The following is a 72,089-nucleotide window of genomic DNA, read 5'->3' on the forward strand; positions in this document are numbered from 1 at the left end:
AGCAAATGCCAGCTTTTTATCTTCTTCGGCTCAACGTTCTGAGCTTGTTAAATGCTCCGGTGGCGCGTCGTCTCGTAACACGTCTTCAAAATGTCGAACTAAGTAAACAAACATGAGGTATAGCGTGCGCATCTCCCCCTCCCACCTCGACTGATATTTGATCTCTGTCATGCAGGCCTCGGCTCACTGCGGCTCCGTTAGTCCGTATATAAATAAAAACAATATGTTAATCATTTGTCGTCATAGCTGCTTTTTAATAATGCAATACAAATTTGATTTAGTGCCATGACGCCGTCCGCAGAGGTTGCTGATGTTTTGAATTTTCCAGAACGTGTCAGAAGACAAATACATGTTCAACCCGTTTCCATGAATCAAACCAGTTCAGCCCTGTACACCGAACCGGACCGGTGAAACGGGAAATCAGCCCAACTCTACAGATGACCATCTCTCCCTCAAAATCCATCTCCATCAATGTCCATTGAACAGAATCCATCCAAAGCCCGGTATTCAACTTTGTGGTGAAGACTCCGGGGCAGTAGTGAGACCTCAGGGTCCAGTTGAATTCAACTGGACCCTGGCTCTTGTGTCAAGTGTGAAATACAAGCCAAGCACATTTGTTCTTCAGCCTGCATTTAAAGGGTGATCCTAGCCAAACAATCAAGGGAGAACGAGTTGGATACTCCTAGCACAGCCATTAAAATAACACAGAGCTGCGTGGTGTGAAATTGCCAAGTGATGTAGCATGACCCACACGGTGACTGTGAGACCAGCAACCGTGGTGATTCTACCGTCTGTGTGTGCAGCACCTGGGATGTGGCATTTTTAGCCTGGTCTGAAGGCTGTGTAACACACACACATGCACACACACACACTCAGTAATTATATTTTGAAGGTGGGTAATTGCACCCTTGGTTAAACCGGGGGGATCGTCAGTGATCAAATAATCAGTGAGCTCAAAAGGATAGCTGCCTGTCTGCATGCTGGCCTATCCAATTATGATCAGTGACTTAATGCTAAATGTAGAAGTAGAAGTAGTAACAAAATAAAATACCTCTTGTGAAACCACTGGAAACAAGGTTGCAATTAGGTCTAAATACAACACACTATTAACACTCATTGGCACATTTCAGCTAATTAAAAAGGAGCAATATGCTGTTTTTACCGAGTACCACAAATATCACAACCAAATTGGACGGCGGTGCAGGGCTAGCAGCTGGATTAAGCATCTTGGAATAGTCTAAACTGTCCCCGGGTCAGACGGGAAACGTTCCTGTCCTTCCCATGCTGCTGACCTTGTAGGATTTATTTTAAAATGAAACCTGGTAAACATTGATCCCGCGTGTAAATGAGCAGTAAAAACAACATACCCGTTTCTGTGATGAGTGCTCTACATATAGATATAAACATGACGGCAAATGTTGGGACTTGTATGAGACTTGCTGCCACTGCCAGCTGTCATATGCTATTAAAATGTCAACCATATTGCTGATGCACAGTTATGGATCTGAAATGAAGCACTTTGGTTTAATTAATTAATCTGAGTAGAAAATGCAGACTGAGTGTAGATCACGTTGTCATCTTGCAGCAGATGCATAATTGCACTAAAAAGGTCCTAATTATGAGTGACATTATGCATGTGCACAGTTTTATTCCGCTTTACTCACGCGCGTGTCGCCTGCACATCTGGCGCGTGTGTGTGATGGCATATATTTGCTTTTGCTGAGGCTCGAAAACAAATGTGGTTTCGGGGACAGACGGTGGCGGTATGTCATTTCCATAGAAAGATGGATAATGGTTATTCGGGTTTTCTGATTCTCTGTGAGCTGGGGAGACACATGGGTCTGGACTTTTAATGTCCTGTATTGGTGGAATGGTGCTGAACATCTTTCTTTAGCTCCACGCTGGTGCACATTAGAGTGCAAAGCGTGTTAGGGTAACTAGGAAGCCGATGCTTCGCCAAAAACCCTTTAATCTTGTGTCGCACAATGGTAAGAAATCGACTGATTGGTGCCGTGTTCGCTGTTGTGATTGTAATGCACTTTGTCAAAGTGTCCCTCTCTTCCATTTATTATTTTGTTCTTTTCTTTCACCTCTTCCATGTGTAAAGAACGCCGTGTAACCTTGGGTGTATTTTCCAGCATACTGCCAGAGAATACTTTCTTATTCAGACTGTGTATGCTGCAGTAATGTCTGTCACAGCCCATTTCCCTCAAGAATAGAAAATGCCAGCTGACACACAGCTTGGGATTAACCACGCTGTGTGTGTCCACACGGTGTATGTGTGTGTCCGTCCTCTCCAACATTTTTGTCTCACGTGACATATTGATATACATTTTTTTTTTCACCTTCACAGTAAAGGACTTTCATGCAAGAGGTTGCTGTTCGTGCCCTGTGTGAAATTAAAAGTAAACCACTTTACCCTTGCTTAGTAAAACTTCTTACATGTGTTATTCATCTTCACTTCAGAAAGTCGGCTCAGCGCAGTTGCCATTTATTTACGCCAGTCACCTTGTTTGGGCACGATGGGGTTGCCGTTAGCAACGTCACCTCACAGCAACGGGGGCCCAGGTTCGGGCATGCAGGTTAGGGTTTATTGATGACTCTCAATTACCTGTAGGTGTGAATGTTTGCAAAACATACATTTCCAGCATTTTCTTCTATAGATGGTCCGAAGGTTTAGCTGGTTTTTCGTCATGTACAGTTTGTATCTAGGGCCCTAGTAACGAAATGATTATGTCATTTCTGTGCTGCGACAGAAACTTCACTAAAAGAGTGTGGTAATTGATGGATTTAAACATGTACACAGTGTGCAGTAACCCAAACAGATGTATACAACATATGTGAAACGTAGATATATTTCAAAAGCAAACATAATTAAAAATTAAAAATGTTTTCTTCGAAAAACAATTCACAATGCATGTTCATATGCGAAAATAAAGTTTGGGAGAGGCTGGCACAGTTCAGATTACTCTTAGTGCAATCCATCGAACATGTGGTGAAATACCTCCCATAACATACTCATCATTACATTATTAACATCCTTGCATATACAGAATGTGTGCATCCGTAGCCACACACACACACACACACACACACACACATGCTTATGCTCTATAAGACTTACATGTTCACAGTGAATAGAAGACATCCTTGTGTCTGTTCATGTGTTGGTTCATATAATGTTGGATGCATGTTGATAAGGGGAATACATATCTTTGTTATCGTTATCGCAGCATATTGCATGTCAGTCGGCTCCGTACAATCATATGAGATTTAGACTTCCATTGAGAAAAATAGATTCAACATATCAGGTGTTGATGTAACTGAATCCTTCATCCGGCCTTATTCCACGCTTCATTCTACTTAACATGTACTTTAGCTGAGACCTCTAAAATGCCATTTCAGAGGTCCAGTGGACTATATTAGGCTCATAAATCTGGTCCATTAGAACAGTATTTGAGGGGAGAGGATATGAAATCCCTCTACAGCACCACATCTGACACCTTGAATGTCATTTTAATCAGTCTGTCACAGTCTGAGCATTCCCTCTTTAACCTCGCCTCGCCTCCTTCTCTTTTCTCTTTTATCCATGCATCTTTCGCTTTAAATGCAAAACCAATTTAGAGATATATTGCTCCGCCAGACACCATATTAAATTGCCTTCTTACTGGCCAGTTTTAGCCCAGAGTCATTTTCTTTTTTCTAACTTTGCTCTCGGTATTGTGTTGGCTTGATGAGCAGTTCCGGTTTGATCTTCAACATAACCTTTGGACATAATACATGTATTATTTGGTTCAGTTAGTTAACGTGGAAATGGGAAGTTACAGTTCTATTATATAAAAATGTAAAAAAGGAAGAGCAGAATTTGAAAAGATTGTTGTTCTTAGTGGTTTAGGGGAAAGCATTGAAGTAATGTCTTGATAGTTATTAATAAGGCCTGGTTCATTAAACGTCTATACTGTGTGGGTCAAATGTCTCTAATTAATCTGCCAGGAGCACTGCATCTAGTCCAGATGCATGACCACATTGCATTTCAGTGAGTTGTGGTTCTGTTTGACCATAATGTGCTGTCGGCTTTTTTCCTTTATTCCCAACACACATGCTTATAAATCTGTCTATGTTTATGTTAATGTCAAAGAACACAAAGGAAGAGGTAAAGATGGATATATAGGTTGATGGGTGCACATTTACTTTTTTGTATGTCCTTGTTTTGTTGTATCTTTGACTTCTGTCTTGTTTATTCAATGAACTGCTGATAAGGAGAATTTGTTCTCTGCATGCATTTGATTTAATTTTGGTATTTTCCTTCCTCATCCATATTTCCCCATGTTTTCCAACAGACTATTTAGGACAAAATTGAAGTAAAATTGGTCCAGTATTGAGTGAGAGTGCCGTAGACGGCGGCCGCTCACAAGCTGCGATGGTAATCCTATCAGTGCAAGCTTGCACCGCCATTTACGTCTGCTAAAAGTGCTTGTTTTTGCCATCGGCAGGCTCGGATTGTTTGTCTAAGTATCTCAAATTACAAAAAGAGTCTCAATCAAGAAGATACCTTGGTTTGACGGAACAAGTCAAACAGAGTTTATTCAGTTGGAATAGCTTTATGTTATCTAAATCATTTTCAATGTCATGGCTGAATATGTAGATCATTTTGATGACGTGGATTATATATATATATATATGGATTAATATAATATTTTAATACCTGCTCTCGTAAGAAGTGGGCACCATCTTTTGGTCAGACAGAACTACAAAGAGTTCACTTTAATGACTCTAATGACCACTATTAATTAATTAACAATCAATCAATGCATCAATCTCATTTCCTTAGATCATAAGCGCTTGAAATAGGGATCTTTGCGTTCTGCCAGGAGAAATATCAACGGACAACAGTGGTTATAATAAGAGGGTATTTATTGACTAACTAACGAGTAAATAAGGTGAATAAAATCATAACAGAGATGTAACAGAAGCACCAATACAACACAAGAAATATAACTGGGAAAGTGGTTACCAATCTAGAACGTTTGGCAATAAAGGCGAGTGTGTTTCTCCTAAGAATTTGGACTTTCTTAGTAAGATAGAATGAAGAACTCATAAAATCTGTCCCAACCATACGGGACCCAGCAACTTCACTTGAGCCACATGATGGGGCCATAGCGATACATCCATCGTAAACATTGGTGCACGCTAGCGTAAGCGGCATCGTCTCCTTCGATCTCCGAGTAGGCGTTGACAGACGGAGCTCATTAGCATTTAAAGGTGCAGGCACAGAACCAGCCTGTTCTCAGCAGAGCTCATTTGAGCAACTTTTAGACAGCTGAAATTCAGGACCACAGATGGGTTTGGCGCATTGCATATCGGATATAGTGTTGTTGGACCTCTGACAGCTGTGTAGAATTGATGAAAAATCTGTATAATAGGGGACCTTTAACAAAAAGATTATTGCGTGAAAAGAGTAAAACTAAAAATGCAAAAATGGAGAATCCAACGGCGAACGAAACTAGCTAATCAAAAAGAAGGAGCAACGTTTTGAAAAGAAGAAGCCTAAGCGAAAATGAAGAGAAACTGAACTAAAAGTAAAAGTAAAGTAAAAGAAGAAGTGAAAGTAGCGTTTGACTTTACACACGCAGCTTTATGCTGACCAAAAGGGCCGTGTCCAGGGCGGACCCACTCTATTTGTGGACGTAATGTTACAGGCTTAGAAATACATTCATTTAATGGTGTTGGGAAGAGAGGGGACAATGGGGATATTTAAATAATGGATAAAAGAGAGTCAGTATCAGAATTGTGCTTCCATTTTTCCTGTAATATACTGCACATACTCATAACCATATGTAAAGGAATATGAAAGCATGGTTATCAGTCCATTATATCCTGCATTCCCAAAGCCAGTGTGCATATCGATACCGTCCGCCATGTGTTTCATGTGCAAACATCAGGTTCTCCTGATTGCGATCAAAAAACACGACAAACAACCACAACACTTGCTGTGCATCTAAATCACAGGGGAACTCTGGTCTACTGAGGTGGACATGCCAGGTCAGCTGTGGCATAAGAGGCTTGGCACCCAGCGGAGCCAAGATTGGCATGACCAGACCAGTTCAGGATAATGAAACACCCAGCAAGCCTTTTCATTACCTGCTGTGGTTAAGCACCCTGGCGGAGCAATGGATAGACGGCAGTGGAAAGCATCTGTTGATGAGTTATATAAATATCCTAACTAGCTTAGGGGGAAAAAAGGTTGTATAGGTGTTGTTTTAGTTCAAATAAAAGCATATGCACAAGCCAGGAAAACAAATGATTTAATTAATGAGACACCACTTATACCCTCATATTTATTAGTTTGTGTTCTTCAAATGAATAAATCCAGTGATGTGTTGGTTAAAAAAAGGCCAACATCAGTGTGTTGGACATTGTTCATTCATTTTATTGCGACAATTGAGCTGACAACGTGTCAAGTCCTTATTAGATATTGGATATCTTTTTTTGTCATTTATTTACGCATACGCTTGTTTGTTTGTTTTTTTTACCATTTTTAAAGCCATTTCTACATCATCTTATGCTGTTTCCAAAAAGTAAACCAACCATTGCAAAGTAAGAACTATAGGCAAGCTAAGCCAGACCCAGTGGGGAAATGTGTTGATGAATTATGAATAATGAACACCATCCATATATCATATGTCTAGCGCAGCAGTGCTGTTTGCATGCTCTTTATGACCTCACACCTTTGATCACTTTGACTATGACAATAAAAAGCAAGGAAAACGCTCCAGTTTTTATAATGGGTTTTATTCATCATTGTCTTCGTGACTCCCTGTAGTGGATGGACCTATAAACCCCAGTGCATGCTTTCAGGGTAAAGTTAGTAACTATCAACTTGTGTATTTAAGCCAGCATTAATATCACTAGTATGAAATAGGCCATGAAACCACAGATGAATTACAAGTGATTAATCTACAAGGTCTCGCTTTGAGAGAATCTCTGCACACTAGGAGAGTTTGCATTGCAGTTACCCCGATCGTGAAAATGATTAATAGAGTAAGGGTAGTGGTGTGGAACGTGCATGGGGTCGCTTTCCAGATAATGTTGTCAAGTAGCGTTTTACGAACATTAAGGTAGAGCTTCTTACGTGCAACGTTGTGCATCACTCGATTAATCCAGCATCCATTAATTACCTCATGTGATGATTGCTTGACAGGTTATGTGAGAAAGTGGTGTTAGTTATAAATGAACACAGGTATAGTGACAATAATAATGCACTTGTCATGATTAACCGAATCACTCACTCACTCACTCACGCAGCTACCCAGCCAGCCAATAAGACCCTGACAAGTGTGTAGGCTGGCACGCAGGTCCGTCAAATACCTAAATAAGGCCAATGTGCTGAAATGCATTGATTGAATGAAGGTCACACTCCTCCAGGAGGTCAGATAGTTTTGTGTAGTCCTTCACATTTAGCCAGACAAAACAGCAGTGTGAGTTTCACTGCATGGAAGCAAAACACTGTACAGGGTGCCATTGGTAGCATCTGTCTTTCACACACTGCATCCACCTGTAGCACTGCGTGTCCAAACATTTTTCAATTTCTGAGGAGTGTGACCTTCAGCAGATGGTAATGCATAATGTATGAACAACAACAATCTGCTAAATTTTGGTTGATGACCCAACCCCAATCCCTCCGGCCAAAAAAGTAGTTTCATTGAGGATACATATAATGTTCAATCATTTTATTGACTATTTTATTGACTGTGCAATGCCCTTTTGGAAACAGGACCAGGCAGGACCTGTGTTAGTATGTGTTTGCATGCCTTTATACATTTTGTAGATTTAAATCACAATACAGACAGCACTGAATGAACAAAAGGTTAAATAAATGGGTGAACTGAAACCCACCATTGCTAATGCCTACCTAATAGTATTCCTGCGGCACATTAGATATGTAATCAATGTTTAATGTGCAATTATGGCCAAAATTAAAATCAGGATTATATGATGTCAAGATTACCTCAATTCATTGTTTTTATTGCATTTCACATTGAAAGCACTACTTTTTCTTCCATGTTGCTACACAATCCTGCTATTGTGCAGATCTCTGTATCAAAAAAAGACTGGTCCATATTCAAAGTGAATCTACATTTCCGAGGTAGTTTGATGCAATATATTTCAAGGTACAACAATGTGGAAGTTTCAACTAACTTTGAATCTTGCCTTAATGTATGTTTTGCCTAAGAACAAAAAAATTAATAATAATGAACTACCTGTAAGCCTGACCCAAAACCTTTCTAGAAAATGAGTTTAAAGATAAAGTCTTGGCACATCAGCTTGAAGTGCAATGTTCCTGATCCCTGCCAGGTAGAAGTCATAGCCACACACAGACCACTAATCACTTTTGTGTTCATCCTTGACAATATATAGAGGTGATTCAGCAGAATTTAGCTGGTAAGGGCTTCATAACCAACCAGTGGAAATACAATTTGTTATTGGCAAACCTGAGGCTTATGTGGAAACGTGTTGCCTTATTTGTTTGGGTGAGTGGTGAAGTCTGTCCCGTTGTATTCCAGTGGATGATTCATTCGGACTGGATGTTCGTGTTTGGACTGTTTCATAAATTACAAGATATGTTTCTCATTATGAAGTCATGTCTAACCAGTGCTTTATTAATACAGCTGAAGTGAATCGTTCAGACATCTGTGGACCCCTATCAAGACACACTTATGCTACACTTGCTTATGCTTATTACATTTTTTTGTAATAAGCATAAGCAAATAAGCAAGTTTTTTTTTGTAAAAAGCATTTGCACTAAAGAATGATCAAACAGTTTAAGTGCAAAATGAGAGTAGAATAATATATCACCAGTCATATGTGTGCAGATTTAAATAGGAACAGGTTCCTGTTGAAGTGTCAATTACACAGAAATGCCTAATTCAAGCAGGAATTAACAGCTGTGGGGTTTTAGCATCGTTATCCACATGTCAGCATATAAATAAAAGTGTTTAGGGTCAGCAATATTGGAATAGCTGCTGGTCATTGGCTACTAAGGCCTGACAAATCTTGACTAACCACAGTGGACTGCAGATAGCCTCAAGCAAAATAGATTCCCATATAATTACAATTGGTCCTCTGTGGTTCAATAAAGATCTTGGGAAAATTACACTTTTCTGGACCGCAAAACAAATTTAAAATTGGAGGGTAGTTGGGCCGGGGAATGGTATTCTCCACAATGGTATTCTCCCGTATCGCAACACTGCGGCGGACGAATGGTAATAGAAGTATGGATCATGCGATTGTTCCTCTTTTGGAGAAAAGGTTAAACAAGTGTAAATAATACATTTGGAACACGCATTGCCGTTTTTATTTCTATTATAGCCATTATTGGAGAAAACCACTGGTTGGATGGCATGTTTGAACCGTGACTTGGCAGCCCATCACTCCAGAACCAACCTTCTATTTCTAGTGTGGAGTTTGCATAGTTTTGTGAAAGCAACATGCAATGGTTGATTACAGCTTGTTATAGCCATTCATTCTCACTTGACACTGAGACAGGAACATACACACGCTTCATTTTGATGAAGTGTATTACACTCAGCTGTTGCTCAGAGGGTCCCATTCTGCCTTTTCATTTGCCAGATTCTAGAGTACTATGTTCTCTATGTGCTAAACAAACCCTTCATAGAAAATCACATCTATCTAAAATCACGTTCTACAACCTGCAAACTATGAACGACCTTTCAAACAAACGGAGTAGTCCACTCAGCCATCTGACTGCACCCCATCAGGCCATTACAAGCTTTTGAAAGAGTCTGTCCATCTGTCTGTCACTCTTTATTTATATCACTGCTCCTCTTCTGTTCAGCAAAGAGCCCTCTGAAATTATTGGCATGTCTCACTGCTGTTTTGTACCCGTCCGTAGAATAGGCTTTGGCTTATTTTCATACAACCAATGAATACTTTCAGTTTGCATCATCAATGCACAGCCACAGCGAGTTACTGGATATTGGTTATACGTTTCACACAGATCAGCGATGCATTCATGAGCCACTTTCATACAAAGCTCAGCAAAAATGCTCACACGCTAAGTCTTTGGTCTGAGAAGAACAACCAAAAAAAAAAGATAAATCAGTGTGACAATGGGGGATCTTTCCGGGAAATGCATTACTGGAAGTGCGATATGAGGCATTATCACAGGACGACACTGTCGATGCTCTAAAATTGGATGCTTCTCGCATATTGACGACTGTAGATTGTGTTCTTTTTTTGCTTTGAATCTGCGCGTTTTTGTCTATTTGTCTCAGCCATAGGGATTATAATGACACTTGACATTTAGTCATGAACGTAACAAATATGTCCAAATATAACATCAAAGCCCAACTGCAAATCTAACATGCCTTTTATTCTTCTGAGATCACTAAACTTGCCTTAGTATCCCGATGGGACAGATGTGTCATGTAATCCTATAATCTGCCACTTCTTTTCCTCAGATGTGCCAGTTTGAGAAGATATAGGTTGGCACCTTGCTTCACTTCCTGTTATCTGATAACCCTATACATGTATAAAGATAGAACACAAGCTGCCATATCCAAAAGTCCTGCTCTCTATTTCTATTACTGCAACAACGGCTGCCTTTCCTGAGGCAATCACACACCACGGAGACACATAGATGGAGCCCTGAGGTTTAGAGAGTCTCTCCCTCAATTTTCCTCTCCCGCTGTAGCTTCACTCCACCCTCCCTTGCAGTAAATGTCCCTTTCTGGCGTAATTGTTTTTCTCCTCCGGTTGTGTTTTTTTGTTTTTATCAGCCAACGTCAGATCTACTTCCCAACACAGTTGAAAATATGGAAGAGGCTTTCACAATGAGATTAGGTGTCCGCTGATTGCCCTCTAATTAGACAGTTATGGGAGGTTGATGGAGGAAAGCTAGTTGGATTGAATTTGATCTTTTGCTAATTGTGTTTGCTGATGCGCTGCGTTGTTTGTGCCTGCAGTCCACCTCCCTGGGTACAGTGCCGACTGTGGTTTGACGACTCGATTAAGTTGCCACTCCAGTGTATTAAAGCAGTGACGGTTCTCTCTAAGCCACTGAGAGGCTGCTAACACATCTGAAGACATTTGAATGGGGCGCTCCAGTAAGTGGTTAAATGTGTGCGAGTGCGTGCGCCTTATTTAGCTCTTATGCTTCCAAAATCACCAAAAAGCTACGGTGCATCTCGGTCGCACTCATTATTATGCAGCGGGTGCATAAGGTCAAACAGTAATTGCTCTGTACTTTTGGCAGGGAGTGTGTCCGTGTGCCGTCGTTCTTTTTTGACTGTTCTTCCTCCGACTGGAGATATAAAAGCATCAGCATTCAGTCCACAGTCACACGTTCCTCCAGCAGCGCCGCATTGATCCAGGTTTCTGTGGTGTAAAGCTGGCAGGATTTCACCCAAATGCAAATGCAATGTGTGATTGCCGGGAGCCTCTGGCTGTAAAGATATCTTAATGAATAAATGAAAGCATTTCCTGGTTCGGCATTGACCTGGCATGCGTAACGGGGCGAACGCGTGGCAAGGGCGGCCGTGGCTCGGAGATGGAGCGAGTAGGCAGATCGGCGGTTCGATCCCTGGCTCCTCCGGTCCACGTGTCAAAGTATCCTTGGAGCAAAATGTTTTTGCCAGAATGCGAGAATGTGCAGCACGTGTAAGATAGATCCTGATGGGCAGCTGGCACCTCGCATGGCAACATTGTGTGTGTGTGTGTGTGTGTGTGAATGGATGAGTGTTGGCATGTAGCGTAAAGCATTATACAAATGCAGGTTATTATACAGATTGTAAACTGATTTTTTATTCTGGTTCAGATGATACATATAAACGGGAATAAACAGAGTACTCAGCAACGTTATTGCTACTCAGTTATGAAAACTCTGTTCCTTTTTATAGTCATTATGTTTATTATATACATTAATCATCTTGGCTGTGTGTTCTCCAAACAGTATTACCCCAAGTGCAATTCAATTAAATTAAATTCCAATAAGTTTAATGTAGCTGTGTCCTTGTATTTCAGCTATACATCTTTTAAATGAAACGGTGCTATTATTGGAAGACACGATGGCCAAAAGAGAAAAATCCCAGGTTTCTCAGGTTGTGGACGCTTAATGTCAGTGGCTTCAGACACCTTGGATAACGGCGTGTCCTTGCAGAGCTGACGAAATCAAAATACATCACAAAGACACTCCTAAATTGTGTTGTTGCGCCGACCTAAGCCAAGGTCTCTGTTCCAGCTCACTGTTTATGAGCTGAAACACGGCTGTGCATGAAAAATGTGACTGTAAGGTAAAAGGGTGGGGAAGGGGGCGAGTGTATACGAGCTTTAGCCGGCTAAATCCGTGACCAGTCTCTCTTATCTGTGTTTGTTTGTTTGTTTGGTCCCTGCAGGCTTACCAAGTGGTGGAGGTATGTGTGCTCCCCTGCATGTTTAAAAGGACCCTCAGCCTTTAGGCAGTGTGGACTATCTGCCATAGCTGTAGATATAGAGTACAATTAAAAAACAAACACAGATTCAAGTCTAGAACCTCAAAAAGCCAGACATCCATGTTTCTTTGCAGCAACATTAAAACCATCCATGTCTGTAACCAGAGGCAGGGTGTGATTTCTCAGCTAGGTACCCTACTTTAGTCTGAGAGCAGACGCAATAGGGTGCCACTCCAATGGCTGCATTCATTGCAGTATAGGTTTCAGGCTTTGGCTTAGCTTTACTTAACTCATTCACTTTACTGAGGGAATGCTACTCAGTGAGCTTGCAGTATGGCATATTAATCAGGCAGCTCTGCAGTGGAACCACTTCTCCTCTAAATCTAATCTCCAAAGGATCCCGCTGTATATCCTTTTGGAAAGGACCCTTGAAACAAATATATGCACCCTTAAAAAGCACATTATTCTAACAAAATGAGCTCCCAGGTCCTCATTGTGACCCTATGTTGAGGGTTTGACTCAATATTTGCGTACAACAGTCGGGGTACTAAGATGTGGGATGGATGATGTTTTAATAGGGAATGAGTTCTGAAAACTGTATTATGGTCCCCCTGGCTGAAAACTTTGTTCACCATGTGTTCACTGGGGCGTCAAACTCTGGGGCTTTACTCAGAATGTCACCCCAAGAGCTCCTGACAAAGTGCCTGTTTGTGACGAGTTGGACTGAAACCGGTTGAACAGGTTTTTATAACGTATGAAAGACATGGCAGAAGTGTATCCCATATATGGGATGAACCATTGCTAAACAGAGCATTTTTGGATAAACCTCCTCCGAAGGAATTTATTGTGTGCGTGTGTGCACAACAAAGCCCTTAGTCCTTAAGCTGGAGTCACATTTAGAAGCATAAGTGTGCTCCTTCATCCACACAGAAAAAAAAAAACATGCATGCAAAGAACAGAATGCAGCTCCAGTTGTTCATTCGTATGCTATTTATTTGAGACCTTTTAACGTGCTGAAAACCGTATTCTGAAGCACACACATACTGCACAAAAGACTGAAATAGACCCCGAGACAGACGGTGCCACAGCAGCCTGATAAGCATAGACCGGCTGAAATACTCTTGGGAGTGTTCCTGGGCTCAGAGGGTTCGGCCTGGAAGAGCTGAGGAAGTTTGATACGCTCTATCGACTCCACTCTTGAGTAAATGGAAGGAATTGATCTCCAAGGTGTCATTCGGAGATTGTGTGTGAACGGGGCCCGACAGTGCTGCCGCCGTGGAACCGTCTGGTCTTCGAGAACCCAGCAGGTAGCCCTCTTGCGGAGCCAGCAGTAGAGCTGCTGAGACCTGCACAACGGTGATCCCTCTGATGGGGCACCGGACTATGAAATCACTATCAATGACTTCACAGGCCTCTCAGATTTTAGCCATCAGCCTAAATTAAAGTCAATGCAATTGTTGAGCAATCATTGGTGTAATTTTTCTCAGTTATTATACTAAGTTACCCCCCGGATACAGAAACATGCTCTTGCCCTCTCAAAAGCTTCTCCACATAATACAAAAAAACCCTGCTTCAATTCTGCTCTCTGGTAAAGTCTCTGCATATTAGTAACTCACAAAGGAAGATAGCTCAGTCGAGTAAAACAGGATTATGTGGCTGAATTAGCATTTTTAAGTGAAGGGAAGAACAGACAGTTTGGGCTAATGTTCTCCCAATGGTTGCTCCTCAAAAAATCTAATTAGTACTCATTATTGTCCTCTTGAAATGCGTGTCCTCATGATAAGGAGCTTATGAGTTTAAAGTGCCAGGGGGTGGGCCTGGACCCTCTATTTATTTTGGTTGTTGTTTCCACAATCCCTCCATGGCTTCCCTCTGGTTTAGGATCATGTAACACTGTGTCTGTGTTTAATCTCAGACTCTATTTTTTATTGGGGAAAAAACATAGAGTAGCGTTGACTCCACATTTTAATACTCTGATATGATGAGGCAGAATTAATCATGCATTGTATCTTCAAAAACAGATCATAATTACAAAGAAATTAAATAAAAAAGTGTATACTCAGTGTCTCCTTTGTAAAAATGCTATCCAAATACTTTAATATCAGACAAATGCAGCAGCTAAAACGGTACGCAAACGCATCGTGTTTTATTCAGTTTCACGTTCTCCACAGAATTCTTGTTTTGTCACTGAACAACGAGCCATTTTTGGTCTATTGATCTTAAGCTGTGTACTTCCATTGTCGCGCACAGTTGTGTTCAGCTATGGCTGCAACGTCGATCTCATGTTGAGAGTTTTGCTCCGCTCAACACCACTGAGCTGTTGACTGCAGCCTGTATTGACTCGACAGTGGACACACAATTGTGATGGGAATGGTCTCCACAAAATGTGCCTTTGGAGTTGGAGTTATGTTCCTTTGACTGTTTGTGTTTGGGCATTGGATTTATTCAGTAACAGCTATAATGTCACCCGTTCATCTGATGATGAAACAAGGAGAACCTTGAAGTATTCCAACTGTGAGGAAAATAACATTGTCGATGGTCAAATCTACTTGTTTTACCTGTATTACTACTACTACTACTACTACTACTACTACTACTACTACTACTACTACTACTACTACAGTATATAACCAAAACACCAAAGTATCTCCCATTAATACATTTCATGCAGAGTTTAGGTCTGCACATCTATTGATAACATAAGTCAACTGTGCCTCACTGAGCGACAGCTCCATTCTTAGTATTAACAATATCTTCTTGAATAATCAAGACACACTAGCAGGTGTCTGACATGATAGCCTCAGCTTCTCTATGAACCGAAGCATGACAACTAATTACATCGAAGCTGCTGCTTGTAACACACATCCATCAGGGTTTAATGTGTTATGAGAATCATCAGCGTTGTATCACGGCAAAGTCAATGGCGGTCAAAGCAGCTATTTGCTAACATGATGTATCGACGCGAACACCAGAGAACGTTGTTGTTTTTCGCAGTAATGGGTTTGCTGATTTACGCTTAATGAACAGAGCGACTTTTTCAACATCGGCAGGGTGATGTTTCTGATGTTCACTGTGACTGTGGACCGTTAGCTGGTGTGGTCCGAGGACAGTGGCACACTGAAGTCGAGCTAGGTCAGCTGATGGTCTCTCCGGTCTCTTCTAAAGCAGGCTTTCATATAAAAGCTGACAGTTCGCAAACCAGAATTTCACAGTGACCATTTCTGCAGTCTCCATGCTGTCAATTATTTCTGTCTCTCTCTTTCTCTCTCTCTCTCTCTCTCTCACACACACACACACACACACACACACACACACACACACACACACACACACACACACACACACACACACACTCTCGCCCTTGAGGTTATTCACTGGCCTGATACACAGCAAATGTGAGTGACAGACCAGAAATGTACAATAATAACCTAAGCTCCGCTTTCATCCCAAAAGGAACTTTATCTTGACGAATGGTTTTGCCGATGCCATCAGGTACATTTTGTGAATCACCTAATTTATTTATTTTTCAGTCAAAACAGCATATTGTTTTCCCTTTCCATGTATTTTGTGTGTTAAACCTCTTTTGTACTTTACTGGAATAAGCGTCCAGTCATCCCTAGCTTCCACTGTTCACACATTTACTACCACCTGGAACATTTCCATCTTGCACTTCTTGTTCATTAAGTGTATTACTGTCTACAAATAAGAATAATGTTGTCCCATGAATGCTCCAAAAAATATCCAAAATGTAAAGTACACTCATAGTAAAACTCGTAACAGCAACTTATCGCGTGATAGCTGGTCCACCTGAATGGTCAGCCCACCTTAAGTGAGACTGGGCCATTATTGCTGCTTTCACTCAAAACTCAGCTGTGCCAGCATTTTGCATGATATGATACAAATGTCTTGTGTTGGGAAATTGGTGGTGAAGATCTCCCAGAATATTGATTTCTTCCCATGGGGGAAAATGTCCCTGAACATTTCAGGGTTAATTGGTATGTGTGTGGAAGGGGCTTCGGTCCCTGTGTGTGCACCAATCACCACAAAAGAATAATAATCTCAAATACAAAATTTAGCCCTTCCAGGTACATGTTTAATACTAATGAAACTTGTTTTCCTTCTGATGAATTTACATCCTCATTAAAACCACAATTAAAAAATATAATTAAGGTTATTATACTCTAAGCCAACCACACATGCAGCAACACACACACACACACACACACACACACACACACACACACACACACACACACACACACACATACAGAGAGAGAGAGAGAGAGAGAGAGAGAGACTGAGAGACTGAGACTCACACACACTTGTCTGAATACACTGCATACACACACTTGACATCAAACCCCTCACTTGGGTTTTAGCTGTGGGAATACAGCAGCTAAATTAGCATAATGAATTAATATCAAACACAGCTTTATCCAGCCTGCACAGCCTCTTAGCTCCAGAGCTCAAACCAACTTTTTTTTTTATCTTTAATGTGTCTCCCGCTATCAGCATTAGCACGGCTGGCCGCTCTTAGCAAATGATTCATCTTGGCGTTGCTTTCAACCCCTTATTAAATGGGTTAAGGTCCTCTTAATAATACACAGGGACTGAACAAAGCTGTGTAAATAAATTATTCAAAAGACTGCTATTTATTTACGTAAGAAGACATCACATGGAGCTATGTTGTCAAAGGTGGGTCAAATTAGGTCACATGCCACATCACAATTGTGCTTACATTTCTAGTGAATAGAATTGATGTAGTCCTGGTGCATTGCAGCTGGAGTGAGCACTAAGCCAGGCTCTGTGTGAATAAATTAGTCTTTTAAAATTGTCAGCAACTTGCCATGTAGTAACTAAAAGTCATCATTAGACGTGATGTAGTTCTTTTCGAGGCGGCGGATGTTATGTATGCCAATGTGAACAGTGGTGACTGGTGTTATTGTCACTTTTAATAGGTAGTACCATTTTGCAATTGCATTTCTACCGGTTTGCCAACATCTTGTGGACTGCAACTACAACTGGCTGCCTTTAGAGTGATGGCGATAATTAGATGAATTGCAGTGCATAGTGTCTGTGTAGTCGAATGTGGTAAAACACTGAATATCAAACAATATAGGTCTGTTGAATGTTAACATATTAAAAGCTACATAAAGTATTTCACCTCTAAATCCTGTCTGTTAAAAAAAAAAACCCTTTCATCTGCTTTTGGTTTGGTTTGCCCAATACTTTTTTTTTTTTATCACTAATGTAACCTGCATTATCATACTTTATCTCTACTTTGGTTTGCATTATGCAGTCCTTGTCATTGGTATTACATTTAACTGCATTGAGTGGATAGAAAACCCTCCAGAGGTTCAACCGAGCTCCTCCGCCCACGTAGAGCAAACTAGATTGAAGGCTAACAGCTGGTGAAAGTCTGTTTTATTTATTTATTTTACTCTGAGAATGTCATAAGGTGTGGGTTGTTGCTGCCTGCTAGAGTTAGAGTGTGTTCACACCGAGCCTCTTTGTTTAATGTATTCTGGGAGGTGAGCACAATCTCACCATTCCAGCTGCAAAGAAACAACCTGATGAGAGGCCATGAAATTGTATCTACAGTAGGCCCAAATTCCATTAGGCTGCTTCCCCTCCCCCATTGTTTTCATATATCAAGAAAACTCACTGTGCGTTAGAGCTTTCATAATAAACCCATTCAGGGTGTTTGTTATAAATCTCATACTCCCCTATAAAAAAACAAATACTCCTTCAATCAACTAATTAGTTGAATCACCTGCTGTGTTGGACTTTAGATACTTTAAGTACCTCTCTCACAAGGTTGGCGAGCAGATGTTTGGATTGAAAGCCTTGCTTAAAATGTTTTTCTCCCTTTTTCCCTTCACTCCCTTGTAGACTAAACACAAATAGGAACTTTTTCTGTGAACGTAAAGTCCCAGTCGGCAACATTTTTTTGATCATATTCACTAAAGCCGACACTATGCTCCGATAGAACAACATAAATCATCCGGTTTTATAAAAAAAGCACGCCTCTACGTGCACGAGAGCCTGTTGTGTGCTTTGCAAATATCAACAGCGCCCGGATCATCCTGTCCAATCAGCACGCAGGGCTGTGTTCGTGCACACACAGAGCCCCTCCCCCCTCGGGTTGTACCACTATCACAGGGGGAGAGGCGGAGGGAAGTAGCAACAAGCTTCCAATTCCTCGTTAAAAACCGAAACGAGGAGGTCCAAAACAACCAAGGAAAAGAAAACAAACAACGTATCAAAGGTGGCGTGATCTAAGGGATTTCAAAGGGCATGGAGTCGAGGGGAAGGAGCTCGCTGGTCGTGGGGGAGGAGCCTGAGAGTTGTAAACATTCAAAATCTGACAGAGTGCCCTCCATCCGCCAGACTTGCCGACTGGGACTTTAATATATCATCACATCATTAGTTTTTGAAAACAAACTGTTCTCTGGTAACTTAACTTTTTTCTCTCCCAAGAAAATGTATTGTTTTCAAAAGAAATTATGCTTCATGAGGCTTTGTCTTCGTTCCTGGGAGTCAGAGAACATTGTTTATTTCTCTTACGCCTTTTCTGGCTTGAACAAATGAACTTCTGACAAGACGATCCAAATCCGCCAGAATGTGATAAATGCAAATTTTGGCGAGACTGTTCAAAGCGACGATGCGACACGTCCGTCTCTCAGTGCTCAAAGGGAGAGAGGATAATAAGAGATAGGGAATGAGAGGCTGAGAAATATGAGGTTACACACAAGCAACCGGTCATATAAAGAAAAAAAAATCCTGACCAGAGAACACTTAACAGGAGGGGGCTCTGATTTTCTCAACTGGAGAATAGGGTGATGCTAATTTATGACACTTCCTCACATTATTACATTACGCTGAAATAACTTATCTTCCCTCTCCTGTCCTCTCAGCCCCTGTTAATTATCTTTCTAATAACAATCGCAGTGAGGGTGCAGGGAGGCTCCTTCATTTAAGCTGCTCCAGAGTAAACCTTTTGGTAGGTCTTCCTAGGATAGGAATCATCATTATGATGATAGCTTATAGTGTGTGTGTGTGTGCGCGTGTGCGCATGTGTTGACTAAGGTAATTGTAGAACTGCTGCTCCAGCAGATTGTTAAATGTGCTCAACATCCCTGCACACAGCACCTATAGCACAGTAAGTGTACAAATATTTTCATCTGTGTACATATGTACGTCTGTTGGAGCCTCCTCGTAAAGAGGAGGCTATGCTTCCCAGAGACTACACACATACTATAAGCCGGCAGCAGGTCCCGTCTTCTCGTGTGTCTGATGGTTGGGATGGGGTCATCCCTATGTTCCCCGGGTCTGGTGATCCCCGTTTTTCCCATAAAGGGTCCTATGTTCCCCGGTCACAATACTTTTATTTAGTTTAGTTTACTTAAACTGTCCAAACGTTACAAAAACAAAAGCCAATTTACAGCCTAATCTCTCCTCATCTTGGCCTATTTGGATATGCGCCTGTAGGCCTACATAGAGCCATGGATTTGGCACTGATGTTGGAAAAAATAACAAACTTTTTTTGAAAAAGGGTCCTATGTTCCCCGGTCACATACAAATGGGGAACATAGGACCCGGGGAACATAGGTACACTCCCGTTGGGACCCTGTGTGCTCTTTGTATGATATTGGTGCTTTAAATTAGATTTGGCATCCATGCAGGCTACTGTATGTACTTGTTTACTTAAGCAGAGTTGTCTGTCATACCCTAATTATTTGTCTAGTTCCCTCTGGCTGAACTAATAGCCTGCTTTCTTTAGCTAATTGTGCTTTTAGGGAAATGTGCCGGTGACAGAATAATTAGTTGTTGTTGACGCATCAAGCGGTGTGATCACTCCGGAGTTTGGTGGATGTTGGCACAATGACGTTTGGAAGGCCGTGTTAATGATTAGGCTTGAATAGATACAATGTGTTTAACGGGGTGTTGGTAAATCTGAAACTCCACAACTTGTGTTTTCAATCTGGAGAAGCACATCGGCCTCTGACAGGCTGAGGCCCACACTCCCCCCCCCCCCCCCCCCCCCCATTTGAGGCTGCTATACTAGTTTGACAAGCAGAAATGAATGAACCAGAGCCCAACAGCCTGGCCAATATATTGTCCAAATGGAGCTTATCACAGATATATCAATAGTGGCAACATAGGCGGGTAAGTGACAAGAAGTGGCAGCAGTGAAATGCTAAAGCTGTTTTTTAGAATGGTAGTTGCCATGACAAAGCGTATTAGTTTACTTTTAAACTGTAAGATGTCCGGCTTAAAAAATGGAGTTGTAATTGTCTCAAAAATCTATTCTTGGTCGGGCTGTTGACAAAACTTCAGTCTCTGTTCATCCAAATAAAGCAATGTGTTGTCCAATGCATACGTGGCTGTCTAGTTTCTTCGTGGGTGTAGGGCTCTATGATTTCAGCGATGTGGAAAAACCGGATGGCATCGCGGAATCTGATGATGAAAATGGAATCTACTGTAAAACACGGAATTTCGTGGAATTTGCCAAACTCTTTATAAAAATCTATATTTTATCTAATATTATAAGTGTTTGTCACCGCACCTAAGCTGAAAATTTGAAAAAAAAAACACATTGTCGAGAGTCTATACTGTATTTTAGTGTCAACAAGAATGACTCGACCCACAAGAATCCACGTGATTAGAAGCTACAAACAGAATCTCACATCAGAAACGTTCAGAAATGAACCGATTCACAACTGAAAGTGAAACTTAAATAGCTGTGAGTTCATCCACAGATCGCTGACGGTGAAAGTCGGGGGTTAAAAAGCGGGTGTTATATAGTGACTCCTCCATAAATTATTGCACTTGCATATTATGCACATGTGTATGATCTCTGAATGACAAGGAATTAGAAATAGAAATATATTTTTTTTTCAGTAAATGATGTTGATTCATCAACCACATGATTAGACACCATTTGATGGGAAAATGCTATTAAACACAGAATTTAGAAAAATGAAAACAGAAAACACAGAAATTAGAAAACAATTATAAACAGAAAACACTGAATTTGGGAAAAAATCTAATGGAATCTGGAAAAAATTCAAACGGATTGCATAGGGCCTTAGTATAGTATTTGATGATATAATATCAATATATGCAGAGTAGTAAAGCCTTTCGGGTCCCAGCATTTTACCAGCTCCATATTTTTTTCTCACTTATAACAGTGTGAAACTGCTCCGAGTAAAATCCTGTAATTGAGTATCAGGGATGATGTAAACTAGCTCAGTTATCCTTTGTGGAATCCTCCACAGTCGGTTTATTCGACACAGACTGCACTGGGATCAGTCAGCCGTACCTGAAGCCCCACTGGTATGACCCTGGCATTTACAGAAATAAGAGAAGCCTTGTAGTACTCAATAATGTAATCATTTCCAGAAGATTTAATGCAACTTGAACTTAACCTGATCGAAAATGTAGTGAGACCCACTGATGTAACAACTTGAACAATAACGTAATAATAGCTCTGATAATGCAATACTTCTGACGGATAATGTAATACTTCATCCATTCTCGGTGGGGAGTAAAAGACATTCAAGTGTTCGATGATGTTATACACACTGGATTCGAAATGAAAGAATGGCTTTGAGGTTAAAGGGCAGGCTTTGGGCACCATATGCACAGTAACTCAAGGGCATGAAGCAACATCCTGGTCCTCCACCCACATCATAATCTGTTGGTGTCAAAAGGTCTTTCAAATTTGATTTGAAACCTTTTTTGGTTGCAGAAACTCTATAATAGCAGGGAAGTCAAAGTCGAGAACATTTCACAGAGATTGAATTGACAATTTTACTGCCGTCGCTGATTTGTCATATTTAGCAGCTTTCTTTTCATGGTGTGTAGGCTGTTGGAGGGGAGAAGTCCAGATCAGGGCCTGAGTGTGAGTCAGGGCCACTTCACCTACAACAAAAATGAATATCTACAGGTGTCAAAAAAGTTCAAAAGACTTAACTGGAGACGCTCAGAGTGGAAGCCGATAACACAAGTTTAACCCCGAGCCTGGCTCTGGAGCTAAAACTGTGCCCCAGTCTAAATAGCACAAGTGTTTCCCCTCATACTAAGGGTGGATTCTCCGAAGAACCTATCATCACCTCTGGAAACAATTATATCATACTCTATGTAAAATGTTCAATACATTTAGTTTTCATGTTGTTTCTGCTTAATTGTGGGTACTATTGATGGTTAACACTTAGCATATTATAATACAGAGTTAAGTGAGAATAGGTTTAATGCAATAATTTATTCAAAAACATCCACTCTGGTCTAATGGGAGATATGCGTGGGTATTGGCTGGTGCATTACCCGTTGACCTGTTTTTAGTTTAACAAATCTTCTCCTGAACCCAATCTACCACTCGCCATCTGTTGTAATTGTAAAGGCTAACAGTATTATACATTTTGTATCCTAGGACATTTTATTCCAAGAATATCTTTCAGGATAGTCTCACTTATAATGTGTGACATTATTGGATTGGTACATAATCACTGATGATATGTTATTACATTTTGAATCAATTTATTACATTTCATGACATTTTTTTGATCAGGTAAAGTGTATAAAATCTTCAGGAAATTAATACATTAGTTTAATGTATTCTCATGTATTTGTCCTTGTCTGATTGTGAGTCATCGGCGGCGGGCTAATGAAGTCTTGAGAGGGATGGAACTCCGAGAGAAATTATCGCAAGTCTCTGCATAATTTGCATGCTATTGTAGCACATTCTATACAATTGTCTGGAAAATAATGGAGCCAGTGGAGCACATTCTCCTAACTATCTACTTTGTGTGCTGTAATAAAGCTGCAGCTGCTGTGTTAAGTACCATTTATTCTCCGTGGTGATTGAGTAAAACAAAGACATGCATGATGTTGTTTACTGAAACATCCATTAAGGAAGCAGAGGCAAGAAGCATGCCAGCCTCCTCCCGACAGAGATCAATCCCTTGCCCTCAAAGGGTCAAATTTGGAATTGATTTCCTCAGTCCATTTTCCCACAGTGGGAACTCTCTGAAGCAGTAAATCATTTCCTCAAGTACAATGGACAGAACAAATACCTCCATAAGGAAGGCTGCTCGAGCACTTAAAAGCCTGCCTCCCATGAGAACATAATTTCCATTAACACTCTCAAACCTCTTTACAGTTGGGGAAAGTTGTCTACAGCTTCCAACTCATAATGGTTATTGGAATAACGATGCAACCAACATTTTTTTGTTGTTGTTTTTTTTGGATAACGATCGAGGTGATGCTCTTATTTGTTGTAGTTGTAATATAGTTTATAGTTGTGTAAAATAAAACATTTTACTTCTAGTCACTTTCTATTTTATATAGCTTTTGTATAGTTTCTAATGTATGTTTAATGTATAATGTATGTTCTATGTATGTTATTGCTACTGGATGCTTAAATTTCCTTCGGGATCAATAAAGTATCTATCTATCTATCTTATTAACATTATGCACTTCATAGATGTGATTGGGGATGAGAAACACATTTAGTAAATATATTCAGTAAAAATGAGGATTGGCAAAGGTCAATTGAAACATTGTCATTATTCATCAAATTGACTCAAATCACATTTAATCTTGAAGGAGAAAACGGGAATTTGTTTGAAGGTGATATAATAAATGTTAGAGAGGAAATCATAGTGTTTAAATTCCTAACATCACCTCTATGCAGCGTATTATACATATTTAAACATTGATTGTCAATAAGCAAGTAGGTAAATAAAAACACAATTTATATCCTAATGTTCACATTATGTATATTATTGTTTTAACACATTGGTTTGGAAAGCAGTATGAGTATCTGGAAGGAAATCGAGGAATAAGAGCATCTCCATAAATAAGCCTCAAACTGTTTTTTTTTTTTGTTTTTTTTACTGAGTTGAATTTATTTTTTATTAGCACAGCGCATCTGTTCCTGCATCACTTCAAAGACAACATATTCTATAGACAAATAATATTTAAATGTACTGTATCACTATTTGGCTGTAATAGAGTGCTGTTTGCACCCATGAGGTATCTTTGTCTTGGGTTTAATTGTGTGTGTGTGTGTGTGTGTGTGTGTGTGTGTGTGTGTGTGTGTTTGTGTACTATTTCAACTATGAAAAGTTTGAGATAACAGCTGTATAATTGTTTGTGTATGAACACTATAATACATCACTAAAGTCCTTATTGGTCTTGGACTGTACAAAACGAAGTGACTGTCAACAAAATGGGTTGAATGAAAATGTACAGCCTGAATTATTATCCCAGTTGGGCCCCGATTACTGGGGATTTGGTAGCATGCAGAGGCCGGTTATTGCAACCCTTTCATCATGACAAGGACTTACTAGGCATCTGCCTAGCCTGCAGTCCTGTCTGTGGGAGGCCAGGTTTTATTAAGCTTCGCCACCTGATGATGACAAATCAACCTCAAAGACAGCCATCACTTCTTCAAGGCTGCTGCACAGGATTGCACAGGAATTCCGTGGAGCCCTGACAAGGACCTCTGAAAAAGTGTGCTGATGTTGAATACCAATATGTTTAACATTCGGGATGTTGTGTCTGCTGTCTGGGAGTGTCGCTAATAGAAAAGGTCATTTTGAATCCGTGTTAAGGTGTCACACTAATGCTATGTGGCAAAGATTTATGCATCCAGGTGGACTGTTTTTTTTTTTTTGGCCTATATTTCCCAAAGGCCCATGTGCAAGCTGCCTGTTGAAAAATGAAACACCTTAGGAGGGTTGTGCGAGACATACGTACAAACTAGTAAGACAGGATCAGCTGTGGCCCTGTTACTTTTCATATAAATATATAATATTGATATCTGCATTTGGCATTATTTGTTTGTTTCGGGTTGGTTCAGGAAGGAGATTTCATGATGTTTGTGCAGTTTATTTGTGTGGCAATGTGGCATTTAGATAATCCGCTTCGTCTACCACGTATATGCATTACTGCAGGTTGGAACAGGTTTTGGAAAAATGCACTGTTTATTTACAATTGATCTCCTCTTGTGTTTGTTTTCCAGGTAAGAGGGAGCATCTTTAAACGTGTGTGTGTGTGTGTGTGTGTTGCCTTATTCATGTTCCTGTCTGCCAGAGGGTTGGCGACATCACTGATTTGGGAAGACAGTAAGATTCACTACACACACACACACACACAAAGACACACACAGCCTGTTAAAACCACTTCCTGCCTACTCATCTTTCCAACAAGACTTCCATCCCAGTGGCTCTTTCATTCCAAGCTGTTTGCTTAGGCTTTTTAATTAAATAAGCAGGATGTGAAGGAAATCAAAGCTGCTGCAATCATGTTGAGTTGAAATGGCGCTTTTGAGGAAACAGAAAAACCTAACTCGGAAGCTGCCGGAATGGTGTAGTAGAACATGCAGATGGTGGAGGAGCACCTGTGCTGCATACATTAACTTAATACTGATGAACTTTACTAGACGGGGCTCGATTCAAATGGAATTACTTTCACGGCGACACTTTGTGTTGTAGTCACATTCTGGAGCTGTTTACTGGAGCTCTGAGATTATTGAACAGCAGTGACAGCATTTTTTTAAAAGCTTGTATTCTGAGTTTTGTCTCCACACAAAACCGCTCCGATCCCTTCTGTGGGGTCCATGGAGTCCTTTAACCCCGCCTCCTAGATGGTCAATCGGACAATGATGTTCATCTTAAAACCTGGCTGGGTTCGGGTTCAGGTCCTTCCTAAAATGAATTTCTGCAGTGGTAGTTCTGATGCCAAGTAAGATGAAATAGGTGTTCTCTGCTGGGTTCTCCAAGGATCTGTGCTGGCACCACTTATATTTGTTGCCTCTTGGCCACCTTATGCACAGATATAATATGAATTTCCATTTCTATGCAGACAACATTCAGATCTATCTGAGCTATGGCTCGGCAGACAACCATCAGAACACGGACAACCTGACGGGTCAAGATGCAATCATCCAAATAACATATTGATGCTCTGTCCTATTCAATAACCCAATACTCATTTGTTTGTGTTTAAAGTTTAAACCTCAGCTTAGGCAAACATTAAATCAATGAAGCATTGGTTCATCATCTTAGAAACGTTTCACTGATTACACCGTGTCTTTCTCCCAAACATCTAGAAATGACCTGCCATATACAGTACATACATGTCGGCAGTGTGAAGAGAGTTAAGACATTTAACAAGGATGTTTGATGCATTCGCATGCATATTTATTGAGCCTAAGGGGATGTGTAGGAATGTAAAATCTGGCTGGAAGTTGGAAATGTAAATGTAAATATGGAGATTAAAAACTGTACTTGCTGGTATCTCGTGTGGTGGTATCTCTCTTCAGGGCCTGACCCAGCTCAATAAAACTGGACATTTTCCCTCCGGCAAGATACAGGGACATACACGGAGAGATGTTTAATAGTGGATCATGCATATTTTGTTGTATTCACCATTATTTATATTATTTGATGAAATGCATGGCTCCCATAGATAATGTCCCTGCTATTGTTTTTTTTAAGTTACATCTTGTAAATGTGCAAAACAGTGAGCTGCTCAATTCTTGAGCTACAGTCGCTCATACAGTACGCTGCGTTTGGGACTCGGTCCCGTATTCATCTACAGCTGTGATCTGCTTCACCGGAGGGGGAATCTCTGAGGGTCGGCCATTCTCTGCACTATGATAGAGACATGCTGTGAAGCTGTAAGTGTCTCCATCTGTCACTTTGTCACTTATCTCCTCAATTTCCTCCCTCACGCTCTAGCTTCAGCTCTGTGTTCATTTCCATTTATTCCCCCTGCTTTTTTTATTTCTCTCTATGTCTCTTTTCTCCCCCCCCGTGTGATTCCGAGCCAAATCTGCCACAACACACCACCTATATTCCCACACTGTTATTAATTTCCAGCTCCATTGCGTTTTCACTACATAGGGACACTTCATCTTCTTTGTGTGTGACAAAACAGGACATCCGTGTCCTTCCGTGGCGTAGATAATGCTCACATGAGAGTCCGGACTACCTCTCGGCCCGCTTTGAAGACATTCCCAGTCCTCCCTTCCATGCTTTTCTTCTCTTTTTTTCCCCTCAGCTTCGTGCTCTGTCTCTTCAGCCTCATAGCTTGTCCACTAAGGACTTGTTTGATTGGCTATACAAAAGTATTTCTGCAATAGATTAGCAGCAGAAGCACAGGGGGAGGGTGGGTAAAGGACAAGCAAGGAAGTACTTAATGTCAACTGTGTAATGACAATGTTGCAATAATTACCCAGGGAGAAACTGTGCCTCAGTCGGACTTCTCAGGATAACACTGGTCCCTTCGCTGATTTTTAATTCTCCTTGAAGGGATGTATCAAGTGGTGCAGGAATCAAACTGGAGCCTGAGAAATTCAGCAACAGGCTGTCAGGAAAAAAAAGGGAAAAAAAAGCACCAAAGACTCTGAGGAAGCTTTGGCCATCACTGCCACGAATCAATGAACTGGATATCGCTGATTAAAACTTCACAGTCTGGTTGGATACACATCTCTCTCATTTTCAGAGTGAAGCAATGGATTAAATACCTGCCTATGTTTTCAAGTGGAATCATGCACTCATGTAAGATTTATTAAAATCAGTTTTCTTTTGTTGGGTCGTGAGCTTGAAAACACTGAGCTGATCCCCAACCTTCAATTTGTTCATTGAGTGATTATTACTTTAACTCCCTGCAACTTACTTTAATAATTATTCATGATGGGTAAAAGGCAGACAGCATGAATACATTGATCGCAAAATGTTATATTAGAATATTATAGCAGTTACATCAAGTATCAAGTAAGTCCAAAAAGGGTAAATCATTCTTAATAACTTTACATATTTTAAAGTGTTTTGAATAACATTTTTAAACAATTTTTGCGTAATCTCTATGAAGTGCATTCAAATCCTGAATCTATAGGCAGCTTGGGAAGATTTTTGTTTTGGTTTCCGTCTGTTGACACTGTTGAGCAGGCTTTGGTTGGATGCAGGGAAACAGTCTGTGTCGGGAGCAACATAGGTGGGTTGCATTGGCCTAAATGGAATCCTGAAACCCACCCTGACGATGATGGATGCAAAAGGAAGTCTTGTGCCGGACAAATGCTGTCTGCACCGGAGTCCCAGAAGTATAGTCCCCTGCCCCGAGATACGTATCCATCATCAGATAGCTGATGGGTTCCGAGATTGTTTTATCTGTAATCTTATTATGAGGAAATGGCCCCTCAGTGAAAATGTGTTATTGTTTGACAGCATGATTTGATAATGATAGTTCTGTAATGCAGCAATTATAACATTTCAAAGCTGATAATGCATTACTGCATGTGCTTAAGGCGTAATCGCATGCCATTTTGGATTTTAAGCTCCAAATTATGCCGGAATCCGGCATTGCGAGTGTTGGAAATGAAAGCTGTCTTGTGAGAATAATGAAGACATATGTTGTACCACCTCAGCATGTGTGATGAAATTAACGGAAGATTCACGACTGATCTGAGAAGAACTCTAATCAGGCAGAAATACCGTATGGTGTGGATGCATGTAGGTTAAAGCACTCATTACAAACAGCGAGTACAGGCTCCAAACCAACGTCCTTCACTCCACTGACTGTAAGCAACATGTCAGTTGACCTCTGCGAGGTCTCTTACAATGTCCTTTATCGTCATTACGTCCATGCATCATGTTCATCTTTTAAATGGCATCCACAGTCCTTTTGACACATTCTTTATGAGCTGGCCTCACATTGCAACACAGGCGTGTTACCATTACGTCACGCATGATCAAACATGCATTTTTCAAGCAGCCTTTGCTTTGGTTTACTGGAGTAAAATGCCCTCCATTCTCTGCAGACTGAAAGGGCAGCAGGAGTTAATGTCAGGTGCTCGTGGCACTCTGCTTTCTTCTTTTTTTTTCTTTCTCCTTCCTTCTTTCCCATCCCTCCTCTCACCTGCTCATGCAGATACATGATGTGTGAAATCTCTTTTTGTATGTCATTCTGGGAATCATTGCTTTTCACAGTCGACCACGAAGCTCCCGTGGCTTATATCTGAAGCTGGCGTCTGGGCAAATCATAAAGAAGAAAGTTCCACCATCAAGATGTCGGTTCCCCCAGAATGACATTATGGATGGAAATGATAAGCAAGGAATAAAAGGATGACATTAAGGAGGGACTGATGGGAAGAGATGGTGTGAAAGGACAAAGAGGATGCAAACATAATCACGGTACAACAGATTGAAAGCAGGGATGCTAAAAGGTTGCTCGTCCTGCGAGCTGAATACTGAGTGCAGGTATCGGTCTCAAAGACGGCATGAATCACTAAGCCCGTAATGTTCTTTGCTTTCATAAGGTTTTTTTTTTTTTTTTGTGAAATGCATTTTTGCTTCGCATCAAGGAAATGTTGGATTTCTTTCCTGGCTTCTCTTCACCGACTGTCAGCTAGATGATGCTGGCTGTTCATTACCCCAAATTCTGTATTTCTGCCAGGCGATTCTCCCCGTACAGTGAGGGAGCGGTGACTCATCAGTTTACCGCTGTATCGCTTTCAAAACACAAAAGACGAGGAGCTCTGACTTCCATGTGCTTCGGAATTAGTTGAAGTCTTTTCTTTTAAGACCTAGTCAGTCCTTTCCGAATCAGTCGTACCATAAATACCTGCTGCCAGATGCATGTGTCATCGACTGCACACACAACAAGACGTACGTACACAATACAGTACAGTATGCCATTATTTCAAGCAAACCAAGAGGTAAGAATTATGTCTGCCTCTGGACATATTGTGTCACAGCAACGGCATCGGTAGATGTGCCACTTCCACAGGCGGGTCGTGGCTAAGCTACATTTGTAGCATGTCAGCTGACGGCCGAAGGTTTAACAAGGTTGTTTCATCTAATTAAGTGTAACAGTATGGACACATAGATAATTTGAAAATGTAATCCGTTGTCATTTTAACACAGCTGCATTCATTATCTTAATTCTCTGAGACATATACAACAGCACTGACGGATGTCTTTTACCTGATTTGCTGCCTTGCATTTATTTTACAAGTCTAAGAACTTTTTTTTTTTTACAGGGGTGAAATGTATGCATGTCATGAACTGAAATACTACATTTAATTATGGGGACATTTAAAGACATGCAAATGAGCTCAGGCTGTATGGCTCTCCCCTTTTTTTATTCTGGGATGTGAGCAGCTATTTTTCCCCCCACCATCCATTATGACTGTTACACCACGATCCTACGGGAAGTAATCTACTGCTGTTTGGCAGTGGATCCATCCACCTGACACTTTGATCCAGAGAACAATCGAGAAAGATCCACTAGATTTGACACCTTAATCACTATACAAGGAAATGCAGTGGAAATGAAAGGTCTGTAAAAATAAGCTAAACATAAAAAATTACATTGGTGATCTCTTCACCTTTCCTCTAATCAAAAAGCATTGTTTTTGCAGTAACATGTTTTTATTTTTTCCCACATTTTAACACTGCATGCATTTTACCCAAGTCTAATTGATGACTAGAACATTTACTTTTTTGTTTGTTTTACTGACCCTTTACCTCAGAACAAACTTCACATTTGTAGCTCCACTTTTTGGAAGGCTGTTAGGGTATAGCAACATCAGTTCATTCTTCAATCTGACATGAGCATATGTAATGCATAATGAATGGCGGATAAGAGATTGCAGTGAAAAAAATATGGCTCTATTAAAGACCCACCCAAATGGATACAGTAACAATGCCTACGCAATCTCTGCTCTTTTCTTCTCATCCCCCCCATCTCTCCCCGCCCTGCACCCCTGCTCTTCGCTACTTTTAATCAGCAGTAATGGTGTATATCATCATTCATGGAGCCCAGAGATGCCTAGATTATTTTTTCCTTCAATAATCACCTTGGGTGTGTGAGTTAGATATGTGTCGGAGCTTGCCGGAGCTTGAAGCTGCTCAGCTGCAATGATCCACTCCACTGGGCTGTAGGAAGCTATTGTGAACCCCAGATTAATAAAAGTGGCAGGAACATGCCCTTCATCCTGCCACGTATCTCATGAAGTCTACTTTTGGGTACTCCGTAGAGAAGTAAAGACATTTTCGGGTCAGAAAGGTGAGATGGTATGCACTCGGTTACAGCTTATTTGTGTGTCCCGCATCAGCCCTTCTGTTAATCACTGTCATGCTCGGTGGCGTAAAATAATTTGCCTTTTTTCCTCAGCGATGTTTATCCGCTCGGATTATTTATCTTCAGGGGACGTGGATTTACTGCTCTGGTCTTTCCACCTGAGACTGAAGATTTAAAGCTCGCTGTGAATCACGTGTAAGAGAGCTCCCCGGACCGTTTATTTACTACAGTCTGCTCGTCTCAACTTTAATTCAGATATTCATGAATCTCTCCCGAGCTGAGGATGTGTAGCCTTATAGTAATGTGATCGTGCGTTTTATCTCTCGCACAAAAGACTGGAGATTTTAATCACGCACACAAAGAGGATCGTACTTCAAAGAGGGAGAGAGCAGCGGGGAGGGAGACGGTGAGAGAAAAACAAATAATATCTGCATTCTTTTGATCTTAATGCAGTAATGTTTTATATGTGTATCCAATCAATAACCCCATGGCCGTGTTTCATAGCACAATGGCTGCACTGTTTGATAACTCACCCCATGTGGGGTTCTACAAAGGCATAGTGCATTGCTACACAATATAATTGAATTGCATGGGTGGGCCCCTTTGGCATATAGGTTAAGTAACTTGCCATTAGCCACTGGTGCTGATAACCACTTATTGTGTGTGTTTCCATTAGGTAAACAGTTTGATTTGTGGGCCCGGTCCATAAAAGTGATTGCAGGAAATGGCTGCATGCTACATCTGTGATGTGTGTCAGATGTATAGTCTATCATACGGTCATTTCTCAGCAGTCTAACAGGGTCAGTGCAAGCACATGTGTTTTCCAGCAGAGATGCTTCATATGTGTGATTGTAACCAGTGGCAGGCAAGGCTCTGTAGCAATGACTGATAGTCGATCTATCCATCTTCTTGGTCCAGACTGAAGCAACACGTATTAAATGGATTGTCCGTAGAATACATTTAAGTGGATATTGTCACCCATTGATTTGTTGAGGTGTAGAAGCCTCGAGTTTGTCATGTTGGCCACCTCCATCTTGTTTTTTTGTAACCAGAAGGTGACGCAAGAGTTGAAATGAACCAGGATAACACATTTTTGGGCGACAACATTTTACAATTAATTTTATGGACTGAAAACACGGTGACCAAACAGACAACTCCCGGACCTGACAACACCGTGATGGCGACCTATCAACGGCAAGGTAGCCACGCCCTATAGCATACCCTGCTTTATTATCTATTTCGCTTTAAAGGGGAACATAATTTACTCAATGAACATCATGCTTTGTCAAAGACTTGAAACTAGCAATGGAGACGATAAACTCACGGTTTCAATGCTTACTGAGGTGATTCATCAAGTGTGAAATGGGGTCATGAGGTAGCGTCAAGAGGTTGAAATAGGGTCATGAAGTTGACACTTTTGGTTTCGAGTGAAATGTTTCAATAACCATTTGATGGATTGTTTTGTAATTGGTACAGACACACATGGTGCCCAGGGTATGATTTTTGGTTATTCTCTGTTTTTTTTTTTTTTTTTCTTTTTCATCTAACCCCACCAGAAGGTCCACATCTACTGGATATATTGGCCCAAAATGTTGTAGAGATCTACATGTCCACGTATCCTAAATGCCTTGGTGGTCCCTTTATTTTCCCAATAGTGCCACCTTGCTAACATGCATAGTATGGTAATCATCAAAATATAAGCATTGTCATTGTGAGCATATTTGGCATATTTCCAGCATTAGCTGTAAGACATTGTAAGTAAATGCCCTTTTTATCAGTATATAACAACTGTATGGTAAAGGCTGGAGCCCAGAAAGAGAGACCACTTCATGGATGCTGAAGAGGATCCAAATAAAGGATACAGAGCGATGTTACGGTTAGGTTTAGGCACAACAACGACTTGAAAAAGCAAAAAGTATAGGTGAAGTGATAACATATACCCCCTCCTAAGATATCATATTCATCAAAAATTGATCTTTTTTTGCTAAGCCATTCAACTCTGTATTTTCTCTTTTTATTTGAATGTGAGATCTAAAATATGAAGTCATGAATCCCGTGCTGCCATACGCTCACGTTTTTATTTGAATTTATTTTTACGTTCACACTCAAAGCTTCAGAGAAAGCCGATAATCTCTTTATTGCTATGTGTGGATAAACATTCAATCTAAGAGATGGTGTGTGACTCCTGGTGCCGGGGTTGAAGCAGATAAGAACCAATAAAGCACTCAGACTCTTGCTCTGTAGCTGTAAACATATGAAGAGAGAAGAATGGGGTTCACCGGAGACCAATCACATGTTACACAGCGGAGGGAGACAGCTGCAGGACCACCACTGTAGACCACCCTCTTCAAAACTCCTGATGCTGTGCTGTTGCTGCAGTAAAGTACACATTTTAAACAGTGATTTTGACTACTCTGATCATACAGCATAAGATTACAGACCCCAACATTTTGAACTACATTAGGATGTCTATGTCTCACTTCTCTCAATCATTTAAAACACCCTGATGAAAGCATATGTCACATGCTCAGAAAATAAAATAGCCTTTCGCATTACATAAAAGATTGGCTGTGTGAGCATGTGTTTCTCAGTGTATCTCAGTTATAAGTAAGGGTTTGGACCCAAGAAGTGTATCAAAGGCTTTCCATTGCCTTTACTTTGGTTTCAGCTACAAAATCAAAGGCTCCAAACAGTATTTTCATGGTGATTTCAAGCATGGCAATACTTTCATCCTTGTGCAGGCGAGAACACATGACTCACCCGCCCTCGGCATTTGTTCATTTGTTATGAGCTACACTGCAGATTCAAAGGGAAGTCTGTGTGAGTTGAAACACGGCTGCTTGATGTGACTGAATCGTCCGTGGCTCTGCTCGGACCTGGCATTAACGTGTGTCCTGGGTGATCTGGTCACAAGTGGACAGCTAAGGGCACATCTGGCATTAGAATGAGTTTCCACATGCGTCTGGAGTGACCACCTGCGTTTGGATCCCCACTTCCCTGCTCTGTATTAGAACTGTCAGTTTTCATCTATGACATTATTCAAATTTCATTCCATATTTTTGTCAATATTCAAATTATATTTGAATATGTAATGCTCAAATTCAAATTAATGGTTGTCTGTATCTATGTTGGCCCTGTGATAGACTGGCGTCCTGTCCAGGGTGTACCCTGCCTTCGCCCAATGATAGCTGGGATCGGCTCCAGCCCCCCCGTGACCCTGAATACAGGATAAGTAATTATCGGTAATGTGGTTGTTTTACTTCCACTAGAGGGCGTTCCAAAAACCAATACATTACACATTACCAATAGATATGTCGAATAACCAACAGGTGACAGCTTGATTAGTAATAATTAAGAAAGTAAAACAACCACATTGCCGTTCTCCTGAGGACGATGCGTCCCCGTTGCCATGGCTACGCCCTCCTCGTCTCACCATCAGCTCGAGATTTGTTAACGTTACTCAATACGTTTCTAAAATAAAATAAAATAAATGATAGAACACTAATTTCAGCATTCAAATAGTACAGATTTGTTTTACTATTCAAATTATATTTGATTCATTATAAGTTCCTTCCAACATCCCTACTATGTATGCAAATACACACTTAGATTGTTTCCGTTTGCAAAGAACCAAATATAACCGTTTGTGTTTTGAATGATTGCATTTACTTCCTTTTGCAGAGCAAATTAAGCAGCGGCAACCTCCTGGTCTGAGAAGTGAATCCTTCCTTCTAATAGCCAGCAGGGGGCGTCTCATCTTGTTGCAATAACAAGTCTGCCATGAGAAAAGGGACCTTACTCCTCAATTGATTTATTATATTTTTCAACTGTTCTTCAATACAGCATGATGTTGTGATCATATTAATAAAATAGACAATGCAGGGCAGGGCGTGGCTTCCTTGTGATTGACAGGTAGCTACCACGGCATTGCCCAATCTGGGAGTTGTCATTGTTTTTGTCTTTAAACATATAGTGTGTTTTCATTTCATGAATTTTAATTGTATCTGGTTTAAGTGGCCATACATGGCCCAGACCACCTTCTCATGTGGTCTAAGGGGTGTCCTCGGCTCTTTGCTCTTTTGTTATTGGATCACCCGAGATGCATTTAAATGCCGGGTCTGAACTGGGCCCGTTAGCCCTCGGCCTCCCTTATCTGTATTCATTGGAGGATTGAGGTCATGCTTCTCTTCCATGGACAATTTCCCTGTAAAGGGTCTTCACAAAAAAAAAGGCGTGATTTCTATTTGGCTCTCTGCATGTAAGACCATTGAGATTCAGCTCTCATTCTGATGTGCTCTGGCCAGATCCAAGTAGCCAGCAGGCTGTCAGTGAATAACGGCATGCGGCTATCGCAGTGCTATTTATTCTGTAGAAACAGAGAATCCATCCTGGGCTAATTAAATGTTTACAAAACACTTAAAGATAAGAGAAGAAAAAAAACAGCAGCTTAGTAGAGTGGCATGTTGAATGTTCAATTTCGTATTAATTGTTCTTTCACAGTGGCTAAACTGGCAATGCAACACCACACTACTGTTAAAAAGTGAAGATAGATTGCCCTGACTGTTCTCATCTGTCAAGATTTGACCATCACATGCACATAAATGAATCAATAAAAGGGAAAAATAAAACATTGATTAGGTTTAACTGAGGTATCCTCTCAGGGGATTAAATCATGTCAGTGGGACTCACTTGTCATTGCTGAGGAACCGTCAAATAAGATGATGCCACAGTGAACAAACGGTCCTTAAACTCAAGTAAGGATTGTTTTTTTTTCCCCTTTTAATATATCCGAGTTTGAAGCTATGACAGAAAGATTCAGAGAGATTTGGACTTCACATTATCCTGACATGTGCCAGAAATAATAACCATCTGCAAAATACTGAGGCAGGCATATTCAGGGCCATCAGTTTCCAAAAAGTTATCAAATGTGTCCAGTGGCCAATGTCAATGTAGAAAGCAGAGTTAAAGAGCAGAAGAGGCAGAGGGGGATTTTAATACAGAATATACTCTTCTTATCCATTACAATTAAATAACGTTATGGGCTAATTTCCACAAATGGATTTTAAGGGTTTCTAGAGGACTGCAGTTATGGCCGTAGTTTCATTAGGCAAAGGGTCTGCCTGCAGCGGGTGAGAGCCATTGTTGCTCTAATTAGATCATAATGCATACTCCCATGATGGTTTTGTGATCTAAATAGGAAACTATGGATGAGTATATTATATGTGCTTTTCCCTTAGAGGGTCATGAGGAAAATTACAGTCCATTCTCTAATTGAATTATTGATTACCATCAGTCGTTATAAGCCGTAAGAAACATTGTGCTCACAGAGCAAGATCGCTGTGTCTCTGTCCCCCTTCTAAGGGAACCTCTGATGTATATCCATGTGTTGTGTCCTGTCTAAGCTTCCAGCATGATGTCATCGCAGGGTGAAATATTAACACATACACTATTTATCCATCCATCTATCGTCTACCGCTTATCCTGTATTCAGGGTTGCGGGGTGGCTGGAGATGATCCCAGCTGACAGTGGGCAAAGGCAGGGTGTACTCCCTATCCAGGGAGTCATCAATGAACATAGGTTCATTGATGACTCCCTGAATAGGGAGTACACCCCCATCCTGCATGTCTTTGGACTGTGGGATGAAGCCGGAGAACCCGGAGAGAACCCACGCTCACAGGGAGAACATGCACACTCAACACAGAAGGAACATACTATTTATATAAAAGATAAAGCATGTGCATTTGAATCAATTTCATATATTTACTGATGCTTTTCAGTCAAGCATTGCAGCAAAAAAGGTGGGTGGGTTTATAGTTGAGTCTGTTGCCTCATGCAGACGTTAAAAGATACCCTGTGTGTCTGTATCGAGACGCCAAGGGCCTCCGGGCATCTTTATTTTAAGTCCTGGAAGTGAGACCACGCTTTCTTTCTGTTCAACCAGGAGGTCAAAATGTCCACTTATCCTGAGGAATATCTAAAATCAATTGACACCGCCTTATGTGCAGACATATTGATTGCCCCGATGATGAGTCCTGATGATTTAGATGATCCCCTGACTTTTCCTCTGGCGTGACCAGATTGTGGGTTTAAATGAAATGTCTCAACGGCTCCTGGAGGGATTGCTATGAAAGTTGATAAAGCAGACACAGTTCCCGCGGAATGAATGACATTGTAGGTTGGTCCTCTAACGTTTCGTCTAGCACATTCACAAACGTGAACTAAAACAGTGAACCTCATCAACATGTTAGCATTGTCCAACGGGTTGTTATTCCAACTTGTTACAAACTGATGCTTTGACCTAGCGCACAGTCGCAGATAGGTTTAAGCAACATAACCACTTAACTAGATTAGGGAATACATCGAGATTGGGTTTTAACTAACTGGTATCATGTCACAAAAATCACGTTTGGACATTAACACTGGTCCCCTGGTTGAAAGTCCTGTGTTTGTTTGATTCTTCCCTTTCTCCTGCCACCCACCATGTGTGGAGTTTGTATTGGTCCTTATGCCATCACACTCCTGGAGAATATTAGGAGTCTAATATTGATGCTGATGGATTTACATTGCAGTTACTCGAAGGCCAGGTGTGTCTCATACGGACGCTAACGGGTGCCTCGTGCACTTGGTAACAGATGGCCGAGGTGCGTGACTCCCTTGAAATGAGAGCGGGCGTATTGTGAGCGTGTTAGCATGCTGACATCAGCGTTTAGCTCCAAACACTGCTGTAGCAGAACCAGTAGCATGGCCTCAGACTCTTCATGTCATCTGTTTCTTTATCGTAGCCGTAACAAGATGATGAGGCAAAGTCATCACTGAGGCAGAGAGTTGAGAACAGTAACCTTTTTTAAAGACAATATGTTTCCTTTTTTTTAATCCCCATCAGGAACCAGCGTTTTTTTCTTCTTTTTTTTTTAAACAGGCCAAGTGTAAATAATTCCTCTGTCACGATGTGCATGATTTAAAAGCGTTCTCCTTGCTGTCACCTTGGCGCGGATTCTATTTGTCTGCTTCATTAAGTTGTGTGATGGAGCAGGTCGAGTCACGGCTGCAATCGCACAGTCCTCCACCAAAGGGAGATGTGTCTGACAAACGTTGCGGTTAATGAAAATAGTTTTCATACCATTCAGAAATATTTTCACGCCGCACTCTATTTCTTGGCCATAAAAGCGACAGCAAGTCTTCATGAAGGCTGGTATATTTTTTTTTTAAAAAGCGAAGGACGTAAGAGATTGGAGTCGCCGGGTTTCCTACCTATATACAATGTCTTCTTTGACTCAGTAAAGTGGATTCGGGGGATGAAGTGTGGCATTGTCATTCTTTAGATGACTGCTGGATAATCCTGTCAAGATCAGACGCTGTCTGTTATTATCTCAGCTCGTGGAAAAAGTTCAATTAGTCTGGAAAAATAGCAGGTTTCAGTCATTTTATCACTTTAAATGGCTTTTTTTCGAAGTAATAAGACGCTGTGTGTGCCATTATCTCTGTAAAACACACAAACAAGGCTTGTATAAGAGTGTGTGCAGTCTGCAACAGCAGAATGGGGGGCCGCCTGGTTTAGCCGCGGTGCCAGCTTTGTCCCTCTCCGGTCAGATGGAAGTGCTGTCGGTTGTTAATTAATTTGCTTGTCAGATCAGTAGTACTCCGCGCCGAATTAAACTTTCATACTGAGAACGGTGAAATTACGCTGTGGCACAGATGTGGACGGGCTCCGCTGCCGTGGCGACAAGGGGTCAATCCGAGTGTGTCGTGGGCAGCAGTGTCAGGCTCGAGGAGTGGATGTGACACGGAGATGTGGTGGGCCTGAGTCCAGGAGAGGCCAAAGCACACGCTGTTTATATGTGTATTGGATTCCACCAGAGCACTGTCATTATGAGAGTTCCATCATGATTGTGGGGTTGGAGGGGAGGAAGTAACACATTACACTCACTCTTGTAGTGTGGTATATTTATAATATTATAGAATACATGTGAACATATATGATCACGCTTCATGTGCATCTGACGCCAAACATATTTTTTACGTTTCTGTGAGTTCCAGCCCCCGCGGGGCTTTAATGGTTTTCTGTAAGTTCAAGAGAAGCATAGGCCTATGAGCCGTTTAATTCACTCGCATGCTGCTCTTTATGTTAATGCCATTGTTGTTTTGTGCATTCCCTGTAAGTGACGCTGAGAAAGGCCTGTGTGAAGCTAAATAGCCATGTTGCACCCTTGCCCTGCAAATGAGGGAAACAAGTCGGATATTTGAATTACAAATCTTTGTTGTTGTTTTTATTCTGAATAATAATATAATACGATACAATGCGAAACAAGACTTGAATATTACTTTTTCTAACCTATTTGACTCCTTCCATGAGATATATGCAATTAGTTGCTGCCTCAATTTAGGATACTGCACACACATAGCATATCATTTTTTCTTCTTTCTTCCTAGATTTACATTCTAAAACACACGTACACAGTTTCTCAACCCCCACACGTTCACCACAGATATTGCTATTGTTTGTATGTGTTCACACGCGGACCTTTATACGGAGGAAAAGGACAGTCTCGCTGTGAACCATCTGCTCGTTCTAAATGCTGGTCGCCTTTGATAGGACGGCAGAAAGTCACGCTCATCCATGGGGAACAGTGAGAGACACAGAGCAGCATGACACTAATCAGAGAGACAAAAAACAAGTAAAAAAATAAAGCACATGGAAACTGCACATCGCTGTGTTCGGATGGTGGGTTTTTGACACACGTCTCGTCTTCTTGTAAGGACGTGTTCGGTATTCTGCGTGTTCCCCCGTGATATGACAGTTCTGGATAGATTAGCTTTTTCCAACTCACCACGGGTGGCAGCTCTGCTGAGGAGCCAATTGAAAAAAAATAAGGGGCTCCACCGGAAAAATATCAATGAAGATGAAGAGAGTGGACGTTTTTCAATCCTCGTGGGCAGGCCACACCAATGATGGATTTTGAGAACTTGTGTTCCGTGTGTATGCTTTGTCAACACCAAAAGTTTTCGGAGGAAGTTCTGCATTGTCTCATCAGTAATTGCATTTTACAGGGCATAATGTTTTGCAAATCTGCTGTTAATCCCACTTTGCAAGCACCCGGAGATAGAGAGGGAAAATGTGGACTACATTTTGGTTGTCTTTTTGCTTGCATGACGTACAACCGGAGCCAGTAGCTGCAAGGACAGAGTTCTGACAGCAGTTTATGCACCTAATGTAAGGTCTGTTGGTCTCATGGCAGAATCTTTCAAATGTTTTTTCATGCATGAATCCATTTAGACTGTTTGTCCCAGAGCAAAACATAGCATCAAGTCACATTAGAGGATCAGACATTTTTTTAATGTGCATCCGACTATATTTATTTATTAAGGATGTTGATTTTGAATTTCTGACCATTAACCAACACGATTAGTGCCCTGCATGCATGGTGCTCTGGTTGTAGTGCCTAACAAGCCCCCGAGCTGCAACAAACAGGTTGAATCCATAATTTATCGCCGGCTGCAAAACAGTCCTCAGTTGACCTGTACAGGAGAGTAAGAAGTTTGGTCCAATTTTCCAGGAAGTGTCCTAGTTTACCTGTAAGTTTGACAGCTGTGTGTCTGCCTTGTATCCTCTATCAGGGTTTCAGTCATTGCAAGTCCAGTGCAGTGTTAGTGAGAGTCTAGCCGAGAGAGAGAAAGAGAGAGATAGTGTACTGTTAAAAGTTCCTGTGTCTTCATTGCTACCTGCTGATTGAAGTGAAGGGTGTTAGCCCCAAAACTAGCAACCACTCTGGTTTAGGTTCACTTAAGGTTGGCTGACTTTTAAGGTGGGGGCAGCTATTCTCCCGACAAGTTGCTCCTCAGCGTTTTGCTTTTTTTATTGATAGCATTAATGGGCGCAGACTCTTATTGTTGGTTTATCTTTATGATTAATAATTAACATCCCACGTCTGTATCTCTCTGCTACTGACTGTCCCTTTTGTCTGAGTAAAAGGATAAATGTGATAGTCATGAGGGAAAAAACACTGTAGTTAGATGGTTTTCACTTGTTCCTGCCAATAGAGGCACTTTTTTTTGCAGATTCTCTGATAAAAATGGAATGAGAAATGCTAAGCTCTCACTTGTCTTGTTCATTTAGTTTTTTTTTAACATTTTTCAAACAAGAACAACCAACTACAGTGATGCTCATTTTATTTTCCCATTCCCTGTTATAACGAGTGCGGTGGGTATCGTTTTCATCCTTTGTGTTTGTGATGATGGCACACAACGCCTACTGTGGCAGGAAATAGCACAGCAGTGTTTTAAGTGCTTTGCCGGGTGTTTAATGTCCGTCTTTCAATCATGAAACGTTACAGGTGTGAGATGAGAACAGAATGGAGGCCGAGTTCAAAGATGGGTGGGCTCCCAGCAAGGGTGCCGGAAGTAGAGAGTTGTTGACGTTTTGTATTAATAACCGCAAATAATGTGAAATCCAATGCTTTGTTCCCATCGGCTGATTTTCCTGCATGTGACGTACAAAAAAAGCCATTGTTTTTTCTTTAAGAACCGTGTAAATGTGTGCATTCTTCACAGTAAACCGTTTTGCTTTTGGTCACATTACAGCTGGGAGAGGAGAATTACAGAAACCATATCAGAAGTGACAGGTTTGCAAAATAGACTCCCGCTCTTGTTCACAGATGACTTTGACTTGTAAATCTTCCTGACGGTTTACTCATTAAAACACATGTCTGGAAGGGATGTGAAAGAACGAGAGCCGTGGACCGTGGAGCTCACACATTAAAAAGGGATACAAACTCATCTCGAAAGTACGGATGTAAGCTCTTTGACTGCGTATTTGAAGACGTTGTATTAAACAGGGGAGTCCAGAGAAGAGAAATAGCTAACGAGCTCATCGTTTGCTGTATTTTCTCTTATTTCTATTCAATGTATTGGAGAAGAGACATTTTCATTATTGCACCAAGGAGAACATGACAGTTTGACGTTCAGGCTGTCGTCGCTCTGTGAGAGCCTGTGGAGAGAAAGCACGCCAGATAAAACACACAGATCGGCCGTCGACTATACACTCGACTGGATGTTGTGTGGCTCTCTCCGGTTAAAGTGCTGCAAGAGAAAACCCATCAGGCAACCGGAGGTATATAATCCTCTCGGGGAAACAGAGGAGGATTCTTATCCAAAGAGGATCGGGTCTATAATGGCAAGAATAAAAGAGCTTTTTGATACTGTATAGCAGAGGTATGCCAAGGGCCGTTTGATGTTTATGAAGCATAAATGGGGGGGTATTACTTACTTAGACAGATTGAGCCAAAGTGTCTCATAAGCCAACTCAGCTGAATGAAGGGATCAGGGAATAAAGTGTTGAGGAGAAGGGCTGCTAGGGGAAGACTAAAACAGGGCTGCACTCGTCACTTAGGAGCCAAAAAACAGCTGGATCCAAATTGGATTTTCTTTCAATAACCGTGAACTCATTGATGTTCACACAGAGGCAGAGGGTTTAGGGTGAGCTGCAGTTCATTTTCTGCCAAGGTTAATTGCTCAGAATCTTGTATTGGTAAAGTGAGATTTTGCACATTTGTCTGGGTGGGATGCCTTGGGCAATTAAGGCAAAAAACACTAAAGTTGGACCTATTGTTTACTGTATACTGGATGGATAAGGAATAATGGTTTTGGATAGGGGGATGTTATCCATAAGGAGTATGCATTAATATGTATTTTATTAATACTCACATAGGTTAAATAAGTTTACCTTGATCGTGTGTTGGTTTGCACAAACATCTCACTATGGGTGCTTCTGTTTGCATTTAATTTCCCTGCAATATTAAGAATTGATCCTGTGAGCATACTCTGCTAAAGTACTCATATCATGTTGTTTTTCACAAGATATTATATATGAAAAACCTCCCTTCTTGAATCTCAGAAAGGTGCCAAATGCATTATGTTTCCAATCGACGCCCCCACTGCAATGGAAAAAACTTCCTACACAACAGCAGAAATATTGTGGGTCAGCAGCAGCTATCCCCCTGCTGTGAGGACACTGATGCATTTGGACATCAAATATGAAGAACAAAATCCATTGTCCAAATTATGTGCACACATGTAGCCAAAGCCAAAATGACATTTGGACATTCCGAAGTAGACAAATTGTGTGGGTGTCTTTTCAGTGTGACATTCTGTCTTTTTGTTACTGACCATTCGCAGTGGCTCAGCAAGAAAGTGCTGTTTAAGGCAACACGATAGTTATTGAAGCCTCATAATTCAACTTTAATAAAAATCAACTTTAGAACGTTTTTTGCCACAGAGAGAGGACTGTGGATTTTGCCTATAGCCATAACGAGTCTTCCTGACCAGTGTCGAGGAGGTAAGACTCTTGATAGAGGAGTATAATTAGCACCTTCACATTGTTGCTGAGCATGTGCATCTCCTCAGGCCCACCATCTACCTTTTTTAATGCCCCAGCAGGGTAATATGCCATGACAGAGCATTTATCAACCTAAACCTAAAAATATATAGGCGAGTAGAAAATCAGTGCTTAAGTTATGTCATGTGAACTACTCTGTGCGTGTGTGTGTGTATGTGTGTGTGTGTGTGTGTGTGTGTGTGTGTGTGTGTGTGTGTGTGTGTGTGTGTGTGTGTGTGTGTGGGGATGTGACCCTCGGTGAAGAGAACGCAGAGGAAACAGCAGCATGCCTTTAAATGAAACGAAAATGTAGCGTCATGGATTTTTTTTCTGTTAATTCGGCTTAGGTGTGGTGGAAAAACTTGCTGAAACCTGATTTCCATGAATTGCATGATATTCAGCATTTTTCATATATGGTTATTCTCCTCTCCGCATTGTGGAAATCATAAGGTCCTACTTATTGAAGACTGAGATCCATAAGGGAACGTCTATAAACAGCCGGCTTAAGGGACCTACTGAAAAAAACGTCCCTGGCAAGATGATTACAGGCTGCAATGGAGGGGGGTCAAATTATTTTCCGTACAAGTCGTTATGCAGCTGATATATTCATATCGATATTGTAGTGTCATGAAATAACAATTGCCAATTTAAATTAGCTTATATACAAATACGCTACAATTATATTAGCATGTAATTCAAATCAGAGATGCACCGATCCAGTTTTTTCCGATCCAATCTGATACCGATACCTGGGCTGAGCATATCTGCCGATACCAGATACCGATCAGATACTACTGTTGAATGAATGAACCGTATACCTTGCCATGTGAGTGAAGGCATCAGGCTTGACATAAACATTAAAGGTAACAAATTAACACAGATATAAATGTACTTAATATTATTTATTAACAAATAACAAAGTGTACATTAGCAGCAAAAATAAATAAATAACACTTGTAACCATGTAAAGTGCACTGCAAACATATATTTTAAAATGTAATATAAAGTATAGCAGATGCCTGAAACCCAACAAACAATGGCTTAATGAACCGGCGCTTGCTCCATGTTGCTCTGTGTTTGCTCATCACTAGCTGCTCTGCGTGATGACGCAACCAGCGTTGCAAACATAGAATTGAAGTGACTAGATTGCTGTAACTGTATTGCTGTGTATGATATTAATAAAAATGAAATGACTGGATCGGAATGCTGGATCGGCCGCAGTCATCCGATAGCCGATCCAGCTTATTAGTCAATATCAGAGCCGATATCCGATCTGGGTATTGGATCGGTGCATCTCTAATTCAAATGTGGAGGATAAAACAGGATCATGTCAAAATAATTATGAAGAATATTTTATATAAAGTTTTTGAACTTTGGCACTCCTACGGCAGGTCAAATTGCCAGATCTTAATGGAATATTCAGTGTCACATAACAGCAAAACATAATAATAATAATAATACATTTTATTTGTTGGCACCTTTCAAACACCCAAGGTCACCTTACATGATAAATTCAATTCAATTCAATTTTATATTGTCAAACAACAGAAGTCATCTCAGGACACTTAATATTGAGCAGGACATCTGGAGGAAATGTGCCACCACTGACCACAATTCCCTGCATCCTGTTGACCCTGTGCCTTAGATAAATGTAGACTGCCATTAAGGGAAGAGGGGTCCTAATCAATGTGGATATACATGGTAATGTATCCAGCCGGCATTTTATGTAAGTGCCCATTGTTCAAAAGCAGTGACTAAATGTGCTGTTGACCATGCAAAACACTTTCCTCATTAGCGTATTGAGTGTTTTATTAACCAAAACGAAGCCAATCGCTATGCCCTCGGGGACCCCTTTGTCCCTCTCGCTGTCTCTCTCGGGTTAAAAGTGCAGAAAAAACCCTGTTTTTAGATCATCTACACAGAAGTCGAGACCAGGCAGCAGCGCAGACGATCAATGTGATTCAACCCACTTTACTAAATGGTTTCCTATAGATGGACGTTATAATAGGCTAGTAAAAAGCTCTGTATACTGAATGGATGTGTAACTCTTCATTCCCTTCACTAATTAAATTATATCTCTTCATGAAATTAAAGGTTAATTTAGTGTAACCCCAGTTCTATACGCACAGGCGGAGCCCACTACTGGCCTTGACTGGAATATGGATGTATTATTCTCCTCCAATCACAAGCATGAATATGCCCAAATGTTTGTCGACCCGTGCTGTAATTATTCATAGCCTGATTGTGAATGTATTATTTATAACTCCAATGGTGTTGAGATGTATCAGATCAGTCCAATCAGCCGCAGCGTCCACCCAATAGCTGATATCCAAAGAGGGTGGCGCTTCTGCCGTTAAATTACTTCCATGAAGGCCGCTCTTCTGTACCCTCGCTCTTGGCTCCTCAGAGATCCCTCCTCGCTCTTCACAGCAGAAGTTAGAGCTTTGGGATGGCTTTTGAGATGGCAGAGCGGAATGAATTATGGCTCTAGCTAGGATCAAGGAGCAAGGAAATATCAAGTAAGAGACCTGGGATGTGCCCTATAAGGCTGCACACAGGGCAGCTTATCTATCCCGAACCCTCTTCACCAGCTCGCCTGGAGGTGCAGCAGCTGATAACATGTGTGTCCTCTACCTGTGTGAGGAGGGATGAAGGAGGAACCAACATAACACTCTCTCCTTCCTCACCCCTCATTTCTTACGCCTCGCCTTGGAGGGTGAGTGAGCGGAAAATCATGGCTGAAACTGGGATTTCTTCAACCGACGTTTAAAGTACTGAGTGACTGATGAAATTGATCTGTAAAAAAGCCCAGATGGTGACCGTGTAACATATCGGAGTTGTGTGAATCACAGCCTACACATGCTGAGAGCCCACAGTAGCTCGAAACGTCCCATCGCGGTTGCGACTCCTTAAATCAGGTTACGTATTGGGCTAGCCAGACTAACAAGAGAGAATTGTTAAAAGCACAGCTGAAGTCAACTTTATGCTGATTTCCCCCCCATAAAGCTAATTGGTAATTGTAAAGCAGGCCCGAAAAAACCAAAGGATGAAATAAATCTAATAAGACAAAACATGACCTTCTGCACAGGCTGAAAACATGAATCACACCCAGTTCTGTAGGCAACTTGACAACCACTCAATTCCAAATTGGGCAAATTCCAAATGTCCTCAAAGCCTTGGTGGGCTCCGTCCCTGAGAGTGAATTGGTCTTTCATTTTGAACGGCACTATTTTAGTCTAAGTAAGCCTTTTTTCTTTCCTAAAATTATTGTTCACATGCATTGCAATGGTTATTGTTGTTTTTAAAAACCTAAATTACTACCACTACTGATAATACCTACTAGTCCTTTGTTCAAATAACTCAGACTATCCTTTGTAGATGTTCAGAGCCAAAGCAGGAAGTATACTGTGATATTCTACTGCAGTGTCCTCCCAAACAGAATGACAGCCATTTCAGCTGGTGCTCCAAAAAAGGACATCAACAGCGGCACGCTATTTTAGAATGATGAAGGAGGAACGGCTCCCTCCAAACATCAGTCTCTAACATGAAAGATCACTTTTCTTTTCAAGTTTCCAAACCATTTTCAATGTCGGATTATTTTCTTTTTCTTTTTCAATAGTTATAGTTCCATCACCGGAAGCTGTAATAAAAAGTAGCAAAAGGCAATGAAGAACAACCCACTTAGTCATTAAGGTGCTGGGGCCTATTTGAGCAAGACATTAGCTGTGCTGCAATCACTGCCGTCCAGTGTGCTACACTGTTCTCATATTGAGCTGGCGTTGTGCCTAGAAAAACACACACACAAAGCAAAGAACCTTCAGAGGAATATTGATCTTCTCATAGGCAATGCCACAGAAGTCAGATGGATAATTCGGAAGCCACAGTAGGTGGACGGGAGCTGCGATAGACTTGCCGTCTGGCAGATAGTATTAAAGGTGCCAGCACAGTGTTCGTAACAGAGCACTTTTGGAGCCAGCATCAAGCCGCCATTCGAAGAACTGTAGATTATTGGCACCTCCACGTTGGTTTGTGTAACAGTGTGTTTGAACAAATTCAGACAGAGACTCCTTCCATTTGTGATATATAATGGATGTTTTGTGATCATCATTAGAACTAACATGGTGTAGGTGATCAGGAAACATGATACGTTTTCCCTTAGATGTTTGACCTCCAGAGAAAGTATTCGCCGCCATTTTCACAGCAGGCTTATACATGTTTAATGAGGTTAAAATGAAACAAAACAGCCAAACCTACTGCAGGTTTCTGCCCCGGGTGACTTTCTCTCATAATGTTCTCCACACCCACTGAGAATAACCAACAGCACGGGCATATCTCTACAGAAATGCATTCAACTCCGAAAGCGGCACATCAAGCAGTGTTTGTTTGTTACACATACGTGTCAGGCCTCTTGGTAAGAAATAACATTTCCCTCTCCAAGTCTTTCAGGAGGTTAATTCTGGCAAACGGTCTGATTCACTGGTTTTACTCTAATTTCATGCTGCATTTCTGTTTGGAAACAACCATCAACGAAGGGGGGTAATAATTAGACACAGCATGTAGTGTGTGTGTGTGTGTGTTCAGACAGACACACAGTTGTCATGGTTGCAGCTATGCCTGGAAATATCCAATTAATAGAGAAGATTAATATGGATTTGACAAATTTTTTGGGGGTGTTTGACATGATTATTATCATTATTTAATCAGCTGTGATTGCATTAATCACTCATGAAATAATGACCAATTAGCTGCAATCCATTTCAGTGTGATTTGAATGGTTTTGTTTAGCCCTGAGGCTGCTCACTCTGGACGATTAGAATTGACTAGAGATGACTAGAGAGCACATGATGATAGAGTATTACAGTATGCCAGTATAGGTGAAGCCTTGTAGGTTATATGATTGCTGTGCTGTAAGAAAAGTCTATATTCTCTAGATCACAACAGACAGCATCCCTGCTTTAAAGGAGTCATAACCTGGTTTTATACGTATCCAGCCCCCCTTGGATCGCTTTGGATCAATTCGTAAAACTTATTAGAAAAAAAAAAAAAAAATTTAATCAAACATTGAGCTTGTTCTGACCCTTTTTCGTACCGCAATTTTATCACGCGAGATTACGCGCGAGGTTTTGACTGGTCCGGATGTGCATTGTATAATATGTAATGAGGCGCGCGTTGATTCGCCGCAGGAAGGACAGAGCCGGGGGGGGCTTGCCTGCATGCAGACTCCAAAACATAATGGCGGCGCTTCGGCGATTTCAGGTAGCGGACGGGGCGGGGTTGGGTGGTGAAAGAGGGGTGGGCTTATGCAAGTAGCCGCCACGGTGACGTCACCGAAGGCGCAGAATCAAAATCTCGTGCTTTAGGAATGCACACCCTTGTGTGCTATTCCTGTTCGGAAAAAGAGCAGAAGCGAAAAAACGGCGCCACTTTCAAACTCCAGCCTTTCAGGCAAGTTTCAACTGAGGTCAAACACAGATATGCATGTTTTAACAAGAGAAATTGCGATTTCCTGGTGATGACTCCTTTAAACAACATTGCACATTCATTTTTTATGGCAATTTAAACTTCTAATTTTAACAGAGTTACTGGTTCGAGGCTGTTCCAAAAAATAGTGTATTTCCAATTCAAGTTTCCTTTCGCTGTGCATTCTCTTCACAAAAGTTTGAGGCGCTTCTTCTAAAATAAACCCTATTTGGGCTGACTCACACCTGTTTCTATTGGCCCTGGTGTCACTGTGCCCTCTGCACTGGGCACCAAAATACCAAACAGGTGCGTAAAGCGAATTAGACGGAAAATGCCAACCCTGTCAGAGTGCTGCTTCCGTTGTGCCTCCACGGAAGGATGGACGCTTTTTAAAATCTGAGAAGAGATGGTGTCGTCAGGTTAAAAGCTTTCATACCAAGGGGTAGAAAGTGAGTGAAAGGGTGAGTGAGTTAAGCCCAAAAGCAAAGAGTCAGTTCACCTACATCACACAAAAAAAAAAAAAAAACACAATGCTGCATTTATTTCAAATGCATTTTTCAATGTTATAGTATGGCAGCGGCTTGGAAATATAAACAGCAGAGGCAAAAAGAGTAGCTGAGAAAAGCACATCACAGATACCTACATGACTCAATATCATGCAGTCCTGGTTCGGCCCTCACGGCATCAGTCTAACTAACTGATGAGCGAGAATCCAAAAGAGTTGGCACAGTTGAAACATATGACACTTTTTATCCTCGCAGCTAGTCCTGACGGAGCATTTTACCCTCAATTTTGCGTGAGAGGTAAGATAAGTGAAGCTGAAAATCAAAACCTTCAAATGTAAATGATGGTTGCAAGGAGGTACGATAACAGAGGGCATCAAACCGAAATTTGTCAGCAGGCCCATGTTTTTTATTATTCAGTTATTTTCTATCCTGTGATGATGATGAGATCATATAACATTCTGGTCAAAGTTCCCTGCTCTACAGCACCTGCACGGCTCTCTAGCATTGAATGCGAAAAGCTTTGTGTGCTGCACTACCTGTTTCCTGGCTTCATTCATTAACACACATACACACACACACAAACACACACACACACACACACACACACACACACACACACACACACACACACACACACACAAACACATATTGTTTAGAGAGTTTTTAACTGACTGCAACTAATTTTGGAGGAGAACTGGGAATTTGGCTGTTAAATGTGGGCGACTGCCAATTAAAACTCTGCTATCGGCTTCTTTCTCTGCCCCTGTCTGCATCACACGCTCTCATTTGCGGCAAATGATTGCTATTCAGACGTTGCGTTGCATAATTTCCGTGACCAGGGACGTGGGAGTAGAAAGCCTCCACTGGCCTCCCTCACACTTCACTCCTTCCTTCCCTATCTACGAAAGTACCATCAATATTTATGAAGGCATTTGAATAATGTGAATTGGAATGACACAATATCATTTCAAGAAGGGTCGAGGGAAAAGAAGCAGGAAGGTGAGGGGTGGAAAACGGCAGCGGCGGGGAAAGAATATTCCAGACCTGACATACGAGTCCTCCGTGGGGGTCGAGTCTTGGAGACGGGGGAGGTGTCAATCAATGAGGGCGGTGGTCCATGCTGTCAGAGGAGATGAGCAAATCTCAGAAGTGGTCACACATTACCTCTACGACACTGATAGTTGGACATGTGAGTCGTCTGCAGTAATTACACTGATGTCACGTGACTCTCAGAAGGATGTCACGGTAACAGGAAGAGGCTGTAGAGTGTGAATCAACTGACGGCAAATGGATATGTTTGTAATCGTGGTGTAGTGACACTCACATAGGAGCAGACGAGAAACAATGAGATTAGGTGGTGATAGAAAAGTGAATATTGCTCTCGAGAGAGAAGGAAAATGAAAAAAAAAAAGATAGTCACTGAGGGAGTGAGGTGAGGATGGCATCTCTCAAGAGGGAACATTTGAGAAGAAAGAGAGCTGTGGGTCTTATTGTGTGTCTTCTGTGTTGATCCTCCTGCCTTGATGTCTACCTTAGGGAGAGACACCTCATGTTCCAGGAACAAGTAATACAATCTTTTTCAGCTGGGATAATAGTTCCAGGCTCTCAAAGACACGCTTCCTTGGAACCGCCTCACCTCTGTCTTACAGAAAGAGAATAAAGTGGCAAAACATCGGCTATACAGTGCGAATGCAAACATAACATCGTGAACAGTGAATTGTCAATGCAACATAATGGTCAGTGTTGCTTCAAAGGTCAGTTTTACCTACATATTAGGTGTGTTATTAAAATGTTTAATGGACAGTACGTCAATTACATTAATCAGTATAAGAGAGGGGAAAGAATAGGAAGAATACTGTAGGGGTTCAAATCAGTGAAATTTATGAAATTTGAAAAATTATTGCTGAGTAATTATACATCCAAAACAAGCTAATGGCTCTCTTTTTCTTAAAAGGTCTACGGTACTATTACTATAATTGTTTCTTGGCATTTGCTAATGATTATTGCCTTCTACGGAGGCTTACTCATAAATAAATGATATGCCCATAAAAATGCTAGTATCATTCCATAGTTCTCTATTTATTTTAGCACACAGCTATAAATGGGAAAGACACAAGCTGTTTCTCAATAATCAAAAGTATTTTTCTTGTATGGGAAATAATCACCCAAGCAGAATGGAAAGAGAACCAACACAGTCACAATCAGTAAGGATTCAGTTTAGCATCCTGCCCCCTCAAAAGAAATCAGTCGCTCTTCATCTTTTTGTTGGTGGGAAAAAAAATAATACTAATTCCTTCAACTACAACACAATGCAATGTGCATAATGAGCTATTTAGATCCCCATCAGATTGACCAAAGCGCCTGTCATAGAAACGGTGTCCTTGCTCCGATCTTCTGAAAGGAGCAGAATCTATTTTCCTTATCGCCCGGAGCAGAAAAACAATGAGTTGAGAGGAAGAAAAGACCTGAATGAATGGGGGAGAGGGAGAAAGTGGTGGAAATTGATTTTGAACAAGTGCTTTTATTTGACAAAAGCTTGGCATCTGGAGAGAAAATGGTCTCTTTGAATAAGTAGTGTGGTGGAAATGTGGTTTAGACCTGATAAAAAGAAAGCCAGAGGGGAGGTAGACGGAGACGATGGGTTGGGAGAAGATAAAGAGTGATTAAAGAAAATGAGAAAAGAGGCATCGCGGCGGCGAGAAAAACAAGCTGGGAAAACAAGAGTGAGCATGGGGAGAGGGAAAAGAGATGTTTGGGTGGGACACGAAGACGAACAATTGTTCTCCGTCCTTCAGGTTTCAAAATGCCAACAAAGAGGAGACTTGCTGATAAACTCAAGATGTCTCTATTCTATTCATACACCCTTATTCATCACAGCAAAGTGCCATTAACTTAAGGTGAGTGGGTCGGGGGTTCTGAAGCATGGCTGATTCTCCGACTCCCGTTTGTTTGAGATTAATGAGACGCATGCTGATTTGGCCAAAAGCTGTTTTGAGCACTTAAATGCTGAGACGATCAGCATGTTTACTGCTGTGTTTGTTAATTAACACATTGCATGTAAATGTTCCAACAACACTGTTATGAAATATTGTAATGCCTACAAAGGCATTGTTGCACAAATAATAACTATATAGTTCCCTGACAGCTAATCATGCATATTTACAGAACATTGCAGTTTTAGTCAATAACTGAAGAACACATACAGTACAGCCCAGTCCATCAGAAAGCAAATCCACTCACGTCATCTTCACCATCCCATGCTATTCATGATGGAAATTAGATCCAGCATGACATGCAGATGATTCACGGACTGCAATGTAATCTGATGATGGAGAGGAATGTTACGACTGCTTCTGAGGACCACTTTATTCCTAAAATGGAAAAAAGGGGGGGCAGGTTTCATCAATATGACTTATGAAGAGAGAGAGAGAGAGAGAGAGAGAGAGAGAGAGAGAGAGAGAGAGAGAGAGAGAGAGAGAGAGAGAGAGAGCCACGCCATGTAGCTTACTTTTAGCAAAATGACAAGCTCCCACCATAGTGAATGTGATCTAGCTAACTTTCATCATATGTTTCAATTATTCTAACTCCCAATGTCCTCAGATTTGCCAACTGAGAAGTTGTAAAAAAAAGCTGTAACCGCACATTATCCCAATATAAAGTCATGTCATTTGCATTAATTTCTAGCTGGCAAATGTCGGTCATATACTCACACTCCTTTTTTTGCACTCATGAGGGAAATATCTTGCTCTTTAGCTGAGCTGCTAAATGTTATAGCATCTTCACCAGCTGGTCCTTAATTGTGTCGGTGGGCTGTTTTGTGCTGAGCAGATAATATACAGTTGCTTTTTCAAGTAGTTTTTCCTCCTGGAAACAGCTGCTTGCTGGGGTTGGAAATGATGCTCAATAGTTAGACTGAACCTGGAGTCGCTGGCAGTGAAACCATAACAGAACGATTCTCCAACGCTCGGTGGGGACGTGCTTTTGGTGACTTTGTCTCTTTGGGCAAGTAATTTAATTAATTTATGTATCGCAGCTTCAACTGCAATGCAAATGCAATTTAATTCTGTTATTGCTGGCGTCTATGGAGATTGACTCACCTTTAGAGCAAGCCACAAGTGGCCATTAGTTTCATTTTCTCGGCACCTGGTTTTAAAAGGCATGTGGGTTGACATTGTGGAAACGCCGTAGCTGCCTAGCTGGTATGAGTTATAAACAAGGGACAACACGGAACATGGATGAGGTGGAGGTGGAGAGGCGGGCGCAGCACAGGTAGGCAGCTGCGACGCTGCCCTGTGACCGCAGGCACTCCGCGACCGCACGTGAGAGACGGATGGCTTTGAATGTCAATCACTTGTGTCTCAACTTGCTTTTTTTTGGTCCATGTCTAAAAATAAATACATTGACATGTGATTTTGTTGTTCTGTTTATTTTTTTTTTGCCAGTGCCGTACAGCCACAATGCTTGGGGATATGTGGTATTTTACATATTTGAAAAGAAACGATTGTACTGTCACTTTCATAGAATCAGCTCCTTTATTTTATAAAATATCTACAACAAATATTAACCGTAGAATCGAATCATATCGTTCTTACACTGTATGGAATCGATTTGAATCGAATCGGTCTGTAATAAAAGGATATCGTTTTTGAATCGAATCGTAAACTGTGTGTCTAGATGCATATCGAACCGTTTATCACAAAGAGATGTGCAACCCTAGTGATTATGTTATCTGTGTGAACCAGGGGTGGGGAACGTCCGGCCTCCGGACCGTATACGGCCCGCAAGACCATTTCAAATGGCCCGCAATGCAATACAATTTTTAGAAAGAAAAAAAAAAAACAGACAGCTATGTCCTATGTCCGAGTCAATGTCAGGGTCAGTGAATATAGCATGTGAAGTACGTGTCATTGCATTGGACCAGAATGATTAACACATGACAACTGATGCATCATGGCGACTGTGACTGACTTTTTCTTTGTTGAAGTGAAAGGCAAGCCAGTGTGCCTAGTCTGTGGTGAGGCGCTGGCGGTGATGAAAAAGGAAAATGTTGAGCGCCATTACCGCTCGAAACATACTAAACTCGACAAGTTCAGAGGGCAAATGCGTTTGGATAAAATGAACGCTCTTTGTCGGAGTTTGGGTGCTCAACAAGCAGCTTTCACACGACCACAGACTGACGGAGAGAATATTCTGCGTGCAAGTTTTGTGGTGAGTGAATTAATAGCCGTCGCAGTAGGTGAGTCTAGAAATGCAGCAAACATGAGGCTTAGTAACACCGCGGTTATAGACTTTTTTTCGTCGTTTTTTCCATTCCTAGTTATGTGTTCATAATAGGATGGCCCTCTGAGAGCTTTTTAAAATTGAAATGGCCCTAGATATGAAAAAGGTTCCCCACCCCTGGTGTAAACCATAGTACAACTATATTTAAAATGTCCCTCTGTTGTGTGAACCGCGGAGAGCCTCATCATCTATCTCCTATCAATCAGCGTCCGTGTGTGGGAGGAAGGTGCCTTGGTTGAAGCATTAAATGAAGGTGGAGAGAGATGGAGAAGGGACCCACGTGTGAGGTCATTGTCTGTGTCTGCAGTTACGGCACATAAAAGCCTTGTTACCCATTCCTCTTCTGCCTCAGTTGTCACCTTCCATTCTGTTTTCACCTTGGAAGGCCAACATCTTTTTTTAGTCTGCCAACGTTTCAACATTGGTTTCACAAAAAAGTTGCAAGACTTGAATATCAATAATTTGTGCCCCAAACCCCCCCCCCCCCCCCTCCCCCCCTCTCTCTCACACACACACACACATTAATACAACAGTGATTGTATTGAAGGAAACCAAAGGAGGGTGTTATGTCTCGCTGTTGTTCACTTGATTTGTTGTGCCACTTAGTCTATCCTTGAGTGGGAGAACGCACATTATGCATGGGCTTGAGCTTGTTTTTGGTGTTTGTTTTGTTTTTGTGCATATGTTAATCCGCTGTACTAATATTATTTCCAAACTTACTCTATAAGAACAACCAATTCTGGAACACCATTTACTGTTTTTTAGATAATAGTTATTTTCCCCATAAGACGTTACAGTCGAAATAAGCCACACAAAATATGCATGGACTGGGACTTCACTGTCTTCAATGTCTTCATTGTCTTGTAGACGCTGCAAGCAACCCTCTGTAAAGCCACTGAATTATTTGAATTAATTTTATTGGAAAACATTGCAGTGTCAAGTATCTCAATCTTTTTTCCCTCCAACCTTCAATAGTCTATACAGCTCCTTTCCACTTAAGGTTTTATATGAAAGCACCTGTACGGTCCACCTACACGGACACTTGAGCACTGGACTCAAATGGCCATTTGTGTGTAATAGCACACTTTAACAAGTCTGAAGGGTGTTTGCTCTGAGTTTTACAGCCATTCGGCTTACTTAAAGGTCACATGTTGCCAGATGTTCGGCACGGTTTGCTGCTATATTTAAAAGAAAATAAAAAAAACACACGGCAGTTACCTATAATATGCATTTGTAATGTATGGATAATGTAAAAAATGCATTATTCCACGGATACCTGCAGGCCGCATGAAAAGAGCTCTCTTATACAGTAAACAGCCCCATTACATCAACTAACCTCCATATACATTTGAGTAAAATTTGAATTTCACCTATCCTCTCAGTGACTCAACTGCTTGCCACTCTTGTGTCAACCACTAAGATACATTTGAAAAATGCTCTGGAATGTGTGAAGGACACCATGTAAACAACTTACAAATGTATACATGCATATATAGTATGTACATGCTGCAATACAGAAATAATGGCACCGTTTCAATTTGAAGCTGTCACTCAAGGTAGCTACATGTTTGTTATTTTTTTACTGATGACATCAAGCAGCACGCAGAGCTCTCGTGCTACTTGGCGGTGAAACCCACGTCTAGCTCTAGACCTGCCTGATGAAACAGCTCCAAAGTGGCAGATCAAAACAAGTTAAATTATATAGGAAGGTATTTGTCACCAGCATTCGTCACTTTGTTGATCATCTTACAGCTGCCTCACCAACAATAAATCACAAAAAAAAGCGCAGCAGTGCGCCTTGCAACAGAATTACACAAAGAGAGCACCCTCATTAATCAGGCCATGCAGTATTAGAAATGCTCCCCTGCTTTATACTCGGCCAGTGCTTCAGAAGTGGGCGAACTGCTCGTTTTCCCAATGCCGTTAAATAGTTTGGTTGGGTCAAATGCAGACGATCGGTTTCACCTCAGGGATTAATAGTGTAGAACTTCTCTGCTCGAGTTGCTCACAAAGAAACTATAAAAGACTCCATTTGGCAGACTGTAGGTGCAGAGGTACGCCAACCCCATTTGTACAATGTAAGGGAAGGATGGCTTCTAAAGGAAGGTCGTTGCATCACATGTGCCTCATCATTAGCGGGGGGATGTTCGTGGTTACTTGGGTTCACAGCTGGTTCATACTCATTCCGGGGTATAATATGAAAGCCAGTGAAGCTCATTTTAGGTTACTTGAGTTGATAATTCAGTCACGGCTGCCACGTCATGACTTGCATTGTGACAGGCTGTAGAAGACGCCCACTGAATTCAGGTAATCAGCTGTTTCAAACGTTAAACTGATCGGATATGGAGTTTTTTCACATTATGTGTTTGTCGTCCATCTTAAACGTGTTGGCATCCATTCAGCCAGCCAGCTGTTGAACTGTTAACTTTCCAGATGCATTATGAATTACACATATTAATATTTTAGATAGCAGATAGCAATTGCTATTACATTTATAGACTATAGTTAGATAAAACAGTTACTCGTAACAGAGTATTTTTAAATATAGTTCCTTTCACTCACACAATTTCCGATGCACTTCATGGACTCTATTGTGTGTACTATTTACCGCTCCATTATCTGCTGTCATCTGGGCCACTCAGGCTGAGTGTCAGCTCCCGACACACACGCACACACACACACACACACACGGCCAGTTATTTTAGAGACCCACATTTACCTTGACAGCCTGTTACAGAAAGAATACTATCTTGCATTCACACACATTAGGTTTTTTGTCGCTCTTCACAGGCTTACATTTAAAATCAAATTTGAGGCTGTCCATGAAACATTCACTGTCTGTCGCTCATATGTCCATTTGCCACACCACAGCCACCTACAGTAGCTACTGTTCTGTGAAGTTCTCTGAGGCTACACACAGCGGCACTAGCTAAATTCTAACATAGTCACAGTGGCAACGCTTACATTTCCTACCATTATCACCACCTTAGGGCTTTTAACATTGGCACTAAACAGTGTCTCCCCAAGGCTGATGGTCATGTTTTGAAGGTGTCCATTGTTTGGTGGATGTTGCAGCTAGCTGAATGAAGGAGAAAAATCCCCATCACAACCCACACAGTCAATGTCAGCTTGCTATACAGTATAGTCTTTTGCCATTACAAGGCCACTCCAAATGTATTTTTTTTTTATTTCTTTTTATTATCTACTCGAACCTTGTCCCACAATTTCATGCTCCAGCTGAATTGGAAATTAGAGTGCAGACTTTTGGTTACTTCAGGGGTACTAATGTGCTTTGCGTAATTGTCAGTTGGGATTGGGCCAAATCCATCTTTTCTCTGCAAATGTCATGAGCCTCAACCTCCAGACCGACCCTCCTCTCACTTCGGTCAATCTCTTTTTCACTTCGATAGATTCAAATCCCTCTACCTTGTTAATGATGTGTAATTATATTGGAGTGTATGTGAGGTGAAAACCGATTTCTCCGTGTCACGGCAGTTGATGAGCTTGACATGGGTTTATTTGAACGTCTGTCAACCCCACGAAACCCTCGCAGGTCAACGTGGGTTCCGTTGAGGGGACAATAGGCGTAAAGTTCACGTCGTAAAATTACTTTCTGGCTTTTTTCCCTCTCTCCTTCCGTTATCCAAAAGAAATCAGGCACAATGCTCTCTAAATGCAAATGCTGAGCCGGGCTTTTATGTGCCACACTGACCGAACACCGGCGCTCCTCTTCGAGGCTGGCTGGGTGGGATCTGTCGGAAGCGCAGGCTCCGGGTGAATGTCAGCAAACCCTGTAGGTCCTCAATCGTCCCCCGAAACCTTTATTGCTTAGGAGCTGCACGCCGCTTTAGTTCTAAAGAGAAGTGTTCCCGCCATACTCACACAGCAAGCTTATTGGCTTTTTCCAGTAATTGGTGCCAGTATTGATCTGCTCCTCCATAAATCACGTATTAAACATCATTAAAGGACGACATTTTCATCTCTTCTTTTATCATCCACTGTCTCTTTGAATTAAAAACTGACATCCCTCATCATTCCTCATTTCCTACACCGCTTTGATCTGGCCAACACACAGCAGCAACTGAATAAATAGCTCTGAAGTATTTTGATGAGCAGATCAAAGTATCTCTAGTAGTCTCGCAGCTCTGTCTGTGTCCGATGGACCGTAACGATAGGAGAATATATGGAGTGTGAACTGTGAAATGAATGCTTTGTCTGCCGTTTTCCCTGTGCACTGGGCTAAAAAATTACAGAAAATTGCTCATTTATCGCTTTCGGTTCAGATTATTGAGATTCACCAATTTCCTCACTGTGCCAGTGTCATTATACAAACTTTGGTGGAACTAAATTACATCCTTATCTTTTCCTTATGACTGTACAATGGTCTTAGATATAGATCAGTACAGATAATGAGACTAGTTTTTTTTTTTTTTTTCTCTGTTCCGAGAAATATTTTTCAGGGCTTTTTAAAAAGCATTGCCTCTGTGACTTTGATCGGTGTCTATAGGAGGACGGTCAAGCTGACATTTAAATAGACATACGTGGCTTTCGACTATTATGTGATAAGATATTCCAGGTTTCTAAAATATTTCACCTCCACTAATATAGATAATATACAGATAGAAGAGAACTATTCAAGGGGGTGTATAGTCTGTTTATTGGTTCTACTGTAAATATTGGTAATCTACCTGTACAGCCTTCCAGTTCACTGCCCAGCCTTCCCCCCAGTCGCCAAACATGAATGCTGTTCAAATGCTATTTACATAATAATCCATTTCATGTTGAGTTGGGACACTAAATTGCAGATGAATTGCATTCGCTAACTCCAAATCCATCATTTTGGTCTCATGTGTCTTTCTTCTTTTTTTTTTCTCTTATCTCTGTTCTAGGTAAGTGCTGCCAAATGACGTTCCACCAGGACAGAGCGGAGAGAACAGAGGGAGAGTTGAATACGCTGCCGCTACTATCTTCAAGGCCGTTCGTATCTCGGCAGATTTGCGACTTTTTTCTAAATTTCAGTGGAGAGAATTAAAAGTGGAGGGCCAGCGGGGACCATGAGAAACAACCGAACACAAAGAGACACCACCAACAACGAGACTGCTAATGAAGAAACACATTACACACAGATTCATGTATTAGTCACCTTATCATCATCAGATCTTATTGTTTTCTTTTTTAGAATTTACTTCCTACTCTGAGTATATGGCTACACAATATGCCTTTATGCGTCATGTACTTTACTTTCTTGCTAAAAGCAATCCAGCAGTGAAGGGCATAATGGTGCATGAGGAGTCTGTATTCTTCTCCAAACAGAGGTGATCTCCTATGTCCATCACTTCCTCTTATGTACAGGCGCTGGTCATGTGTGTGTTCCGTGTTATTTTACATTTCTGAGAATGAACACATCAGTACGACTCCAAGTTCCTATTATTTCATGCTCCAGCAGTCAGATATGAACCAAAAATCTATCACCACCGAGGCCACGGCACATTGACCCGGTCATCCGTCAGCGCCTCTGCGACGTGCGATATTCAGATTGGTCTCTGTGATTCTCCAAACAGTAAATCCTAAAGTCTTTGATTTTCTCTTTTCATCACGAGTGCATAACTTGGGAAATAGTGTGAAAAATACAATTTCATGGAACTGTGTGATGACAGTAAAGCGCAATCAGCTGTCTCTCGAAAACACAGCAGACTGCAAATTTTCCGAAGGGAAAGGATCATTTAGCAGGTGTGTAAGTGTGTAGGTGTATGTTTGTGTGTGTGTGTGTGTGTGTGTGTGTGTGTCTGTGTGTGTGTGTGTGTGTGTGTACGCCTTGTAAAACCTTATGAGGTATTGAAGCTGCTGGCAGGAGAACAGAAATGTACCATCACCGTTAAAACATTATGTGCAAGTCCATTTTACATTGTGTTAAAAAAAAAAAAAAACATAATTTCAGATCTTCTAAAATGAGCAAATGGGTTTGGATTTCATCATCATCAAGTATGTGAGTGATTTTGTAATACCACCGGGTCCACTTCAATCACACGCCGCAATTTGTTCTCCAGGATTGTTCATCGGCCCAATTGAGGCTGAGCCGGACTGCGTCTCTCCGTCAGAGCGAGGTGAAGAGCCCCTCCGATGAGTGTTTGTCTGCCGACAGAAATGACTGTGAAGTGCCTTCCGTGTTCCCGTCGGTCCTTAATAAGTCCTCTCACATTCACTGAAACCTCCTAATGGAACTTTCTGAAGGACACAAATTTTCAAGTTGAGGCCACCCCCCATGCTTGTTTAGCCCAGAGAGGCTTCCCGACTGATAACTCATTGCTTTCTCACCTTGTTGACACCGTTGTGCAGCACGAACCCTCCTCACCACGCGCGCTTTCATAAGCTCGGTCTCTAGTAGATACATTTCAAACCCGAAAACGCTTTCTCGTGGATAGTCGGCGGCAGGCAAACAGTGACGAGAAGCAAGTCACTGATATGGTTGATTTCACAACTGTGCGACCATTAAAGCCTGGCGCTTTGGCTGGAAAGTGCTGATAATGAATCCTTTTAAAGCAGCCGTGTTAACTTTAAAAGACGCTTATCTCCTGGCCGGCTTCCTGCGTCCATGACCTTGCGTGGAAATGCACCGCGGTCGGCGCTTTTAGTGTCATTTTCATGCACGAGAAACGTCTGAAGGAGCTGAAATATGAAAACCTCAAAGATACGACGGCCGTTTGCAGTAGATAAATTAACAGACTTCATATCATGTGCTTGTTCATCATTAGAAAGTTCCATCCCGTTGCTTGTACGCAACATGGTTCTGATATTATCTCACAGACTCGGTTCATTACTTCTCCCCAAAGCGCCAAAGTCTATTTTTAATACTGTCAATTGCATGACAGGTAATATTCTAATGCTGTCCTGTGCTCCTCAGATCTTGATATGCATACGAACAATCGGATACAATTATGAAAACTGACTTTCCAATGACATTTAATATGTTTTGATGAAACGGGAGCGTTCTGCATTTCTGACAGCAGCAAATTAAGATTGAGGGATGAAAGCACACGTTTCCCGTTTCCAAACTTTTAGTGTCATGCCGTTTTTTCTGAGTTTATTATCACCGATGCAGAGTTTCTGTTTTAATTTCAACGAAAAGTTATTTATCTGACAAATGATGATGAGCCGCCGCCATCAGCAGCAGATCTTAATAACCATCTAGACAGCATAGTTGGTTGATTATTGACAGCAGCTTGTCAGTTAATATACACATCAGTGAATCATATGAAATAGAAAAGCAGTCAAACGTGGCAAATCAGCACATCATTAGAAACTCAAATTAAATGGAATATTTTTTATCAAGATGGAAGTCAGTCATAATTTCCTCAAACAGCTTATTATTTTCCATGTCTATTAGTTTGCATATCAGTCTTCCCAAACGCATAGCTAGTATTAAAAGACTGGCTTGATACTCTTTTTCAATATTCATATTTGATGAAAATCCAGACAGGAATCAATAAATCAAATGCTAGATTTGGCAAAATTTGGAGCTATTGCTGCAAGCTGCTTTCGTCGGAGATGGGTTTGAAACACTGTTTTTTTTCAGTTGGATAACTTTTTAAATATATTGTTCTATTGCTGGTTTCTCATGATTATCAGCCTCCGCTTTAACAACACCATCGGTAATTCTAAATATGTATATCGTTTTTTTGCGTGATGACTTTGTAAAACTATGTTTTTTTTTTCAGAAATGTTCTTTTGGTCATGAGTTCACAGATATTATGCAATATTACAGACATATATAGACAGATCCACTCCTGTTTTCACAATAAAAGCCATAGCTGCTGACTGTTTATCAGGAAGGAAACTAAAATTCAGGTCAGGGAACTCAACAAAATAGCTTTCAGCAAAACTTAGACAATACAACAATTTAGCTCAGACAGCCTGCCAGACGCGGCTCTGCGTCAATACGATCCCAATAGGTGGTCCTCTGCTGGCGGGAATCTAGTCAAAGCTTGTATTGAACTTCGCTGTCTGTATGAATTGGTTTGATGCAAAACTATCCACAGCCCAGTATTTAGTATGTTTGTGTGGTTTATTCCCTCACGCCCCCCCTGTTGTGTGAAGTAACTTTATTCTATCATCGGGTTTGTTATATTTTCAGTGCTCGTTTGAGATCCTGGGAGTTATCACTGTGGGTCGACCAACCCTGACAGTTGGCCCATCAGCATGAAAATAAGGATCTGCTCTGTGTGTGGCGGGGCCGTGCATCAGACACACTTATTAGTCCATTCCCTTCCCCCATCACCTTAACGTCTGCCATTGAGCTGACGCTGACAGACAGCCGCTGATGGTGTTGCACATCAGCTTCGCCTCAGTAGATTTAGTGGCTGATAATGGCGTCGCCTTCATGTGCCCGTTCTAAATGCGAGGACTGTGGCCGGAGAAAGTAGGAGCCAAATGAAACAAAAGGTCAATTAACCGACTCGTCAATCCATTGAAATTATCAGTAAATGATTGGCTGATGGGTTCTGTTTTATATCATTTCAAATCAAGGGCAGGTTTGGATTGACAGTTTAATCAATATAATATTGTCAGATCAATCAAGAATGAAAATATAGACTTGTTAGTACCCCCTGAATATTGATGATGGATTATATACTGTGTGATACCTGAGTGAGACACATGTATGGACCTGTCTCCATGTGGTGGGTTGATTTATTTAAGGACTTAACGGTGTGACCCAAACGACTTGACCTTACACGGGACTGTGTCGCTTTTCACACCCATCAGCAACACATTCAGCAGTACAGCACCAACATGGTTATTGGTCTTTTGGACGAATTAAGGGGGTCCTTGGCCTCAACTGAGTGTTTTATTAGCTCATAGCAGGCATATACGATGACTACCACGGCCTTGGAAAATCAGTTTTGAAAAGGTTGCTTTGTTGGAATGTTGTTAATAGTCAAAAATGTGTATTTGGACATCCCTTAGTGTTACTGACAGATAACCTCGGGTCAGACTCACGCAATCAACGCTGGTACTGAAAGGCCACACAGTCAAGCGCTATTTATCTAGTTTGCTTTGCTCTGGTAATTATTTCCTGTTGATCATTTAATCTAGCCTTGAAAGACATCTGAAAACAGGAATGGTTTTAAATAATTGCAAATGAGAAAACAGTGAGTGGTAAAATAACATCTCTCTCACTGACTCTGAGACATGATATTCTCTTCATGTTGAATGTTGTCTTGTCAAACCAACACTAATATGTATAATTTTTTATGTAGTATCGATTCAATTTCATTCAGAACATGGACTTTGAGCATCTTTTTTGAATGCCAGTTGCAGGAAGCAGATGTTACAGTTATCTATATTCAGGTTGACATCATGTACTGTTTAGCATTTATTTCTTCAAAGTGATTTTCCTCAGATGTTGCTCTCATGTTCTTTCATTGGTTCAATACTTCAATACACTATCATTCAAAATGGCAATCTTGTCATTGCGAGTTAAGGAAAAGTACATGGATATATATAGTATTGTATTTTTTTCTCCTTTCCCTTTTGCATACTTTTGAAAATGTGGGCACGGAATCCTCGTTAGTCGGCTGTTGGATGTTTTTTGGCCATGACAGATGAAATATGTTTTATTGTACATTAGACTTCAATAGTAACTGGCTGAGCTCTGCTCAAACTTAGCCGGGAACTTGAAACATCTCAGGTGAGAAAAGAGGGAAAAAGATATCTCCCTCTGTCAAGCTTTCACAACTCGGCTACAAAGTGAGAGAAAAATTCACCGAGACCTCACACAGGTTCTCCTGGAAAACTTTCAAACTTTTTTTGAACAAAGAGTTCAAAAAGTGCTGTGATCGGTGCCTTGCAATCAGCTAAAATGATGTATAATTAAGTCGTTTAGTATGCACTGAAGCATAATATTATAATGCATGGTTTTATGGTTGCACTGGTGCATTCTTACATGTTTATTCTAGTAATTGTTTTCCCACTATGTTCTTCCATTATGGACATTAATTAAATTAGTAATAAATAATAATAAATCCCTACCTTACCTATGTCAACATGTCATGAAGACAGTGAACAATTACACAACACATGGGATGTCGGCTGTTTTATTTGTTTATTTGTTTTCTTGACATATTTGATATATTCTGTTACCAAATGGCTTGAAAAATAGGGCCTAGCTGCAGTAAACAGGACAAAAAACAACAACCCGGGGACGATGCCCCCAGAGCCCCCGAGGCTTGCACTGAACACCGAATGTTAACACCGTCCGACTCCTCCGCTGAAGCCGCTTTTTTTTCTTCTTCATCCTGTGCGTCTCACACCTGTCTGAGATCACAACATGTCATCTGCTGAGCCGTTCAACACTGCAGTCCGGCAGATGGTGAGCTGATGACTGTTCATAATGGGGAAAATTATCGTTAAATCACTGATTATAGAACATTAGATTGGCTTTCATAACTATCAGGGGAACCCGAGTCGTTATTTGATGTCATACGGATACGGAGCAGAGCACCCCTGTTCAAATTCATTTCATGGAGACCAAGCACCCTGCAGCCCTCCATCAAATGGAGGCCACATCCTCAGTCGGAGTTCCCTTGCAAAAACTGATACCTCTGGTTTTATTTATTTATCATATGCCCTCAAGGGCATAGCAACCACCCCAGTGTTGGTTTGTGCATTTTAAAAGGGGGGGTTGGTTTTTTTTGTGGTTGAACTCCTGTCCTCTCATATCTCTGGATATTCTTCTATGTCTGACCCAACGCTCGACATCTCCGACCCGGCCTGTAAGAGCCTGAGGGCTGGAGCTGCTCTCTAGTGTCCTGTCCTGCCCCCTCGGTCTCCTCAGAAAGATCAACCACACTCAGACTGACCTCCATCTTCTGTCCTTCAAAACCAGGACAACGCTTCACGTCTCCCTCAGTCATGTCAGCGTCACTGTCCCGTCCTGTCGTCTGCTTCGACTCATTAAAAGAGCTTTAAATAGGATTCATCACAGCTGCTGTGGGATTTAACCGTTTTTTTTTTTTTTTAAGACTTGTGATCCATTTAAAACACATAATTCTCACCGATTTTGATTGTTTTTCCTGAGCATTATTACATGATTATGCATTATTATCACTTTCTTTTTAAATGTGTGCAGTTGTCATTATCGTTAATGCAGTTGCTGAAATGCATGCATTTATTTGTATCTTCCTCACATTGCCTGGTAATTTATCTTGAGAGCAACCTCTTAATCTCCTTCATTTCTTCCACCACCTGCTCCTCTATTCCCCACTCCATCTTTTCAATAAATAGGGGTAGACGTGGCTGTCGAGCCTTAAACAACATGCTGCTTTCCCTCAGAATATTGAAATAATGAAGCCGAAGCAAGGGGAGAGGAGGCTATAGTTAACCCCTTGCAAGTAGTTTCTGTAGTGGTATCTTAACTTTTTCTTCCTTCTTTGATTTTTTAATCAAATGGTGTGCCGCGTAACTCATGGGGATTATAAATGAGCAAAATGAACACTGCAATAACACCACATGAGGCGACATAACTTGACCGACATCTACAGAAATGTTCGATCATGAAACTAGCTCCAAAATGTAAATGGAAGCAACTTGACCAGTTTGGAGATCGAAGTGCTTTCAGGGATCCTAAAGGAAAATCAATCGTTTTTAACGGCATTGCCGGTGGAATTATGGGACCCGCTAAAGCCGAGGAATGAGCAAAAAAATAAGGAGTGCTATTAATTCTGTCACCGGAGGGTCTTTCTGCCACTGAAGAAATGCCTCCATGTGAAAAACTCTCTCACCACAGCAGGGCGATCGATGACTGCAACAGGAGGGCCACGCATAATTTAAGCTCTTTTGCAGTTTGAGATTTTTCTGGTGACATTCAATGGTGATATCGATAGCCTATATGGACACATTTACCTACAAATATATTCAAGCCAATAATTCAATCAGGGTCTTAACAGTAATGACATTAACAATCATTTAGTGAAAAACAAAGGCTTTGTTAGCAGCAGACCAATTGCTCTTGACGACTACAACACGGCTGGAACAATCGCTTGTACTCATTCATCCAACTATCGACCGCTCCACTGACTGTCCACCTCGGTGAAAAGGAGCAAAGAGAGGGGAGGAGACGAGGAGAGGCTCCGTCGGTTAAGGTTTTGTCTGCCATCGACTGGGTGTGAATTGGATTCAGCCCCGACTTAAGTGGCTGTGTCGTAAATCACCAGGACATAGCCACCCACGGCATTGGAGCGGGGATATATGGGGCGGCGTTTGAGATGTACGGAGTTGTAGGAAGATAAAACAACGAACCGTATTGTGATAAAATGCCGGACGCCAGCTATAAATGTAATTTAGAGTGTGAGATCCCAAAGAGGGGGGTGGATAGAGGACGTGGCGGAGAGACAGGGACTGGTCACAGGTAAAGAATCGGGGCTCAGAGAGATAAAAGACAGCTTAGAGACAAGCAGCAGGAGAGATGCCATGCTGTTCCATCCGACCAGACTGAGGAGAGCACTGACTGTTAATCACATAGTGTTTTTTTTTTTTTTTTTCATGGGGACGGCGTTTGTGTGTGTGTATGCCTTCTGACCTGACTGCTGGAGGACACAAAATCCATTTCTCACTGTTTGTTTGCATGCTGGGATTTAGACTCGACTCGCTGAAGCATTATCTGCTTTTTAGATCCTTTGACCTTAATGTGCTAAGATTAGATGTTAAACTGTTATTTTGCTGCCAGTTAGTGATGCAGATTCTCAATCTAAGCCGTATAGAAATGTGTCATTTTCAGCTTAAATATGCAGGCACGCAAAATATAAATCGACTAGAATTGCGGCGCGATGATTGTGTCTCAGTCCTGTTGCAGTTTACGAAAGTTTTAAAAGTTTCAGTTCATCCTCGAGTCCAATTTGATTTGTGCCAAAATGCTATTCAGGTGTTCACATCCACGAGAATGGGGCGGGCGTGAGGTCCGAGTGACCTCGACCTTTGACGTTCATCCTCGAGACGCGTTTGACAACTTTGAATAAATTCCATCCAGACGTTCGTGAGATATTACGTAAGGGAATGGGTAACACGGAAAACATAAGGCCCCTGGCCACGGCTGTCGCCTGCACGGAGTTATAAAAATAGACATAAACGCACCTATCCCCCCCCCCCCCCTCCCCAACGCCCTGCTTTAACACGAAGTAAAGAGGAGGCTTTAAGGCGAGAGCAGTTCCTCTGCTCTTGACAGCTCTCAAAAGGAGAGATGTTTGCTATGCACGCCGAACTGCCAGTGGGTGTTTATAGTTGCGCTCTGTCTTCTCCTCGGCGCCATCTATATTCCTGACAAGTTTCAAAAACAGTTTCAAACTCAATGAATGCAAAGGCACCAGTGGGTTTTAGTAGTAGCGCTCTCTCTCTCTCTCTCTCTCTCTCTCTCTCTCTCTCTCTCTCTCTCTCTCTCTCTCTCTCTCTCTCTCTCTCTCCCTCTGCCCTCCTCCTCCCACAATTCTCTCGTCTCCACTTCAACACAAAGTCATTCAGTCTCCAGAGTTTGTATTCACCTTCACTCTGAAAGGAGTGCTGTGAGAGTTGTGCATTTTTCTTTTTCTTTTTTTTGTTTTTTTACCCCTCACAAGAGATGGAGGCATTCCAGCGTGGCGCTTGACTTTCATTACTCATCCTCCACACACAGATACACTAACAGCTGTTGACGATAAACAAGCCATTGACAAAATTGGCTGCGATTCAGTCCATCTTGCGGACCTTGTTTCCTGCCTTTTGGAGTTTTCAATAAATGTATGCAATATCGTCCGTGATGATAAGTCCCTATATATCCCTGGTCATCCAGCATGAAGATGTTCACAGCCATATCTGTTAATATGCCCAGGCTCCTTTCACCTCATTTCAGGCCTGACCGGGTCGCCTCTCCCGCGCTGCCATGCCAGACTGAGCTGGCTCATACACTATCTCAGCCTGGCATGAACCAGCCCCTGTCAGCCTCCGCTCCTACAGGAGGAATCAGCTAATTAGACCGAAACTGAAGAGACAAAGACCCGCTGGATTGGAAGGGCTGCAATAGAACCAGCTGTCTTGTCCCCATCATCCATATTTACTCATTAATGCCTTTCACCCTCATCCTACCAACCAGGGTCCCTTCAGACCCCAGCGGTATACGTCTTAGTCATATCTCACAGGTGATTTATTCGTCATATGCTGGTCAATTATGACTTTGTATCATTGTATGCAGATTTAATTACCACAATTTGATATACCAATGTAGCGGGGTCCTGGGGGTCAAAAGCAACCTATTGACCAATATGCAAACGAACTTCCCCGAAATAATGAGATCATGGGTTTTCTTCTTCAAATTAAATGAATGACATACCAAATAATGTTTTGAGAAGAAATCAGTTTTGCTTTGATGCTTTTTGGGGCTCTGTCTCATGGTCTGCTCCCCCCTGGGCCCAATAGGTGGATCTTTAAATGCAAATGAGTGGTATTTATCACACTACTGAACGGTTGTGCTCTGAGCACATGCACAGACCGGTAACAACCCAAATCAAGGACCATACAAGTGGTTTTGCATGTTTTAATTGCAGCCATGTTTTAGCTTTTGTGCTATGTTGCCAAAATTATTTTGCTAAATGTTCAGGTACCTCACCCACCTGCAACTTAAGCGCTTCACTCGCCGTAACACACTTCCACATTCATAATCACTCTCGTCTTGTGTCCCCCCCGGGGACTAATTCACGGGGCAGAGATATACATCCCGTCTATGTAGTTATGTGCTGCGCAGTAGTTATGTGCAATTCTGTGTCTTTTTCAACTCATGATTCTGCGTTTCTCTAAAAACTCGTAGATGCTTCACTCACCCTTCCCTTCACCTGAGGCTTTTTCTTGTTCGGCAAGCGTTAGGCAGATCTTTCCGGTAATACACGTCTTTCTAGTGTTATTTTGTTCTGCAGTTGCCAAACAGGGCTCTTTAAGCAGACTTTTTCCATGGCTTCTGTGTCAGGCAGAGTTTTTTCAGCAGTCAAGCAGGGTTCTTCAAGGACATTTTGAGGTAACAGTGTATACAGTTTGCCTCAGTCTTTTACACCCAGGTACAGAGCCACAAGACTCGGCCTAACTTGGTGACCGAAATTCTCTCAGACTATAATAACTATTCACCACTACACCACGAGTCTCAATACAAGCACACCACCTCATTGGCCACAGTACTGACGCTCGGAGGGACGGACAGATTTGTCAACAATGCTGCGTTGCGAGAAAGTGCTGAAATCTCCCACTGCTTTCAAAGTGTCCCACTCATGGAAGCAAAAGCATTGTTACAGTGTTAATATTTTATCCAGCTGCCCTCTCATGGTTCCAGCGACCAAGCGATCCAATAATATAGCATCAATGTTTCCCTGTCTTGTATCTCTGCACTAATTCGCTGCATACTGATACTGACATAACTGATATTCTGGCGTTTCTGCAGAAAGTTAAAGTGTCTTCTTGTTAGGATATTACCACTTTCTTTCCGTTTTATAACTACTAGGCGGGTCTTCCAGGCCCCATCCTTCAATAATAGCACACGTGGATTGTGCGTGTATATGCTGTTGTGTAGCTTTAGCTGTCATTTAGGACATCCATTACAATACAATGAACTCTCAGCATTATGCAGCCTTGGCCCTGAGGTTACCATGCAGCTGTAGTGCCCTCTCAATTACGTTTCCAGGGAAACATTTATCTTTTTCCAGATGGAACGGTCACAGATTTGAACAATTTGAAACATGTGGTTAAGGAACTGTATATATCTAGGTTTGGGAAACGCAACTACTTGTTCAGATTTAGTTAAAAAAGTACTTGGTTCACAAGAAGCACAAACAGCAGCCTCCTGGTTGAAAGTCCTGCGTTTGTGGACCCATCCACCACTGATATCCTCCCTGTGCGGACCTCTGCAGACGTGTTTGAAACACATTTGTGCTATGTCAAGAGAAAATAAGGTAATTCCAAACAAAGTATGTTTCCCCTGAAACTTAATTATCTCATTATGAGGGGACCAGGCTGCTTTATGAGTTTTCACACCAGCCATATCTGACAGGTCTTTGTGTTCCCTGTTGAGTTTCCAACATCAGGGTTTATATGCAATTAAGTAACTTTAATGAAAGCATTCTTTTTTTCATGCCTTAGCTGTGTTGAGATCTTCAGATATGGCAGCATGCTTCTATAAAAGCATTTTGCTCCTGGAAGTTATGAAAAACACATACAGTGTGTTGTTTTACCGCGTGGCGGTGATGAGGTTGGGTTGTGTGACGGATGCTGGAAACTGCACGTTGACCGACTGACTGCTGTGTGGATGTGTATCATATCATGCCTGATCTATTTAACCTCGTCTTTCCTTGCAATTTGACTTTGACGTTGTAAGCATAGCTGTGTGTATTCGTTTTACCATGACGTCTGCAAACTTGGGCCATTTCTCATCACTAAACTAATTTGACCTGATCCGTCCGACTGTGAATTGCGCTGCATTCATTTTCAGTTAGTGCAGCTACCAGTGCTTTTCTACCCCACGCAGTGGCAGCCATATGGTTCAGAGTGTTTGTGTGATGAATAGCGTTTCATGTTCAGCTACATTGGGTTGGAGATAATCATCCTCCATCCTAGTCATCCTGTCTGAGCTGTAACGTCAGATGTATTCTCTTCAGCTAATGAACGCCACATTAAGACTGCTCCCACACGCAGCATCACACATAGAACAACTAGACTCTTTCATGCATCTGCATGATGAGCAGCATGCACAATGTGACAGAAGGACACACCGAAAACACAATTTATGATCACTCACATTTTGCATTACTCTCCACTGACTCCATGTTGAATGTTAATTACAGCCATAGATATAAATCAGTGTGACATGTTCTAATAACTCGCCATTCCAGTATGGACCAGTGTTGCCACCATCTTACCAGGGTCCA

Source organism: Eutrigla gurnardus (assembly GCF_963514095.1).
Source record: "Eutrigla gurnardus genome assembly, chromosome: 10".
Taxonomy (NCBI): domain Eukaryota; kingdom Metazoa; phylum Chordata; class Actinopteri; order Perciformes; family Triglidae; genus Eutrigla; species Eutrigla gurnardus.